General features: G+C 35.5%; 1 protein-coding gene and 1 long non-coding RNA gene across 2 annotated transcripts; both read right to left on the bottom strand.

The window, feature by feature from the left end:
• Positions 1 to 37329: 37329 nt before the first annotated feature.
• On the bottom strand, positions 37330 to 44377 carry LOC129901385 (uncharacterized). Its single transcript, XR_008769829.1, has 3 exons — positions 43960 to 44377; positions 40806 to 40886; positions 37330 to 37487 (listed from the first exon to the last, which is right to left on the bottom strand). It is a non-coding gene; the product is annotated as an uncharacterized LOC129901385 (long non-coding RNA).
• Positions 44378 to 49989: 5612 nt separating this feature from the next.
• LOC129899803 (MLO-like protein 3) lies at positions 49990 to 65321 on the bottom strand. Its single transcript, XM_055974816.1, is given in 16 exon segments — positions 49990 to 50042; positions 50045 to 50249; positions 50598 to 50658; positions 51202 to 51269; positions 51381 to 51416; positions 52675 to 52848; positions 53000 to 53040; positions 53158 to 53207; positions 53477 to 53565; positions 60920 to 60994; positions 61624 to 61712; positions 61897 to 61957; positions 62705 to 62821; positions 63340 to 63500; positions 64139 to 64196; positions 65041 to 65321. Coding segments are annotated over 16 exon segments (1470 nt in total). The 5' UTR covers positions 65173 to 65321.
• Between the last annotated feature and the right edge of the window lie 6768 nt (positions 65322 to 72089).

The following is a 72089-nucleotide window of genomic DNA, read 5'->3' as shown; positions in this document are numbered from 1 at the left end:
GTCTATTACTTGCTAGTTCAGTTTGTAGTTCTATTTCCTAGTTTTACTAAAAAAAATTGTTTTGGTTACTATAGGACTCAAGTTAGTGCAAAACCCAAGGAAGGAGGCAACCCATGTGGAAACTTGATGAAATCTGAGTAATCAAGTACATTATGCCGTGCCGCGACATTAAATCAGGCTTCATGGGAGGAAACCCATGTGGATACTTGATAAAGTTTGAGTAGTCAAGTAACCTACTACTGATGCCAAGGGCATTGTAGGTATAATCATTTTCCTTATTTTAAATTTTGGAATTTTTGAGTGCATTGGGGATAATGCACAAATTTTAGTAGGTAATGGGGCATCTTGAAACACTCTTTGGAATTTTTCTTGTCATGTTTCTTTTCTCTGAAGGTGTATTATCTAGTATAACTGGCATGTTTAGGTTTTTTGTGTGAATACAAGTTTCTAAAGGAGTTTGTAGTAAGCCAGTGAAAGTAAAAAAGTGGCCCCTATTCAAAAATTTGTGAATGATTATGTGATTGCATCTCAAATGTGATAACTGATTTGCTAGGATCTTTGTAATTTTATACATGGTGATTTTCTAGTTATGACTGTGTTGATTAGGCTAAATACCATACGATCAGTGCTATGTGTGTGTGAGCTAAATTTATGTAGTTTGATTAATGCATTTATAAGCTAGAACTTCCTGGTTAGTCTCACTGAAACAATTGGATAGCTGGATTAGGATAGGATCATAGGACTTTGTTGATATTGAGTCACTTAGCCTAAAATTAACTAACCAAATGAAAATTTACCATTTGAAACAAATTTTGGGCTTTAAATAGACCTTTTCTTTGATAAAATACAATTCTCCTTTCCTTACAATCTGTGAATCATTATTTTGGCCCTGATCCCTCCAAAGACAATGTGTACCTCAACTCAGGCCAAAAGGCTAAGTTGAGGGTGGCTACTATAATGAGAATAGGTTTTGTGAACTTTTATCTTGGACCTGGTCCTTCCTAGGTGATTATATACTTCAACTCAAAGAGTGGCTACCATAAGGAAAGAATAAAAGTTAGGGTATGAAAAGAATGGTGGAAGAGAAGAAAAGAAAAACGTAGGTTATGGCCGCAAGTGAAAAAGAAAATAAGTGCAAAAGTGAGTCATAAAGAAAGAAAAAGATTGAACAAATGCGGAAACCACACCCGAGAAGTAAGAATGAGGAAATAAGGGAACAACAAGAATTTGGAGTGTTGAAAATAAGTAGCTAAGCCAAAGTAGCATTTTGAGGGTCAAAGTAGTCACTTTTATCCTAATTGTATCCTACCCAAGACCGAGCCTGTGTTATAAGCCTAAAAAGTCCTATTGTAATCCTAAAAAGGTTATTTAGGAGTTGAAGTGTTGAAAATAAGGGCAAACCTATGGTATTTACTTGTGCATTGTTGAACTTCTTTTGAGATGCGAGTAATCTTGTTTCAGTCTCTGTTTTGCTTATATACAGTGTGTGAGAGACTTCTTTATAGTGAGGGCACTGTGATTGTGTTGTTTGTTTCTACATTTACTGGTCTATGACTATTTGCATTGATTTGGTTAATCTATGGATAGTACAATGTCATGAAGTAATCCTCACGAGTTGGTTACAGCATGACTTGATTGCATGAGTATAGTTAGGCATGAGTTTTATGTTGCAAGGTTGTTATATGTTTCCTATGAGTTATTTCTATTTGTGTGTCGTTTGGTTTATGTTTTGTTATTGCTTGAGGATAAACTACAATTCTAATTTGAGGGTGTTGATGTGTCGCCAAAATACAACATTTGTGAAGCTCAAAATAAGGAGTTATTATAAGTTCTCAAGCGCATTTTGTTAGTTTGATATGTGTTTTTAGTTAGTTTTCAGGAAAATTAAAGTATGCTTGGGTTGAAGGTATTTGGCATGGTTTATGTGGAAATTTAATTGATCTTAAGGTGTTGAGTTGAGGTCAAAATTTAAGCAAAATATGCAAGAAGTTCTACGTTGACTTGAGTTTGGCAAGGTTTTGCAATAACTTTAAAGGAGAACTCAAAGAACGAACTTCACCGGGACTTGAAGGACCTTGGAATGGGTGTTAGGAGATTAAATCAACATGTTGTGACCAGGTATACCCACCAATACACCCACCACGGGCTGTGGTAGGAAGTACTGGCCGTGAAAAGCACCCCCAAGTCGTGAAGATTACTTCCCAAAAAGGCTACCAAAAAATTAGCTAAGGCTCACACCAAGGAAGCCTCACCACAAGCCGTGGTCCTCACCACTAGCCATGGTGGGAACCTTCGTGGTATGGACAGCTATCAAAATTCTAAGGCAAGAAGTGACATGGACAAGGCAACCACCAGGAGCTAAGGAAAGAAGCAACATGGCCAAGGCAACCAGCAAGGGCCTCACCACAAGCCGTGGTCCTCACCACTGGTCGTGGTGATATGGACAGCCACAAAAGGCCAAGGAAATGACCAAGGATGGCCACCACGAGCCATGGTGATGAGCACTGGCTGTGGTGTCTCCTATCCAGTGCCGTTCAAGTCCAAAACCAAGTTGGTTTTCTAGTTTATTTAGGAATAGTTTTGGTTTTCTATAAATACTCGCTTGTGTCATATTTTTAGGGTATGCTTTTAGACATTGTTTACACATTTTTGGTTATTTTTTAGAGTCTGCAAACACGACTTAAACTCTATTTTTGAGCTTTGATTCCTTGTTCAACCATGGCTTGACAGATTTGGGACAAGAACACAAACTTTACTTCTTCAAGTTCTAGTGTTGGTGGTTTGAATCTAAGTTTTGTTTTTCAATTGTGAATTTGATTCAATTTTATTTGTAAGACTTCTAATACATGTTTATTGAGTTATTTATCATAATTATTTAGGGCTAAAACCACAACTATCATTGTGGGAATCATGACGACATAACTAGAATATGAAAAAGTAGGATTGATATTTGTGATTTTTTGTTGCATATATTGTGATTTATTAATTCAAAATTCTTTCTTATTTATTACATGCAATAAGAACATGTCGGTATTCATTTCTTGCTCGAGAGGGAGGTAGTGATTTGGAAAAGACTTCACAACAGAAATTTGGTGAGTCTGGCTTTGAAAGAACGAATAAACTCTATCTAAGTTACTTGAGACCACGAGGAGATAGTACTCTGGGATCCAGGGTGAGGGTTAGTAAAGTATACATTCTGAGACTGGGAGGAGATGAGTGAGATACATCTAAGAAGGATTGGGAGGTTAATTATATATTACCTAACTCGCTAGATTTTACATGTATTACATTGAACGATATCATGAATATGATTAGCCTATTAACTTACAAGCTATGGGGAACACAATTCTAGTCTAGTCTTGATATAGTTTAAAACTTCAATCTTGTTATTTGTCACCACATTATTATTTTGTTACACAACCAACCCCCCACTTTTACATTATGCATCTTTATTTTTGGGAAGTAGCGACTACAATTGAATGAGTAATAGCTAATAAAATTGTTTCAACCTATTCCCTGTGGGTTCGACCCCGACTTTTAGTTGGGTAAAATATACTGCTATCGATCATCTATATCTTTTTCGAGAGCTATAATTGAGCATTATCACGATGCTTCTCATCATCAGATAATATTAGCAAAGGTGTACTATATGCTCTAACCCCTAGTAAAAGATTAGCATCGACCTCCTAACCCTCTAGTGGTTGTCCTATCGGACGATGTATGACTGGGACCAGTGTTGATCCTTAGTATTTACCCCTTGCTCTAGTCTGAGAACCCTACAATATACCTGTTGCATTCCCATCCTGAGTAAAACCCTCAAGTACACTCAATACTCTTAGCAAGGTATCATGAAGGAAAGGTGTGGTAGCATACTTCAGAGGTACCTGGTCTCCTGTAACACTCATCTTTGGCTCAAGAAAAAATACCTCTAACATGGCCTTTGTTAGTTCTGTTCCTTGGGAATGACCTCTTCCCCTCGCACGAGCTCTGCCTCTACCCCTAGATAGGGTCTCACTAATATGCTCGGAGACTGCCACCCCTTCTCTACCAGCAGTTGTAGCTCTCGTCCTAGCCATTAGATAAAAAACACGAGATGACTCAGTACTAGAGAAAGTAACCACACAAGATAAGAATAAATGAACAAAAAGAATTTTCTAATAGTCTTTATAGCCTCTCTAATATAAGCAACGAACGTCTCCACGTCGATCTTTGATACTTTACTAGACTTGGCTTGTACACACATGAAATCAATAAACTTGGGGCCCTAATACCAACTTTTCACGACCTAAAAACTAGGTGTAATAGGACCTATGTTATCTCACCTAGACAGATAAACCTAAACAACCCTCAGAAAGGGTAAATGCAGAAATAAGAAAAGAAATAAAACTAAATATAATTTAAGTATTATGGAATTCATAATATAAATAAACCTTCCCCAAAATATGGTGTCACGTGTACAAACGACTAATTAATACAACCAATTCAAAGAAAAATACAAGTTTGAATATCTAAAATACTGGAATAGTAGAAAGACATAATCAAAAGTATGTGACATTTGCTAGAATAACAAGTAGCTACCTTACAAGACTCTAATAAAGGTCTTGAAAAAAGATGCAGGAGGAATGATCAAGACAATTCGAGCTAGTAACCTACACAAGTGTAGAAAAAAAGGGAGTGAGTACCAAAACAAAAGCGATACTCAGCAAGCATCCCTAGCAAACCCTAAATAAAAAATGCTGAAAACAAGTACCCTGACACACCATCCGAACCTCCACATACTACAACCTACACAAGAATCAGAACAAGCCTATCATAACAGTTTCACAATATAACAAGAGCAACACAATACAAGTGATACACCATAATTCACATAATGAAAGTCTCCACACTTCATTACTACATTCCATAATCAACAACCACAATAAAATAGCAATCACTCATAAAGGTCAAGCAAAGACAATGAAGTGCAATGCAATGTGATGCAAATGTCATATAAAGTGATGCATGCTTGTTTAATTGATAAACACCCACTGCCTAGTAACACGATACTTAGGAAGGACATATCAGTCAATGCACCTATCCCAGTGCGGGGAATGCCTCTCAAATATCATATCATCCCCAGCATGGGGCACGTTCCTCGAATATAGTATCAACCATGATGCATGGCACGTCCCTCAAAATGATTCAATATCTTTGTCCTCTTTCTCATCACTTTCAAAAAGTACCCATCATAACAGTTTCTTAGAACCATGCAAATAAACATATTCATATGTATAATGAGAGGATGATAACTTCCATATCAAAAACTAATCACACATAATTATGGTACATCACACATTATCAATCAACTGATTCATTTTATACTCCCACATGATTATTAATAATTTTTGAATAACATTTGATAACATATAAAATAATACAAGGACCTTCACCATTCCTCATTATTCCCAAATATACAAAAACGTCAAACAAGGTTCTACACACTTTAAAGAAGGTCAAAGAGTTTCACTTGCCTTAAAGGAGCATAAAATCAATTCGGCACTTGAGCCTTCCCTTTATGATGTGCCTCCAAATCTATAAAATGTAATCAAATATAGATTCCTACAAGAGCTCATAAACATTGATACCCATAATGCTAATTTTGAAAATCGATCCAAAAAGTCAATTCTAAAGACTAGGGGAAATTCTGGAAGTTTTCTTTGAAAATACATTACCCAAGGATTTTGGAACTCACACGTAAAGTTGCATTGAAAATTGAGTTGAAATCAAGCTTAAAACCTCAATTTACTTGAAACTCAAGTTCATGAAAATGTACTCAAGGTTTGAATTCAAAATTGATGATTTGATGGAAAAATTATGAAATAATAATTGGGTAACTAAGGGTTGGGGTTAAAATCACTTACCCAAATAATTAGGCTTGAAAATATTCTTTGAAAGTGCCCACATCGAGCTTTTAGGGTTCAAAAATAGAGGAATGGGAATAAAATCCTAATTTTGGAGAGAAGAATCTATCTAGGTCGCTTTACTAATCGCGATCACGACCCACACCATACGATAGCGATGAGGAACATAAGTCAACTCATTTATTGACTGGTGCATTCACGGCACTGACCCCTGCGATTATGATGGCTAGGATACCTTACCTTGTTTGATCACAGTAGGAATCTTCAGAATATCCGCAATAAAAAATACCTATACTATGGTGGAGTTCACTAGACAGCAACACATCAAAACTAAAATTTCACCGAGATGACCCTCAGGATTCATTCGAAACCCAAAAACACAAATCATATATACCATCATAATATGAATCTGAGGTCTCCTTGTCACGGCACCTGTCCAAGCCACAACTAAGAAGCTTTCATCAAAAAGGACCAAAATGTCCTCAGAACCTTCAGAAATAAATTGAATCTCTATCTAGACAAAATCATCTCCTTAATCTAACAAAATTGACAAAATTAAAATTCAATGCATGCTCCAAATTATGAATGTTTACCAAATTCAAACTTAGACCTTAACTTCCACAAAAACACAATTCAAGGTTCCAAATCACCATAAAAATCTTTGAACTGAAAATCACAATTCTCCTAGACCAAATTTTGCATTTCATAGCTGATAAAATTGATAAAATTTTATTTTGAGATACGTAGCTCTAGATGATATAAAAAATCAATTTTAACAACTTAAAGCTTTTAAAAATTCTAAAACTTCTAAAAATCTCAACTTTTCAATCTGATTTCAATTTTTAACCTCATATATTTATCAAACATGACTCAAGGCAACTATATGGAATAGTAAAGTGGTAAGTTTTCAAGAATTTCCAAAAATGACGTCCTTCAGGGTCATTATAGAGAGTCAAATGTGTTTTCTTATGTTATAATTAATATCTGTAGAGTAGAACCAGGACAGAGTACTTAGAGTGCAAATTCAGTGAGACACCTCAGGAGGTTAGCGCAAAGGTTAGGCTTGGTGACCAGGCCATCCAAAAGAAAAGTAGTTTTAAGTACCTTGGGTCTATCATGCAAGGCAGCGGGGATATTAACGATGATGTCACACATGGTATTGGGGCAGGGTGGATGAAATGGAGGCTCACTTCCGGTCTTCTATGTGATAAGAAGGTGCCACTATAACTTAAGGGCATGTTCTACAAAGTGATGGTTAGACCAGCTATGTTATATGGAGAGGAGTGTTGGCCGGTTAAGGTCTCTCACATTGAAAAGATAAAAGTTGCCAAGATAAGAATGTTGAGATGGATGTATGGGCATACCAGGAGTGACAGGATTAGAAACGAGGCTATTCAAGATAAGCTAGTAGTGGCCTCGGTGGAAGACAAGATGCGGAAAATGCGATTAAGATGGTTTGGGCATGTAACGATAAGAGACACAGATGCCCCAGTGCGGAGGTGTGAGAGGTTGGCCATGGATGGTTTCAGGAGAGGTAGGGGTAGGCCGAAGAAATATTGGGGAGAGGTGATTAGATAGGACATAGTGCAATTACAGCTTATCGAGGATATGACCCTAGATAGGAGGGTGTGGAGGACCCACATTAGGGTAGAAGGCTAGTACATAGTCTTGTTATTCCTCCTTATTAGTAGGCGCATTAGCACACTATAATTTCTTGTGCTCTGGTTTTTGTTATTATCTGTTACTTTCTCTACTTTGATTACTCTATTTTATCCTTATCGTTCTCGTTATTTGGTTTCTCATTTATGTTTTTTTAACCTCTTTTATGCTTTTATGTTTTTATTGAGCTGAGTGTCTTTCGGAAACAGCTGTCCTATCTTTGTAGGAGCCTGGTCTGCGTATACTTTATCCTTTCCAGACCCCATATTGTAGGATTTCACTAGGTTGTTGTTATTGTATAATTAATTTTTGTAATCACTACAAGATAGTGAAAACATTTTAGGCCTAGAAAATTTCACACATCTTCATGTTATCAGTGAGAAAATTAATTGTCAAGTTCTCACATTCGTGAATGTATTCCATGATTGACTTATGTTTAATGATCTGGAATTTAATCCACTAACCGATGATGCACTACGGATTTACGGTACTTATAATACTTTAAACTTAAGAATTTGCATGACTTTTAAGCATTTGTTAGTAGATTTGATTGTATTTATCTTTCTTTTGCAGGAAAATAGGTCGTGGCAGTGAAGAGTGAAAAACACAATGAAATGCAACTGCAATTTGGCTTCTACGAGGCCAACATATGAGTTCTATAAAGTTCTAAGAGCCGTAGGTGACAGTTGTAGAAGCAGTGGTGATATCTGAAGGCAAGTTTGGAGTTATAAGGAGGTCTACGAGCCTTAGAATGTTCTACCAGCCGTAGGGCCAACCTTAGAAGATGAATAGAGCATGAAGACCCACTACTTGACCTACGAATGGAAGCTACAAGCCGTAATATTTCTTACAATCCATAAAAATCTATCCATAGATGAAAGATGATAGATTGAAATAAAGTTGTGACCATGAGAAAGTCTACGACTTTTCCAGTTTTCTACGATCCGTAGGAATGAGTCATAGAATCCTAATTGACCTATTTTTCCTATTTTGTATCGTTTCATTTTATTTAGAATTAGTTATCTCTAATTATATTTTTTGGTTTTTTTATTATGTTACGCACATTTTGGAGTTTGGGGAATTAAGCATAAATTACTTTTGGCTTTAATTCTTGAATTCTTGATTTTTTATCATCAACGTTTACTTTCCGATTCAATTAAAGCTTTTGGATTTTCATACTCATTATTATAAGTGCATGATTTATTTTAATAAATTTAATATGAATAGTAATCACCCAATCATGAGTAGCTAATTCCACAACTAGGGTTGTGTAAACCATAAAGAATGAATGACATAGAACTAATAAAATATAATTCTTGAATAGTACACATGCATGTATGATTTTACCTTTACTTTGATTACTTTTTAACGAGAGTATGCATTAGAACTTGCCTTATCTTTACTTGCTGGACCAAAGAGGTAACGGATGGAAAAAGTGATTATACAACGGAGATTTGAGGCTATCAACTCTTATCTAATAGCTTTAACGGACCAAGGGATAGCTAATCTGGGATCACTAGTAGGGTTAGTAATGCATACACCCGTAGACGAACCAAGTTACGCAGTGATAATCACTTATTTTTTGGACCAAGGACGTAGGTTAAATTAACGTACCGATCTTGCATGTAACACATTAGACAAGAATTACCAATATAAGGTTCTACTTAGTTAAGGATTCATGGGGAACACATATACCCAATTGTCATCTTTTAGTGAAACTAATCACATTAAATTGTTATCTTCTACTTGATAATTTTAATCAATTATTTTTATACAATGCCCCACCCCCCTCGAGAAATAATCTGATTTTGAAAATATTAACCTAAGTCTAAACCATATTCCTCATGGGATCGACCCAAACCTTTGTTAGGTTCTATATTTGATCAATGACTTCTTAATATTTCTTTAGGGAGGTCTAATTTGGGCGTATCAAATTTTGGCGTCGTTGCCGGGGAGTAAGGCTATTAGAGTAGATTAATTGTGTTATTTGACAAGTAGTCATTATTTCCTGATTTTAGTTTTTCTTTTCATTTTATTTTGCTGAAACGGGTTGAGTTCTAGTGCATACCAAATACCCGGAATCAAGACATTACCTTGATTGCATTTAATCCTAAAATTCAGAGAGAACTTAGGAGAATGGAAAACAATGTTGGTCACAAAACTGAAGCAGAAGTCGCAAAATGGATCAGAATGCAAGAACAGGATGCATATCAAAATCCTCCTCAACATCTATTGATGAATGTTCATAACCAACCGATAGTAAGAGAACGTCCTCCACCCAGACAGCAACCTGAGTTCGGCATATGAAAACACTATGGGGTCAATCATGATGCCATTGGGATCACGAGTGCCATTGTGTTACCTCTATTGCCTCCTGAAATTTGATTCAGATGCTCCACTATCAAAGATTATTTGTTGGCTTGCCATCTAAATATCCATAAGTTCATCTTAATAATATGGTATATGTCATCAAGAGTAATGTAGGTAACCCGGACTTAAACATGGACGTCATCGAATTGTGAGTGTTCTCATTATCATTTATTGGTGATGAAACTACTTGGTTGAATGAGCTTATATATAACTTTATCACTATTTAGGAGTAGTTGCATGGGGATTTCATGAAAAAATACTTCCCACTATCCAAGAAACTTAAAATGAAGGATAGTATCAATAATTTCCAACAAATACTGGGAGAGTCGATTAGTGTTGTTTGGGAATGATTTGTAAAGTATTTAAGAAGTGTGCCAAATCATAGAATAACCAATGAGTCACTTCTTGAGATATATTACAGAACAATGGCTGACAACAGGAAAGTTGTTTATGACACCATCACTGAAGGGAATTCATGGCTAACACTTTTGAGGAAGCTGCAAAGAAACTTGATTATGTTTCTAGAATGAAAAGAGCATGGAGTAATAGGGAAACTAAAACCACAAGGAGCGCTTTTGTGGTTGGTACTAACCAGAACTTAAAAATAACAAATGAAGAAGTACTCCAAGAAATAGCACAATTGAGAACTAAGTTTAAATTGGCATTCAAAAACTTGGGTTCTGAAAAAGTCAATGCAATAGACCAACAAGATAAAGTGCTAATACATGATAATTTTGGATATGAGGAAGATGTGTACTATGTGAATGAGTAACTGGGGGGTTTCCGTACTAACACCCATGCTTCCAAGGATGATTATTGGTACCAAGGCCAAGCAAATCAAGTTTGGAATGATAGAAACTTCAATCGAAAAGGCCATTACAACTGCGACAACAACTACAATTGTAAGGGGAACTACAACCAAAATGGATACAATGACAAAAATTGTGGCCAAGACAGAGAAGGTGATTGGGGAAGGAAATATAACAACAAAAATGAAAAACATTAGTGCATACATCCCACCAGGAAATTGAGATGGAGAATCCATACTTACAAGGATTGAAGACATGATGACAAAGATGATGAAAAAGTATGACTCTAGTGAGGAGAATCTTAAGTAGATACGCAATGATCTTTTCAGAATGAATCATAAAGTAGAGTCGCATGCTACATTCATCAAGCATTTTGAGCAACAATAGGGTCAGATTTCTTCATCTTTGAATCTATGCCATAAAGGAATGTTCCCAAGAAATACAATTCAAAATCCTAAAAATAATGTGCAATGCATCGATGTAACCACCCAAAATGGTACTCAAATGGTGGATCAACCAATGCTAGTAGGGATGAGAGCTAGAAAATATGATAAGAAAGTAGAAGGTGAGAAGTTTAGCACCGAGCAGCCTAAAAGGGGGATAAAAAGCTTGATATGAAGGTTGACAAAGATAAAGAAGTTACTTCAACTCCAATCACATGCCGCAACCTTCACCACCTTTTTCACATAGATTGAGAAAGAAAACTAAGCATGGAAATTATCACAAGTTCATATCCATGTTGAAGTAAATTTTGTTTAAGTTCCTCTTATTAAATCATTGGAGCAAATGAATTGATATACAAAGTTTATGAAGGATCCTATTACATATAAGAGAACCTTGAGCGTCGAACCTACCGACAACTTGCATCATTGTAGTACAATAGCTACTCGCTCACTTGTGTAGAAAAGAAAGGATCCTGGAGTATTCACTATACCATATACTATTGGAGTGTTCACCTTCTCCTATGCTTTGTATGACTTGATTACTAATATTAATTTGATGCGGCTAGCAATTTTTTGACAGTTGGGCTTAGGAGACCCCAAACAGATGTCAATGTGGCTCCTTATGGTAGATCATAATGTGAAAATGCCTGTAACCATTTTTGATGATGTTCTAGTGAAGGTCGAATCATTCATATTCCCAGTGAACTTTGTCATTCTCAATATTGAGGTAGATTTTGAGGTTTCTATCATTCTGGGAAGACCATTCTTTGCTGCTAGACGTGTTTTGGTTGATATGGACATTGGAAAATTGAAGTTTAGATGGAATAATGAAGAAGTGGTTTTTAATATATGCTGAAAAATGAAACATCATAATGATTTTTGAGTGGTTTTTGTGATTGATCTTTTTGACAAAGTATAACTTGAGATGTCTATCTAGGAGAGATTGGATGTTGAAACATTAATTGTTGTGTTCATGAATTTTGATGGAGATCGCATTGGGAGTACGAGGACATGGTTAGTGAAGTAGACGGTATGGGGAAGTAAAACTTTACACCAAATAAGCTTGACTTAGATCTGAAGAATAGAGCAACCCCGCATGCAAAACCATCCATTAATGAACCTCTAATGTTAGAGCTTAAGGCTCTTCCTTCTCACTTGATCTTAACGAAAGGAAAGTGGAAGGATTGACATCTGTCTTGAGGCACTTCAAAAGCCCAGTTGGATGGTCCATAGCCGATATCATACGCATCCCACTAGGCATATGTTCTCAAAAAATACAATTCATGCCAAACTGTAAACATGGCATTGAGCATCAAAAGAGAATTAATCCACCTATACTAGAGGTAGTCAAGAAGGATATTATCAAGTGGTTAGATGCTAGAGTGGTTTGCTTGATTGACAAAAGTAAATGGGTAAGTCTTGTTCAATGTGTACCAAATAAAGGAGGAATCATTGTGGTTCTGAATAAAAAGAATGAGATTATTCCAATGAGGCAGGTCACTGGTTGGAGAGTATGCATAGATTATCATAAGTTGAATGCATGAAAAGAAAAACATCACTTCCTACTATCGTTTATGGACCAAATGTTAGACCCTCTTGCTGGAAAAGGATGGTATTATTTTCTTAAAGGTTATTTGGGTTACAATCAGATCTTAATCATACCTGAAAACAAAGATAAAACTACTTTCACTTGCTTGTATAATACGTTTTCCTTCAAAAGGATGCCATCCGGATTGTGTAATGCAACATCGATCTTTCAACATTGCATGATGTCCATAATTTCAAACATGGTAGAGGACATAATTGAAATTTTCATAGATGATTTTTTTTATGGTTGGTGACTCGTTTGATGATTGCTTGGCCCATCTTAGTGACATACTCAAAAGGTGTGAAGAATACAGTCTTATACTAAATTGGGAGAAGTTTCACTTTATGAGGAAAAAGGGCATAGTTTTGGGTGATAAGATCTCAAATAAGAGCATTAAATTCGGTAGAGAAAAGATTGAGGTGATTGAAAAGTTGCCTCCTCCTTTCTCTGTCAAGGGCATTAGAAGCCTTTTAAGACATGCTGTGTTTTATCGCTGCTTCATCAAATAATTATACAAAATACCAAATCCATTATGAAAACTACTTCAGAAGGAGATGAAATTTGTTTTTGATGAAGCCTGTTTGAAGGTGTTTGAAGAGTTGACAGAAAAGCTGATTTTGGCAGCTATCATCATTGCACCTGATTGGGAACAATCGTTTGAAGTTATGTGTGATGCGAGTAGGATATAACTTGGTATAGTGTTAGGGTAGAGGTGTGAGAAGATTCTTCATCTCATATACTATGCTCACACAAACTATACAGTGATCGAAAAAGAGTTCCTTTTCGTAGTATTTACTTTCAAAAGATCCTACTTGCTTGGAACTAAAGTTATTATACACACTGATCATGCATCATTGAGATACCTCATGGAAAAGAAGGATGCTAAGACAAGAATGATACGTTGAGTGCTCCTTATGTAAGAGTTTGACTTAGAAGTTAAAGACCAAAAATGGACCCAAACTCAAGTTGTCAATCATTTTTCTAGAGTTGAAGAAGAGGCAATGCCGAAGTTAGAAGATGGGGTTAAGATAGATGACAATTTTCCTAATGAGAAAATTTTGGTTGTATCACACAGTCTGATTCCATGATTTACCGATGTTGCTAATTACTTGACAAGTGATGTGGTACCTTCTAACTTGTCTGTTCACCAATGCTGCAAGTTCATGTGTGATGTGAAAAAGTTTTTTTGGGAAGAACCATACTTATTACTTTTGATCGCATTATTTGTTGTTGTATACCTAAGATCGAGATGATGAGTATTATGGAAGCATGTCATTCGTTGCTTGTTGGAGGTCATCATAGTGGTATCCGGACAGCCTATAAGATTTTTCAATATAGGTACTATTGTCCTACCATTCATCAAGATGCTCATTATTTCACCACGTAATGCGATAGTTGTCAAAGAGAAGGAGGTATTTCGATAAAACATAAACTTCAACTCACTCATATTCTGGTGATTAAATTATTTAATGTATGAGGGATTGACTTTATGGAAACTTTTATGAATTTGAACTGGATGAAGTACATACTTGTTATGGTTAATTATGTGTATAAATGTGTAGAAGCTATCACACTTCCCAATAATGAAGGAAAGTGCGTCACCGCATTCCTCAAGAGAAATATCTTTTCTAGATTTGGACACCAAGGGTAATAATCATCGATCGAGGTTTCCACTTTTGCAATAGATTGTTCAAAACATTGATCAAGAAGTAATGGAGTTCAACATAGTGTGGTGACGCCTTACCATCCACAAACTAGTAGACAAGTCGAAGTCTCTGGCTGCAAGATCAAGTAAATCCTAGAAAAGATGGTGAATGCAAATAGAATGGATTGATCAAAGAAGCTTGATGACACTTTATGGACATATAGCACTGCATTCAAGATTCCTATAGGTATTTATCCTTACCAACTTATATTGGGAATTTTTTTTTATCTACTTATAGAGTTGAGCACAAAGCCATGTGGGTGTTAAAAAAGCTAAATTCAAATTGGGATGCCGCATCAAAAAAAAGATGAATCAACTAAATGATCTTGACGAGTTTCTCCTAAACGCTTATGAAAGTTCAGCCTTGTACAAAAAAATAATGCAGAAGTATCACGACCAAAAGATCGAAAAGAGAGCATTTTCACCTAGATATTTGGTCCTTCTCTTCAACTCAAAGTTGTGCTTATTTCTTGGAAAACTCAAGTCAAAGTGGGTAGGACCATTCTGAGGGGTTCAAGTCTTCCAACATGGTGCGGTCCAATTGGAAAATGAAGATTGAACAACGTTCTAAGTGAATGGACAAAGAATCAAAGCATATATGGGCATCGAGGATGAGATCAAAGCCATGAAATTATGGGTTCTTGGTGAAGTCTGAGTAACCAAGGAGCCTATGTCATTTAACAATGTTCAATCAAGTGCATTTTAGGAGGCAACCCAAGATGCTTTAACTTTTTTTAATTTCATTGTATTTTCTTTCCCACCTTTTGAGCTTACTTTGTTGGATAGTATAGGTTAAATTAGAGTCCATGTCAGAATAGAATCAAGAAAAGTAAAAGGTAGGGCTTATATGGTTACGTGTTCAGGGATCAAAAGTAATATGCTGGAAAATTTAAATATAGATGGCTCTACGCACTATTTGTATGGGTCATAGGTTTGTCTACGGCTCATAGACTTGGTTCGTAGAAGCCAAACTCCAAAGGCCTACTGCAACTTTAAGTATATGAGTGCACCCGATGGATCGTATAAAGTTCTATGGTATGTAGGTTGTTCTTGTAGACTCCAGGTACATTTCCTAATTTTGACTAAGGGTCTATTTGTAAAACCACCCTGGTAATTGGATTTGGTGTAATTGGGTATATCTACATTGTATGATATGTTTGGTTGGTCAGGTAATTACTTGGTCAGCATGTAATTGAGTGTAATTGGCAGGGTGTAATTACACTCTTCAATTCATAAGAGGACACTTTGAATTGCTTGTAATTACGAGCTGGTTACTTTTGAATTTCTTTCATTTATTTCAATTTTAATTTTTTTCATTTTAATTTATTTTTTTGTTTTTATAATTTTAAATTTCTTTTATTTTTATTATTCTAATATTTTTAAAATATATATTTTATTTTATAATATTTATTTTCCATTTCCTTCTCGTTCTCGACCTTTACTTCATTTGATTCCATGTAATTTTTCATATTTATCTTTTTTATTTATTTAGTTTATGTATATTTTTTCATTAGCATGAGATAATTATGTCGTGTCCATTTCATAGAACCAGTTCGGATTTATGTCGGGACGCTCAACTATAGAAGTCATCCATTTTATGAGGAGACTGGTGGAGCAGTATAGGGATAGAAAGATAAACTTACAAATGGTATTCATCGATCTAGAAAAGGCTTATGATAAAGTTCCACGAGGGATACTATGGAGATGTTTGGAGGTTAAAGGTGTACCTATGGCGTACATTAGGGTGATTAAGGACATGTATGAGGGTGCCAAGACCAGGGTAAGGATAGTAGGAGGGGACTCAGAGCACTTCCCAGTTGTGATGGGATTGCATCAAGGATCAGCTCTTAGTCCGTTTTTATTTGCCTTGGTGATGGATGGATTGACACGACAAATTCAAGGTGAGGTGCCATGGTGTATGCTTTTTGCGGATGACATAGTCTTGATTGATGAGACTCTTAGCGGAGTTAATGCTAAGATGGAGGATTGGAGACATACCTTGGAGTCTAAAGGGTTTAAGCTGAGTAGGACCAAGACAGAGTACTTAGAGTGCAAGTTCAGTAAGACACCTTAAGAGGTTGGCACGGAAGTTAGGCTTGGTGACCAGGACATCCAAAAGAAAAGTAGTTTCAAGTACCTTGGGTCTATCATGGAAGACAGCGGGGATATTGATGTTGATGTCACACATCGTACTGGGACAGGGTGGATGAAATGGAGACTCTTTTCTAATGTGCTATGTGATAAGAAGGTTCCACCACAACTTAAGGGCAAGTTCTACAAAGTGGTGGTTAGACCAGCTATGTTATATAGGGCGGAGAGTTGGCCAGTTAAGGTCCCTCACAATCAAAAGATAAAAGTTGCCAAGATGAGAATGTTGAGAAGGATGTGTGGGCATCCAGGAGCAACGGGATTAGAAATGAGGTTATTTGGGATAAGGTAGGAGTGGCCTCGTCGGAAGACAAGATGTAGGAAATGCGACTGAGATGGTTTGGGCATTTGAAGAGGAGAGACACAGATGCCCTAGTGCGGAGGTGTGAGAGGTTGGCCATGGATGGTTTCAGAAGAGGTAGGGGTATGTCGAAAAAATATTGGGGAGAGATGATTAGACAGAACATGGCGCAGTTATAGCTTACCGCGGACATGACCTTAGATAGGAGGGTGTGGAGTACCCATATTAGAGTAGAAGGCTAGTATATAGTCTCGTTATTCTCTCGTATTAGTGGGTGCATTAGCGCACTATAATTTCTTGAGCTCTTATTTCTATTTTTATCTATTACTTTTTGTCATTTAATTACTCTATTTTATCTGTGTCTCTTTCGTTATTTGCTTTCCCATATCGCTTTGACCTTCTTAGACTTATTTGACCTCCTTTTATGCTTCTATTGAGCCGAGGGTCTCTCGAAAATAGTTGTCTTATCTTGGTAAGATTAAGGTTTGCGTACACGTTACCCTCTCCAGACCCCACGTTGTGGGATTTCACTGGGTTGTTGTTGTTGTTGTAGCATGAGTTAATTAGTATTCTAATTTTTAAATTAAAGTTGAATTCATTTACGAATAAAGTTATAAACTTACGTTTTTTTCCTTTTAAATAATATTTATGCACGTTATGTTGAAATTTGACATACGAGTATTATGTTAAATTTTTATTTTGAATTTATATTATATTTCTAGTTTCATTTCTTTTAGTAGTATTGACTTGATTTTTATATTACAAGCCATTTATTTTTAATTAGATTTGATAGATTATCTTTTTGTCAATTATTTTAATAACTTTACCATGATATTATATTATTATATTTAATATTTTTGTCAAACATTCATTTCATGATGTTCGTATAAATCATATATTTTTATATTATGATTAATTTAATTAAAATATATTAATTTTAAAAATATAAATTAATTTTTTTATAATATTAGTTAAGAACATATGTTTACTAATTAATATATTTTCAAAAGACAATATATATCTTAAATATTTAATTTAATATTATTTATAACTACTCTTATTTTTCTAATATAAATTGTTAAATTTAGATAATCAACCTTTTTTTAAATCTAATATAATCTTGTAATTACACTTGTGCAACCAGACAGCATACTTGTAATTACATTGTGACAAACAAATAGGTCAGGGTAATTACTAGGTTGGGTAATTACTAGCATGGTAATTACTACCCTAGTAATTACACCAATTCTAATTACCAAGTGTCTTTCCAAAAAGACCCTAAGTGTTTAGTCGACTTACGAGAACCATCCACGGATCATAGTAATCATTATAGTCTGTAGATGGGCCTTGCAAATGCCTTGTTCTTTTTTGTGCTAACCCGTGATTCAAGAGGAATAAAACCTTAACGGATTGATTTTGATTTCCATAACTTTTCAGATTTCTCACAAAATTTCCTCTCAAATCCACAAACTCTCCATCTCAAATATTCTTCTCATCAACATTATTTCACCATCACCTCCAAATTCAACCCACAAAATTTCCCATTATTCCCCCAATTTTCCAGAAATCAAGCTCATTGGTTAATTCGAGGGTGAGTGAAGTATAAAGGAAAAAGGGTCATTGTTGGTTTTTACAGATGCTCACATAAGCTCAATACTCCCTACACACTCAGGTAGGGTTCTCATCCCAAAATTCAGTGAGTATGGAGTTTTGTGATCTTATAACAAACCTAAACCAGGGTTCCAATTCAAATTGAAAAATTGAAAAATTAGTTAAGATGGAACCCTCAGAATAATGTTGTGTGAGTGTATTCAATGTTAGGCTACTAGGTTGACTGAAAATAGATCACATTTGAGCATATGGTATTAAATTTTAGGCATTGAACTTGAGTTCATATCTCGATGTGTCTTGTATTCACGATACTTTTGCTACTCAAAATGGTGAATTAGTGTGGGTTTTAAGCATGTTATTGTAAATATGATGTGTGTTGTATTTATTTTATAGGAAAATTAAGTCGTGCACAAGATTGGGCTATATTGTTGAGTTTTTGTTGAAACATAATTGAGGTTGATGTCCATGAGTGCCACCACGGGCCATGAAGCCTTATATAGCTCGTGGAAGCTAGCCGTTAAAAAGAGGTTCTAAAAAGGGAACAAAAGAATTTTGTCGAAGTAAAACTCCATGAGACCCTTAATGGGTCATGGAGTCCATCACAAATCGCGAGATGGGTTCGTGAAGAGCCTAATGGGAAATGCCTGAAGGACCAAGTAAAATACCCCTGACTCTACTACGGAGCATGAAAGGCATCAATGATTGTGAAGACTGCACGTGAAGAAGAAGAAGACCATACAATTGTGGAGCCAAGGTAATCACCACAAAGCACTTCCACATGGTGTGAAAAACACTATGGGCTGTGATGAGAGGACATGAATCGGTGTCGACTTAAGTATTCCTATTTTTTTTATGATTTGGTTTGGTATTCTATAAATATTTGCACACACTTTAGTTTTTAGGTTATGCAATTTTACTGATTTCTAGGTATTAAACAACGTGTGAAGCATAGTTTTGAATTACTTTTTGAGAATCAAACATCAATACAAGTTTCATTCGTTTCTTGATTCGTTGTTCGTTCTTTCATCCAAGGTTTATTATTTCATAAACATAAGTATTGTTCTATGAATTCCACATCAATTCTCAATGCTTTAATTATGAATATGAATAGCCAAACCCCATAATTAGGGTTGTGGGAACCATGATGAAATAATGAAGTAGGCGAACGTATAGGTGATTTTTGTTCATTGCTCTAGCATGCACTGATTCAATAGTAGATGGTCTTGGAAGTAGTTTTCTTTATCTTGTTATGTTTTTAAAAAGTGCACACATTAAAAATCACCTGTATTCATTACTTGTTCGGGAGAGGGGTAGTGAAAGGAAAAGAAAACTACAACAGAGATTCAAAGTTACAAACCTTCATCTAAGAACTTGAGCCTAGGAGAGGACAGTTTTATGAGGTCAAAAGCAAGGGTTAGATAACTATGCATTAGGAGACTGGAAGTTAAAGAATGAAATTCATCTCATAGGACCAGAAGGCATTTATATGTACATAACTTGCTAGATTTTGCATCCGATGCATTGAAACAATATCACCAATATGAGATGTCTGTCGAGTTACATGTCATTGAGAACACATTCGTAGCTACCTTCTCATAATTCTCAACACCTTAAGTCTATTTTAATTTTTTATTGCAAACATTGATACTTGATACTAAATTAATAACCAAAACCCTAATTTTTTTATGCATTTTTACTTTAAGAAAATAATAACTACAATTGAATATAAGTGCTAATAGACTTATTTCCTCCGCATTCCCTGTGGCTTCGACCCCAATCTAGATGGGTTCTATATTTGATAGTGACTGCTTTATACTTTTTAATTGGAGTGTAAGTTTAGGCGTATCATATTTCGGCGTCATTGCCAGGAAGTACGTCTTTGAAATACTCTATTAGTAGTTATTTTGCTTTATAGTCTTATTTCCTAATTTACTTTTATTTCTTTTTTTGTTTGTGTAAGGTATAGGTTTGTGCATTCCCAATACAAGATGTAAGGTTGAATAATTGATCCTTTACAATCCTGAGCTACAGAAATCAATTTGAAAGATGAGAGTTGCGGCTCAAGCTAGAGGCAACAATGGTAACAATGATAATATGGGGATGATCAAGAAGATGTGGAAGATGAATTGGAGCCTCAGCATCCTCCGCCAGTGCCAAGATGTAGAGGGAAAAAGTGGACCATTGACTTTTCTTTGGAAGATGATGATCTAGATAGGGATGGAGTCGGAGCCACTAGGCTATAGCTCTTTCGCCACTATCACCAGGTGTGAAGTTCATCATTACTAGCACTACGCTTCAGCTCTTGAACCTAAAAGGACTGTTTAGAGGAGAAGTTGGAGATAATGCACAACAACATCTAATGAACTTTATCTCTACATGCAAGTCTTTTGATATCCTTGGATTTATCCAAATAGCTATCCATCTAAAATTATTTCCATTGTCTCTATCTGGGGAGGTAATCATGTGGATAAATGAGCTACCGTATGATTTGATTACCAATTTGAGAGAGCAGAAAGAAGCATTTCTAGAGCGATCTTTCCCACGTTTAAAGAAGATGTAGATCAAGGATGAGATCAATGCACACAAACAGCTACCCTTTGAAGTACTAGATAACTCGTAGTTGAGAATTAGTTAGAAGTTGAAGCAGTTTCTAAAACATAATCTCACAGATGAGCACTTGATGGAGCTATTCTACAGATTCTGCAACTTTGTGGGTAGACCTATTATTGATCAAGATTGTGGTGGATCTTTCATGTCTAAGACTTTTGCGAATGCATCAGTTATCTTGGACCAGGTTTCAAAGACCAACTAGGTGTGCCGTATGAGAGAGTCCGAGATAGCAATTCTCTGCTACACATTTGAGATGTCGGTTGAGCAGAGAAGGATACAAGAAGAGCAATACCAGGATATGGCTCACACCAAAACCTAAATAGATTGGGGTGATGAGAAAGTAAATGCAATTGGGGTGTAAATAGGTACGATGAGTCAAAGATAGACTATCATAAGGAAGTGAAGTATCTAAACAACCAGGGTGTTTTTGGACTTACAACTATGGAAACCAAGGTCTGAACTTTTAGAAACATGGATACTATGACCAAGCCAGAAAATGCAATTATGGGAGTTGGCAAAACAAAGACAACTTTAAGAACAATTGAAGTGGTGTGTATGTGCTGTCTGTGAACAGAGATCAAGCTGGGAATGGTTCTGGAACTTTGAGAATGGAAGATAAGTTGGCTAAGGTACTGTAGAAATTGGAATCAACTGAGGTTGGTGTCAAAGACTTGAAAGGTGATATATCCAACATGGGTAAATTGGTGGATTCACACTCCACTTATATTAAATAGTTGGAGCATCAAATGGGGAAGTTATTGGTGACATTGAATCAGAAGAAGAATGGCACACTTCCTAGTGACACTATGCAAAACTCGAGGAAAGAAGGGCAATATATGGTAATGACTATGAGGAATGGTAACATGCTTTATGGAACAACACCGGTAGGTATTAAGCAGGAAAAGGATGTTGTATATGACACTAATAAGCATGTAAAAAATGATGCCAATGATATTGTTATTGTGGATGATAATGACGAGGTTGAGGGGATGGTAGTAGAGCCAAAGCTGACTAACAAGGCAAAAAGAAAAGAGCAAGTTGATGCATAGGTAGTATACCCATTACCACTGATTTACAAACCACCTCCTCCATTCCCTCAGAGACTGAAGAAAAAGGCTAAGGATGGCAAGTTCCTGAAATTCCTTACTCTGCAGAAAGAACTATCTGTGAATATTCCATTGGTGGAAGCATTGTAGAAAATGTTGGGTTATTCAAAATTCATAAAGGACCTAGTTATAAAGAAGCAGAAAAGTTTCTTTTGAGCCAAATGACAACCTACACCATTGCAGTGCCATTGCTATAAGGTTTTTGATTGAGAAGGAGGAGGATCCTGGCTACACTATGGGTGCATTCAACTTTGTAAGGGCTTTGTGCAACTTGGGAGCAAGTATAAATCTCATGCCATTAGAGATCTACAGAAAGCTCAGCTTGAGAGCCCCCAAATTGAATATAATGAGGTTGTTGATGGTTGACCAATCAGTGAAGAGGCCCGTGGGAATTCTATGTGATGTGCTGGTAAGAGTTGACAAGTTTATATTCCCTGGTGATTTTTTCATACTGGATTGCGAGATGGACTTTAAAGTTTCCACAATTTTGGAAAGGCCATTTTTTGCCACAGGTAGAGCTTTGGTGAGTATGGAAACTGGCGAGCTCACCTTCAGGCTGAATAACGAAGAAGTTAAGTTCAATGTGTGCAAATCGATAAAGCAACCTAGAAACATGAATGTGATATCCGTGATAGATGTAGTTAATAAAGCGATCATAGAGGTATCTATTGAGGAAAGGTTCACTGTTGAGACTTTGGTTGTTGTGATCATGAACTTTGAGGGTGATGGCTTAGAGGAGTACGTTGGCACGGTAAATTTTTTGCAAGGCACAGGATCACACTCTTATGCTCCTAAAAAGCTAGACCTCGATCTTAAGAATAAACCAACTCCTCCCACCAAACCATCCATTAAGGAGACGCTTGAACTTAAGATGAAAGACTTATTGTGTCTTCTGAGGTATATGTTTTTGGGTGATAATAACACCTTACCAGTCATTGTTGCTACAGATTTGAATGAAGAGCAGGTTAAAGCACTTGTCGAGGTCTTTTCAAGGTATAAGAAAGTAATTGGTTGGACCATTCTTGACATTATAGGTATACCTCTAACATCTGCACTCATAAAATTTGGTTAGAGAAGGATTGAATTCTTAGCATTGAGCACATATGCAAGAATGGTGAAGAAGGAGATTATAAAGTTGTTTGATATAGGTGTGGCTTATCCAATTTTAGACCATTTCCCCATGCCTTTCATGGACCATATGCTAGACAGGATGGTAGGTAAAGGTTGGTATTGCTTCCTATATGGGTACTCTGGCAACAATTAGATTTCTATAGTGCTAGAGGATCAAGAGAAAACTACCTTTGCATGTCCTTATGGCACCTTTGCATTCAAGTGCATGCCATTTGGACTATGTAATGCACCCACCACATTCTAGAGGTGTATGATATCTATCTTCTCAGATATGGTAGAGGATATTTTGGAGGTATTCATGAATGACTTTTCTTTGGTAGGTAATACTTTTGATGATTGTTTATTCAATCTTAGCAGAGCATTGTAGAGATATGAGGAGGCCAACCTGGTTCTTAACTAGTAAAAGTGCCATTTCATGGTCAAAAAAGGTATAGTGCTAGGCCGCAAGATTTCTGAGAAAGGTCTGGAGGAGGACAAAGAAAAGTATGAGGTTATTGAAAAGTTGTCCCCTCCTATATCTATGAAGGGTATTCGAGTTTCTTGGAGCATGCAGACTTCTACAGCCATTTCATCAAGGACTTCTTTAAAATTACACACCCCTTGTTTAAGTTATTAGAGAAGGAGGCGAATTTCTACTTTGATGAGGCATGCATGAAAGTGTTCAAGTGTTTGAAGAAGAAACTAATTTTAGCTCTAATGATTGTTGCTCCATACTGGTCTGTATTATTCGAGATAATGTGTGATGCTAGTAGTGTCGCTTTAGGGTTTGTGCTAAGGAACAATTGCGACAAGATCTTCAACCCCATAAACTATGCAAGCAAGGCACTAAATGCAGACAAGAAGAATAATATTTTTACTAAATAGGAGTTGCTAGCAGTTTTTTATACCTTTGAGAAATTGAAAGCGTACCTTTTGGGTACAAAAATGATAGTACGCACTGACCATGCAACTCTGAGGTACTTAATGGCCAGAAAAGATGCAAAGCCAAGGTTGATAAGATGGGTCCCTTTGCTAAAGTAGTTTAACTTCAAAGTCAAGGATAGAAAAATTGTGAAAATCAGGTAGCCAACCATTTTTCAAGGTTAACATCTGAGAAAAGAGATAGGATGAGCTTGAGATTGATGACTCATTCCCAGATGAACTGGTATTATCCGCTACTCTTGACCTCATTCCTTGGTATGCTAACTTTGTCAACTAATTAGTTAGTGATATAATGACCAAGGACTTGACATTCCAGCAGAGGAAGAAGTTCTTACATGATGTAAACATGTATTTCTCGGATGAGCCTTATAAATTTAGAATGTGTGTTGATAATCTAATGTGTGCCAGAAGCTGAGATACTGAGTATACTTGAGGATTGTCACTCTTCTCCAGTAAATAGACATCATAATGGAGCCCAAATAGCTCCAAAAGTGCTTTAATGTAGTTATTAATGGCCCACCATCTATAGAGACCCATATGATCTGGCGAACGGTTGTGACAAATGTCAAAGGTAAAGTTCAATATCAAAGTGTCACTGGTTGCCTATGAATCTAATCCTGGAGATTGAGATTTTTTATGTTTGGGGTATCAACTTCATGGGGCTATTTGTGAGTTCGTATGGGATAAAGTATATTCTCGTTGTAGTTGACAACATCTCAAAATGGGTTGAAGCAGTTTCCTTGGCGGACAAGAGAGCAAGAGTGTAAGTGGTTTTCTATAAAAATAACATCTTTTCTATATTTGGCAACAAGATCTTCTGGACTCTATTGGCTAACTATGGTGTGAAGCATGAAAAAGTGACTATACCATATCACCCTCAGTCAAGAGGGCATGTTGAAGTGTCCAATAGAGAAATTAAAGAGACAATGGCCAAGTCTGTGAATGCTAATAGAATTAACTGGTCGAGAAATCTTGATGATATACAATTAGCATATCGAACAGAACACCCATTGGTATGTCGCCATATCAGTTAGTATTTGGAAAGGCATGTAATTTTCCTATAGAGTTAAAGAAAAAGGCGTTATGGGCAATTACGAAGTTGAATCTGAGTTAAGGTTAAGCCCCCAATATGATGTTAAAGTAGATCAATGAGATGGATGAGTTCCTCGTAAGGTCATATGAGAGAGAAGCTCTGTACAAAGAATGAATGAAGTTATATCATGATCAGTGTATTGAGAAGTGAGAGTTATACCCTAGTGACTTGTTGTTGCTTTTAAACTCTAGACTCAGATTGTTTCTGGGCAAGTTGAAGTAAATATAATCTAGCCCTTTCATCATAGAACTAGTATTTCCACATGGTGAAATCAAGCTCGAAGCATAATATGGGCACAAATTCAAGGTGAATGGGCAGCGTGTGAAGTTCTACTTGGGAGCAAAAGAAGAAGCAAAGATAGTTGAAGATCTCCAAATTGATGAAGTCTAAGTAATCAAGGAACCTACGTCATGCCACGACGTTAAATCAGAAACTTCTTGGGAGGCAACCCAAGGATCACACTTGTAATAGTTCTGTGATTGGAGGGTTTCCAAGCTGGAGAAAATACAAAAAATAGGATCAAGTCACCCCCCCCATATAGGCTCTTATACGGACTTTATAAAGCACCATGGCCTATAGTGAGGAGGAGTGATGGCAACTTTCAAAATGGGCTTTAGGTTCACGATTGGGTTTACGGCTCGTGAAAGTCTCCACGGACCATTTATCTTTTTGTGAACTCCAGGTATGTTTTTTTTATTTTTCTCTAAGTCAGTGACCAAGATATGGTTCCATGGCCTATAATGATATTCACGGTCACTACTACGGATGGTGGAATTTTGTCGGCTACAATCAAAGTAACCCAACCCAATCCGACCCAAATCCTAAACTCCTAAAACAAAAATGGGTTATACCAAATTTGTCCATGGATTTGGGTCTTTTCTCTCAATTTCTCTTCACATTCAAAACTCTCATACCCTTCCGAACCGCCAAAGCATACTCACGAACACCATCTTCCACAAATTCAAAGTTCTAAGAGAATTATGTGGTTGTTAAAATCAAGTTCCCCACACCCGAATGCCATTTCTCCCTTAGTCTACCGGTTCAACTTATCGAAGTAAGTTCCTTTTTGATTTTTTTGAAGATAAGTTGTAATCATGTAATTAGGGTCTAATTTTATTATGAATAAGAGTGTTGAGATGTTTTGGATGAGGCAAGTGGCGTGTGTATCATAATTACATGTAAAAATTATAGATGAATGGGTTGAGTGGGTCTAATAGTGTAGAGGTTGGGGACGAAGGCACTTATCACGACCCATATTGCACTACACAAACCGTGATAGGTTCCTGTTGTCTCCACCTTAGAAATATTTCTAATTGTGAGTTCACGAAAGGCATCACGGGTTGTAGACTTCTTCATAGACCATAAAGTAGCCAATGGTCCTACACTTAGGAAAATTTTCCTTGACACAGTTTCATGGGACCTTCATCGACCATGTAACCTTTAACAATCCATGAAGACCCACCGTATAAAAAAGTTTTAAAAATTAGAAAAACTGAAAACAATACAAAAAGAGTTTGTAATTCCAAGTTTGCGTGCAATTTCCCTATGATACATTGAGAGACATTATTTCTTAAGGGACATTGTCATGTTTATATAAATTTTGGAAAGTTTGAGTACTCGTTAAATTCATCGCAATTTCTTCTGTAAATTCTAAACTATTTGTCACTTTTATAGGTAAAATGGGACCCAAACACAAGACTCCTCAGTTACGAATACATGACTCCCCATCTGAGGAATCAGCAAACAATTTGGATCATAACTTGGCAAATAAGGCCTTTAATGGTTCTAAAGTGTGGTGTACAGAGACGTCTCCCCTCACTTACCCCGTATAACAATGTCCAAGGCAACTGTTGAGGCCAAGTCTTCTCCCTCCCAATCTGAAGAGGAGGCAGCAGGCTTGGGAAAAGAGGAAAGTAGAGAAGAAGAGAAATCCAGAGACGATGCTAGTGGCTCCGATTGTTAAGAAGAAGAAGCAAGCCAGGACAGTATTGAGAGAGAAGCCACTGAGAGGGAACATGATCCTATGGTTCACCCGTGCCTTATTAAATTCATGAGAAATAGTTGGCAAATTCTTGTTCAATGGGACATCTTAACTAATGGACTTTCTAACGGATCTTTAAGCCTGTGCAAATGGATGATTGTATCAGAAGTTCGAGTCATCATAGACAATATCTCTGAGCTTCCCGATATTAAGGATGTGATTGAGAGTCACCACTTCAAGTGGATGACTAAGCAGCAGGGATGTTATGGACAACTCCATACTCACAAGTTTTATTCCACTTACATCGCCACCATGTCAAATGCAGTCACTCGGGAGATATCTAGAAAAAATAAGAGGGTCATAATATTGAGATCACCCCCTCTAGAGCATGTACAAGTACTAGGGGTATGGGATGACATCTCTAATACCACTATCAACTATTTTCTATATGGACCAGTATTCACTACAAAAGTCCAGACCAGTCTCTATGAACACCAACATCACTTGGTCACAAGCGACGAAAGAATGAGCGACCTAGAGGAGCGCACCCAGATATTGTGGTGGATTGCTCAGATTATTGCTATTAAGGGACCGAATGCACCATGAGTAACCAACCAAAGGAAAAAAATAACTAAGGATTCCATCACATTCACACCTATGTTCGGGTGGGCAGTTGTCTGTGCCTGGCTTCCAGCAACCGATAATGATAATACTCTCAATCTTTCATAGGCATCACTTATGGCTTATAATATGGATCATTATGGATTGTATAGTGATCGTTTGATTGAAGTCGAGATTCATGATAGATATTTCAATAAGAGAGCCAGTATGCCTTTTATATGCTTAATCTGGGAAAAATCAGAAGTTCCTAGTATCCCATTAAGCCACTTCTATGATCGTCGCTTTATAGTTACAAAGTCTACAAATACGGCATTAATCAAAGACATGGAAAAACCCCTATATAAGATCAAACCAGTCTGGCTATCTCTACCCGTACCTCTTACTACGGGCCCACTTCCTATCGCGTTATCTTTGGAGGGAGTCTCTATAGCTCCCTCGACCAATAAGGCCACCGAGAAGCCCAAGGGTGAAAGTAGGCCAACTCTATCCATACCCGCTTCCATGAGTATTAAGATCATTGTACCTTAAGCATTTCTTGAGATGTTGGTGCAGCATCATTGATAAAAGAGAGAATTAGTGGACTAGGTCATTTAGAACCTACCATATATAGTCCATTCTGAGGTTCAGGTAGCATAGGATTAGTTGCGTAATGGTCCAGAAAAGAGGTTGGGACTATACAGCACAGATTTGATAGCTTTGAGGCACATCTGACGAAGAGGATGGATAGTTTGGATTGCCTAGAAGCTGATTTAGTTACAATTGGCAGAAATGCTGGCTAGCTTGGATAAAATAAAAGAGAAATATGTCATTGTTGCTCCTACTATAGCTACTAAAGACTTTATGCAGTTTTTTTATGCCCCTCTTAAGCCTACTCGAGTATATGAGGTATGGGGAACAGTCCCAGTATTTGAGCCAGATAAAAAGGGCAAAGGCAAGAAACATCGTGAGAGGTTCATTCCTCCAGATAATGCAATAAAGGCTGAGGCCAAGCACCTCCAAACAGTAGCACATGCCTCAAAATGGGAAGCAAGAAAGTAAGAGGAACGAGAGTAGTAGCAAGTTGAGGCCGTGAAGGTTGGAGCTTTGGAAAGTGGAGTTGCTCTAACCTAGACTTCTGATATTCCAATCCTCGAGACCACTACTAGTAGGGTACTTTCAGGCATGCCTACTGCTGCTATAGACGATTAACCTTAGGGTGAGCCCACATCATTAAGCACACCGACCAGCATTGTTGCCATGTATAAGCCACCGACTAACGCCAAGGGCATCATAGGTATGATTGCCTCCCTTGTATTTACTTTATAGAATTTTGACATGTATTGGGGATAATGCACAGTTTTTGATGGAGGTAGGGCATCCTGGGTGCGTGGGAGTTCCTGTTGCTGTGTTTTTTTCTCTCAAGTGTATTATCTAGTAGAACTGGCATGTTTAGGTTGTTTTTATTGTAAATATAAGAGTCTATAGAAGTATGTAGTAGCTTGTAAATTTTGATGCTTTGAATTGAATAAAAATGATACCTAGTTGAAAATTTTGAAAAATGTTATGTGAATATAGTTGAACTGTGAAGATTTACTTGTTAGGATTTTTATAGGACATTGTACTTGTTGACTTGTTGATATAATGATAGCTAGAACATTACTGGGTTGATTGGTGTTGAATAATATAGGATATGTGCCATGTGTATGTGAGTTGAATTCTCTAGTTCGAACATTGCATATGTAAGATAGAACTTGTCTGGTTAGTCTCACTGAAATGGTTGAACAGCTTGATTAGGACATGATCAAAGGTCGTTTTTGAAATAGTACACTTGGCCTAAAAACAAACAATCAAATGAAATTTTACCCTTCGAACCAAAAGTTTGAGCCTGAAAAAGACCTTTTCTTCAAAGTAACACAATTCACCTTTTCCATCTGACGATAGACCTTTATCTTGGCCCTGTTCCCTCCTAGGACAATGTGCACCTAAACTCAGGCTAAATGTCTAAGTTGAGGGTGGCTACTATAGATGAAAGCAAAAAAAGTTGGATATGGAAAGAAGATTATAACGAGAGGAAAAGGAAAAGAATTGGGTTGTCGCTATAAGAAAAATGAAAAATAAGAGTAAAATAGAAAAAAAATGCAGTGAGAGAACATTTAGAAAAAAAAGAGCAGAAACCACACCTCGGCATAAATAAAGGAAGAAAGTAGGGGTAACACAAGTTTGGGGTTAGGAAATGAGAAGCTAAGTCAATGTAGCGTCTTAGAGGGACAAAATAGTCATATCCTAAATGTATCCTACCCAAGACTGAGCCTACATTACAAGCAAAAAAAGACCTACTTTGATCTTAAAGAGCTGTTTGAAATTTAAAATGTAGAAAATAATGGCAAGCCTATGGTTTTTATATGTGCATTGATTGAAATTCATTTGGGAGCGTCACTGATGTCATTCCATTCTCTATTTGGCTTATGTACACCATATGAGAGACTTCTTTGTGGTGAGGTCACTATGACTCCACTATTTGATTGCTCATTTGACTAGTACATTATTGTTTGAATTGATTTGATTAATTGTGAGTAGTGTAATGTCATAAATTGATCCTTGTGAGTTAGTTGGAATGTTGGGTGCATTGCATAGCCTAGTTGGTAAAGAAATTAAAACAAAAGGTCATGTACTTTGTGTTTGGGTAGTTATTGTATGATTTCTAATAGTCGTTTGTATGTGTGCATTGCTGTGGTTTGTTTTGTGTCATTGCTTGAGGACAAATAATGGTTTTAAGTTGATGGTTTTGATGTGTCACGTATTCACTACACTTTCGATTCTCAAAATGTTGAATTAGTGTGAGTTTTAATCATATTATTCTAAATATGTTGTATGTTGCGTTTATTTTGCAAGAATATTAAGTCTACGTGAGATTGGGCTATATTATTAAGTTTTTTACTGAAAGATCATAGAGGTTGATGTCCATGAGTGCCAACATGCGCGTGAAGCCTTATATTACTCGTGAAAGTTGGCCATTAAAAAAAGGTGTTGAAAAAGGAACAAAAGAATTTAGGCCAAGTAAAACTCCATGAGACCCTTGACGGGTCATGGAGTCCATCATGAATTATAGGATGTGGTCGTGAAAAGCCTAATGAGATGTCATGACCCAAGCTAGGCCCTAGGCATGACACGGTGATTAGAATTCCGAAAGACACCAACCAAGACTTTATCATATCATACATGAGTATACATAAGGTACGTAAGACATAACAAGCAACATCATAATGCGGAATAATAGCCTTAACATATATTTCTCAATAAAAGAGAAATCAATCTCAATTCCACTAGAAAAGACAACATAGAATCCATGAACATCTAACATGCCTCTAATATTCGAGATGGGGAGTAATACAAGCTCTTAGCTCACCAACAAAAGAAATAAAAGTCATAAGCAATAATGAAAATATAGATGTCTCTTCCTCAAATCATAAGGTTTCATCAACAATAAGGGAATAGTGCTCAAACTCTAGCCACGAGTGAGAAGTGTATGATGATTGTTGGATTCTATATTATAATATAATATAAGTAAGAAGTATGCATTAGTACATGGAATGCACTAAGTATGTGACAATTATACATGAACAATAATAACTAGACATAGTCAGTATGGATGTATGATGCACGACCAATATCTTGAAAACATGAGTAAAAGAAACTTGAAAGCATTTGAAAATTATAGTCATATGGTTGATGCATCATAAAAAATCATCATAAGATCTTATAGAATACAACATATGCATATGTGGGATATTAACCTTAACCGACATGTAAGACCATGTGAGCTATACATGAAATCCGATGTAACTCCCACACTGAGAAGAGAGAGGCTACTTTCCAAGAAAGACTCTGTATCATAAACATAAACATGAGTTATATGTGGATCCACTAGTTAAGCCATAAAGAAAAACCTATGGTGGTATGTATTTTTAGAACTATGGGTTGCTACTAGGATTCCCTCGTGGATCCCCACTATAAAGTTTGCTCGGTGCCAAACTAATCCCAATGGAATACATAAACAATATTCATTAGGAAAGGTAAATCAACCAAACCAACATCATGAAAATATAACATAAGAATAGCCCCTTAAAACCCGTGATTATAACTTGAACTTGTAGATACTTATCTTTATAAGCATCCATATCATCATAACTTGCATATTGTGAGAAAACCCTTTACAATTTATGGTTTTATACTTGAAAACATACTTGAATCATAATACATAACTTTCATAAATCATACATGAGAATTAATAAACTTAATGATCATAAGTCCATAATTCATACTTGAATTTGATAGTATAATACATGAGTCATTGAAAAATAAATTGGAAACATGTAAATGAATTAAAAGCATGCATGAATGAACCATTTTAATTGAAATAAATCATAATTGAGTTGACCCATATGAAATTTGATCAAAATTGGAATTTAGAAGGAATTTATGAAAAGAGAATTGATGAATCTTTGGGACTCCATGGGTGGAAGAAAGATCCATGGATGAATTCCCACACACCTAGACTTAGAAATCTTGAATTAACCCTTTCAATGGAATCTTGGAGATTTTTCCCAAGTCCTTGCCTTGGAGGGAATTTAGGAGAAACTTGAGAGGTTTGATCTTATGATTTGGAAGAATTAGGGTTTAGGAGTGTTAGGAATTAGTTATAGGCTAGGAATTAATTCCGAAAAGAGGTCCAAGTACATTACTAAAATATTGGGAAAAGACCAAAGTTCCATAAAAAACTAGGTGAAGTGCACTGGACGACCACTCTACAAAGTCCGTGGATTGCCCCACAGATCGTGGAGTGGTCCATAGAAACTGGAGGAGTCAAGTCCTGGGTGAGAGGGACTTACACTAGAAGGTCTTCGGCTCATGGTACATATGACGGGTCATAGAGGACCCTCGTGAAGATACCCTAAGCGACCCCTAGAACCATCTCCATCACGCTAAGGTCTACGGATCATGAAGATGAGAACGGATATAAAGGCCCTCGTGGGAAACCACTCAGTGGACAATTATCCCTAGAGGTTTTCACTTGGGTTATACAGTGCGTATAACTTCCTACGGGCCGTATACCCTTCCGTAGACTAGGTCCAAAAGAAATCTCCCCAACTTTCCTAAGTTCCTTTCCACGACACCCTCCCATGACCTAGTAACTCTCTCACGGGCCGTACACCTATCCAGCAACTTTCACTTCCCAGGCCCCATTTTTTAAACCTCTTCACGACCACCATTCATGGGTCGTAACATTTGTATGGACTATACACTGGCTGCTGGAAGTCCTTGCACAAGAAATTATCCTAAAATTTTCTTTTCAACTCTGTTTTCTGACTTTCAAACTTCTAACCTTAACCAAAACTCACACTTGATAAACTTAGAAAATAATTGACGATCCTTGAGAATTTTTAAGAAAATCCTCAATTGATTGGCATGATTCTCTTCACTCCGAGAATAGACCAAAATATCATCAATGAACACAATAAATAACATATTCAACTATTGCTTAAATACCCTGTTCATCAAATCCATAAAAGTTGCAGGAGCGTTCGTTAGTCCAAAAGATATAACCAAAAATACAAAGTGACCATACCGAGTTCTAAAAGTTGTCTTCAAAATAACACATTTCCTTACTCAAAGTTGATGATAACTCGATCGATGATCAATCTTGGAAATGTTATTTGCACCTTGAAGTTGATCGAGCAACTCATTAATCCTTAGAATGAGATACTTATTCTTAATAGTAACCTTTATTAATTATCGGTAATCAATATACATATGAAGAGAACCATCCTTCTTCCTAACAAAGAGAACTGGAGCACCCCAAGGAGAGATACTCGGTCTAATAAAACCCTTATCCAAGAATTCTTTCAACCGATCCTTTAACTATTTAAATTTCGCCGAGGACATTTGGTAAGGAGGAATATAGATAAGTTGGGTATCGAGAAGAAGATCAATACTGAAGTATATCTCCCTTTCAGGAGGGATACCTCAGAGATCATTGGAAAAACCTTTCGACAATTCTTTAATGACCAAAATTGACTCGAGAGTAGGAGCTTCGGCATTTATATCTATGACCCAGACTAGATAATAAATACAACCCTTGGAAATCATTTTCCAAACTTTAAGGCGCAATATAAAGTGACCTTTAAACACAGAATTACTACATTTCCATTCTAGGACAGGCTCATTAGAACACTGAAACTTAACCACACGGGTTCTACAACATATAGAAGCATAGCATGCATGAAGCTAATTTATAACGAGAATAAATCAAAATCGACCACATCAACCTATAAGAGATCAACTAAGGTGATTTTATAAAACACTAAATCTAGACAATTTCTATAGACTATTTTAGCCACAACTGAATCACCAATAGAAGTATAGACTAGAAAAGGCTCTAACAAGATCTCGGGACGAACAACAAATTTTATAGCAAGATAAGGAGTAACGAATGATACAATAGCACCCTGATCTAATAACGAATAAAAATAAAACTCAAAGACTTTCAACATACCAATCACAACATAAGTCAAATCCTAAAACTCTTGATGAGTCTTAGGGCATAAAATCTATTTTGGTGTTGACCGCCACCCGAAGTAGTACCATGATTACCCGATCGATTAGTAGTAGCCTGAGCCTGTGGTTGAACACCTCCACCTCTATTAGCACTCAAATGAAAATGCTTCACTTGGTGACCCATCCTACCATAACCAAAGCAAGCACCCAAACCCTCTAGACATTCTCCTAAATGCTTTTTCCCACACTTCTTGCATAGGGGAATAGGTTGACCACTAGGAGCTCCTTCTTGAGGCTTAGGGTTAGACAACCTATCTTTGTTGAACTTTAGGGATGTAGTGTTTGCATAATATTTATTGGATTACTTTTGGAAACATTGGGGATGACCACAATTTCCTGACTTACCATGAGAAAACTGTCCACCATTGGTTCGATCCCTCCTGGACTCCCTTCTAGACCTCTCCTTCAACTTTTCCTCCTCTATTTGCTCGGCATGTGTCATGATACTAGAGATATATATCTATTTTATTAGATGGTGTTTCTACATTATTTAACCACCAAGTCTAACACAGCCAAAACAAACATGCTCATTCGAGCTCTTATATTGGCAACCATAAAAGGAGCATATTTTGACAATTTACTAAACTTGAGAGCATACTCCCTCACACTCATATTACCTTTTTTCAAGTTAATAAACTCTTAAACCTTGGTTTTCCCCAATTCCAAAGAAAAGAAATAGTCAAGGAAAACATTTTTGAACTCTTCCCAATTAATGGGACAATCATATCTACCTCTCTCACTCTTTCATTAATCATACCAAACTTATGCAACCCCTTTGAGTTGATACACCATCAGGTCTGCCTTCTCTACCGAACTAATGCCCACTATATCCACAATCTTATCAATACCCTCAATAAATTATTATGGATCCTAATCCACCATAGAGCCATGAAACTTGGAAGGGTTTATGCAGGTGAAATCATGAACTTGGCTAGCCTCCGAACCCATATTTGGGTTCACAGGAGCAACAACTTTTCGATTATCTTGAGTGGCTATGGCTTGGGAAAGTACTTGAAATGCAGACCAAAACTCTGCATGAGAGACTTGCTTATTCAAAGGGTCATTTGGAGCTTGAGGAGCTTGTTGCTCCTCATTAAAATTTCTCCTCATAGGGAATCTTTGTAGAAGACAGATTATGTAATTACAAAGAGAAAGCATTCGAAGAAAAAGCCTTAAAGTTCAACTTTATCGCACGACAAAAGAATGATAAAAGAAGTGAAGTCTCTTACACACCTTATAGCCTTCTGTTTATAGATGTGGTGCGCTTCACACTAATAAAAAATACTCTACTTGACACGGCATGTTAGACTCCCTAGGACACCTTAAACCTTGAGACCCGATACCAAGTTGGCCACAACTCAAACTAGGCCCTAGGCGACTCCAACCAAACATCTTAGCATATCATACATGAGTATATATAAGGTAATTAATAAATAGCAAGAAACATCATAATGAGAAATAATAGCCTCAACATATATATCTCAATAAAAGAGAAATTAATTTTAACTCAACTGGAAAAGATAACATAGATTGAATGAACATCTAACATGACTCTACTAGTCTAGACGGGGTGTATTGCATGCTCTTAGATCACCAACAGAAGAAATAAAAGTCATAAGAAACAATAAAAATATAGATTTCTCGACTTGAATCATAAAGACTCACAAACAATAAGGGAATAGTGCTCAAACTCTATCCACGAGTGGGATATGTATGATGATCGTTGGATTATATATTCTGATATAATATAGGTAAGAAGTATGTATTAGTACATGGGATGCACTAAGAATGTGAGAAGTATGCCTGAACAATAATAATCGGACATAGACAGTACAAACGTGTGATACATGACCAATATCTTGAAAACATAAGTAAAAAATAAGTTGAAAGCATTTGAAAATCATAGTCATGTGGTCAATGCATCAAAAAATATCCATAAGAGCTTATAGAATATAACACATACATATGTAGGATATTAACCTTAACCGACATGGAAGACCATATGAGCTATAACATAGAATTTGATATAACTCCCACACCGAAAAGAGAGAGGCTATTTGCCAAGGTATACTTCGTATCATAAACATAAACAAGAGCTATATGTGGATCCAATAGCTAAGACATAAATAAAAACCTACGGTGTCACATAGTTTTAGAACTATAGGTTGCTACTAGGGTTCCTCCATGGATTTCACTATAAATTTTGCTTGATGCTAAGTTAATCCCAATGGAATACATAAAATATAGTCATTTTGAAAGTTAAATCAACCAATTTAACATCATGAAAATATAACATAAGAATAGCTCCAATAACAATACTACATGAAGAACCCATCAACGAATTTAGAGCAAGAAAGACACAAAAGGCAAGGAAGACAAGAAAGGCATTTAAGGCATAGAAGATCAAGCACTAGTATTGATATCACAGTTATTGTGATTGTTGTGATTTAATTTTTAGCTATTACTTTTAAGATGTATTGACATAATATTTTTAAGATGATATCACTGTTATCTTTCAAATTTTATGATGTAGTTCAATGTTCAATGTTCAATGTTAATGAAATATAATGACATTATGAATACAAGTTTGAGAAAAAAAATCTTCAAATTATGTCTTATAGTTACTGAGAAATGCAATACAAATTCATCAACAAAAACAAATAAAATGTTCAGAATAGCAACTTAACAATAGTTGAAACTGAAAGTAAAACCAAACCACTTGGGATAAAGTCATTAAGCTAGAGAAATCTACTGTGTGCCTTGAGTTCATGGTGTGGAATGAATCTTGGTGACACTAGTGTCAATTGTGGCTTGAATGCTTGTAGAAGAGTTTGATCTTCTATAATGCTCTTTTTGTAGCTGCCTTTGAGTAACTGTAGCTCTTCTCTTCCACCTTAGTCCATTGGATTTGTAACCAAGATTAACATTGATAGAAATTGAACTTGTAAATGTAGGACTATGTAACACTCTATCAGTAGTTCTAGTTTGAGAAAACAACAAAATATTCTAGTTAAAGATATATTAATATCACTTAAATGTCTTTAAATGATATAATACTCACCCTCTCTGTTACACTGCCACTTGATCCAAATAGCACACCAAAACCAGTTGTTTTTGCCTTTTTTAGTCTTGGTCTCTTATATCCAATAGTTGCACCACCTTTCAAAGTTGTACTACTCTTCCTTTTTTGGGAACCCAAACCAGAAGTTGATTGTTCAGTACCTAATGGAGTTATTAGTTGAGTAGCATTCCCAAATTCTGCAGAATCAGCTGTAGGCTTCACACCACCTACTAAGGCAACTGCAGACCTCACACCAGCTAAGAAAGCAATGGTAGGTGTCACACTTGGACTTGCATTTATACTTGGTTGACTCCCAATTGCAACATCTGTAAAATCATATGTAGTGGATACTCTAGACCTTTTATAAGTTTCAGCAGTTGAACTTTCAGTAGTGGAATGATTTTTTACAAACAAAACTTAAATTCAAAAGCACAACTAAACAAAGTAAAATTCAGTAATAGAAAGACATTAAAGCACAACTTACAAGAGTTGGACATTCTTTTTTTATGTCCAAAAGTCTTGCGCATAGAGCATTTTATTTTTCTTCTCTTTCTTGTAGCCTTGGAAAACTTCTTCTTAATAGGCTCATCACTATCTTTTCTCCTATTTTTACTTGGTCTTCTTCATATGGAAGTAATTTCAGGTAGCTCAATGGTTTGTCTTGTGCTTTTTGGCCACATCTTGATGTTTGTCATAGGCTGAATAAACTTATTATATGCTTACAAGTATGTTTCCTTGTTAGACCAGTCATCAACAACTTTCTCAATAGCCCAATACTTATAATGAATTGCAATAAGTGCATGAGCACAAGGAATTCCCTTTAGTTTCCATGATCTACAACTACACACCTTCTTGTTTATATCAACAACAAGTTTATAGGGTGGATCATGAATCTCAAACCCAAGATCGCCATTAAACCTCACCTCACAATTTGTTGCATGTTTAGCATTTTCTCTAAGAACTTCCACAGTCATTGGTGATACATCACTAATCCATTTCTGTGAAAACTTTCTCATTTGATTCATAATTTCCATGACTTTGACTCTTATTTTCTCATAGTGATGATTGATTTAAACCTATCATCTAAAATCCAACTGTTGAAAGTCTCACACATGTTGTTGTCAACCATATCACATTTGCTATGTTCTTTAAAAAAATAATCTACACCATGCTTTTTTGTTATACTTTAAGGATTCTTCCATAATACATTGTCCTAACACACTCATTTCATCAAGTTTTAGTTGTAAAAATACCTCAAGTGATGCCCTGGCAACCTACCATAATTTTCTTCTCCTTTTTTCACCCCTTCACTCCTTCTTCCAGTTGGTCCATATATGTCTAGCACACCATCTAAGCTCAGCATTTGGCAATAATTCAGTAAGTGCTAAATGAAGACCCTATCAAACAAAGATAATTAGAGAGACAACAACATTAAATATCAATTACTACAGAAAATTGAAGCCTAAATGAATTGAACAAAAAATTGAGTAATACCTTCTGCATATCAGACATCACTGTTAGCCCTTCACCTTCAGTTTCTATAAGCTCCAAATCATGTTTGATGCACTTGAGAAACCAAGACCATGTGTCCTTAGTTTCTTTATCAACCATTGTCCATGCTACAGGGTACATCTGATTATTTCCATCTTTGGAAATGTAAGATAATAGTTTACCTTTACATACACTTTTGAGAAATGCACCATCTAAACCAATTATCTTTCTACACCCTTCTATCCATCCATTTTTAGGGAACCAAGACAATTATAGATGCTCATAAACACCTCTTTTTCTGAAATTGTATTCTTAGATCTCCTAATAGATATAGTAGTTCCAAGATTAGTGGTTTCCAATTGCTCAGCATATTCATACAGCCTAGCAAACTCCTCTTTGAAATCACCCATATGTTCATTCATAACTCTCAATTTTGCCTTTCTACAACTTGTTTTACTAACATACAAACCATACTCCTTTTGTATCAAAGCCTGAATCTGATATAGTTAGATGGTAGGCTCTCCTTGTATTTTATGCTAATCCAAATTTCTTGTCCTTTTAAAACACTTGCAGACAAGAAAATATGCTTTCACATTGAAGTTTTCAGTGTTACCATCAAGACTTCCAAGAATCTGCCAAGGACATCCCTTTTTCTTATGTTTTGTCTTATCCTTTCTTCTCATTAGGTTTAAACTTAATATTTACACTCTTCTAAATAGAGTAAGTTTGCAATTCCTCCCTATACTCAATATGATTCAAAAAGACCATATACAACTAAAATAAAATATTTTTGGTCGTTGGGTCAAAGTCGGTCTTGGTACTTGAATTCCTAGGTGATGGATCTACTACTTCATCATTATCAATAGGATCCCCTTCAGCATCACTAATGTCACTACCAGGATCTGAGCTATCAAAATAAGGGTTATCACCACCCAATTTACCTTCAAACCTTCCCCTCCTACTCTTATAAATGTCTTCAAAACCTGCACATATACCTATATGGCTAGATGGTATCTCATCTACATTTAACCTATCAGCCTTCTCTTTAACCTATTTTTGAATGTTAGATTTCCTATCTTGAAGCAACTCCTCATCCAGGTCACTCAAATCATTAATGCTTTCCTCAACATCATAAAGTGAATATGAATCTGAATGTGAATGTATGTTATCTACATTTACTCTAGGGGGTTGATCTTGGTTTAAATCCATAAAATCATTTACATCAAGTGGTTCAGATGAAAACACATTAGCTCTATCTTTTGGTGGGGAGGAGTACATATCAGTCATATCTTTTGGTGGGGTGGAGTACACATTAGCACCATCTTTTGGTGGGGAGGAGTACAAATCAGCAGTATATTTTGTTGGGGAAGAGGACACATCAGCACTAAATAATAAAGATGTCTCCTCAATAATTAAAGGTATACTAATTTGATGTACCAAAAATACATCAACAAAGTCTCCACCATTAATGTATTAAGAAATAAAAAAACATCACAATCAGTATTTAACATGTGATAACCACCCTTGTTGTTGACTCTACATCCAAAAGTTTCAACTTTTTCAACACCCAATTTTAGTGCTAATTTATGAAACAACATGATATGTATCTCATCTACATCTATGTTAATATTTTCAAGATCACTGATTTCATTTGCATACCTTAGCTCAGGATCAGATGCAAAACAGTCTCCATAGTGAAATTGAAGTGTCACTATTATTGAAGTCATTTACTTACCAAGCCTGTAAAGTGATAAAAGAGCAATATTTTTAGTAGCCATTTGCTTACCATGCCTGTAAAGTGATAAAAAAAATATTTTTAGTGAACCTCAAAAAGCCCTAACTTTTTAATATAAAAAGATGTCAAAATTCTTATACATATCAGGCTATCAGACTCAATACCCAAGACAAATGAAGGAAAAAAGTGATAAATTTCAGTCAAAATTGTGATTTTACGAATAAACCCTAGAATCTAATTAAATTCACAAAATATGTCATTGAAATCGGAAAAAGTCATAACACTACTACAAGAACATATTGCACTAACATTAGGCACGAAACAAAGAAAAATCCCTTAAAATGTGAATAAATCAGTGTAAATCGATCCTAAAAACAAACAGAAATACAAGCTAATACACATACTAACAAACAGAATCACAAGTAACCATGACAGTAAGTTAGAAATCTTACACATATAACTTGAAAATTGAAAAAAAAATGAACAAAAGAAGGGATAAATTCCGTTAGAGAAGTCGCCGAAGAAAGGGAAAAAAGAAGGCGAAAAGTAGAGGTGTCAATATGACCCTTCAATATATGCCCTTTTGTTTGTTTGTATACACATCATTTCCAATGTGTATTAAATTATTTATTTGTTTTAACGGCGTGTAAGAGTTTGTGATACATGCACAACACTAAGGTAAAAATGGTGTTTAAAATATTGTATTTCATGGGATTCAAGGGTTCAAATGACAAAGAGGTAAGTAGAAGGGTCCTGAATAAAAACTCATACAAGTACTAGGGTCCATCAGACTATTTTCCTTCAAAAAATAGTGACTACAACTGAATATAAGTGCTGGTAGACTTATATCCTCCGCATTTTCTATGGGTTTGACCCCAACCTAGTTAGGTTCTATATTTGGCAGTGATCGCTTTAGACTTCTTAATTGGGTATAAGTTTAGGTGTAGCAGGAGGTTTACTATGGGCCATAGAATATCATACGACCCGTAGTTACCCTTCGTAGACCACATCTTAAGGATCAGTTAGTAAACTTTAAAAATACCAAAAGCATGAGTGCTTTCTACGAGTCGTAGATTCCTCTATGGACCATAGATAGCACTCGTACAAATCAAATTCCAAACTAGTAGCCCAAGTTAAATGACCTAAGTTGCATGAGCACTTTCTATGGGTCATAGATTTTTATACGGCTCATAGGATGGTCTCGTACAACACAAGTCCCCAAACCAGTAACCAAAGTATGAGCTACGAACTGACCTACGATCCATAGAAACTTCTACGGATCATAGGTTCAATCCGAAACTCGACTTTCAATAACTCAAAATTTTTGGCCAACTTCCTACGATAGGTTTCTATGGACCGTATAATCTTCTACGGTCCATAAAAACCCTCTCATAGGACCAAAATCAAATATATTAATTTTCAATTTTTGTTACTTTTCTTTAATTCCTTTGATTTATTTCTAAGTTATGATTACTAACATTTTTCCTACATGTACTATGTCATAAATATCTAACCTAAAGAACGGAGGAATGTCAGCTACCCCATCAAAAAAGGCTAGCTTAAAAACTTGAAAATCTTGGCTACAAGATGAGCCGACTAATGATGAGGCTAGTGGGTCCCAAGAAGAGTATCAAGTAAGACTCGACCTACCTACCGACTTCGGATGATGTGGAACTAAAGTAAACAACTCACGACGGTTCTAGAGACTGTATATGTAGTTGCTTCACCTTTACACACATCTCCCAAGGTGGTAAAGAGTCGGCATCCTAATCCGTCTCTGGGTCCGAATCTAATGGAGGAAAGCCAAAACACCCATCACAATCCATTTGAATATCCGGGCAACTAAATTAATGATCTATTGAGGCCATGTTCGATATCTACTGGCTTGGACAAGAGATAAATGATAAACGTAATTCCAACCAAGCCATTACTGAGGAACCTCACATCTTAATGTCCGGTTTGATGCGGTCTATAAATTTGAGAGCTATTTCGGTGGCAAAGATATGAGTGGATGGAAACCCTTTCAGGCATATACAGTCTGATGATGGTCTAAGAATTCTACGCCTCCTTTGTGTTCACGATAAAGAAACAGACACTAGCCAAAGTAAAAGAGTTGGATCAACCTCCTCTCTTGACCAAACTAGTCCAAAAATTCCTAGTTAATCTTTCCAAGGAGAAAGACCGGCATGTCCTCTATTGCCTGAATTTTCAGCAGACCTCCCCGACTAACGAGTTCAATCATAGGATAAAGACAGTGCAGGATTGGAATGCGATGAAGGATCTGGCACAACGAGGGAAGTTAATGAGAGGATCATTGGTCATATTATCGAGCAAGATATCCAATCCTACCTCGATCAAAAAAGCTACACTGAACTTCACGGCAAAGTTTTGGTACGCCATCATCAAACACCGTATTTGCCCAACAATGGCCGACAATCACTTGACTCCAGATCAAGTAGCAATGGTAGCTTGTTTGATGGCCAGCTATGAGGTTGATTTGATGAACATTACCATTATCGAGATATATGATAGGGACATCCGAAAGACCACTACTATCTCGTTCCTATGTTTGATCTTTACACTATGTAGGGAGTCTACGGTGATGATGATAGCTAGGGTAGGTACTTTGATTGAGGTGACTCAGATGCAAGACATTGGGTTGATAAAAGATGATACAAATCTGGTTGCCTAGCATCAAGCCCCACGGCCTAAGGTTCAACTGCTCAAGATGTTTAAGAGGCATGCCACAAAGCCGAGTGCCGAAAAAGCTATACTCGAAGAAGAATATACTACTAGGAAGTCTAGTAGACCTGACACCATGACTGCCCCATCTACTAGCAGCTCTCACACTAACTCTCCATAACCATCATAATCAGTCGACCTAGTCACTATTTAGGTTGAGTATCCATAGATTTTAGTATAGAGGTAGAATCATACCAAGACCCAGTTAGTCTCATTAGCCCAGCAACTTAAGCAATGGTTTTAGAAAGTGATAGAGGAGTTTGAGGAGAGAGATGTTGCGAAGCTCAAGGCTGCATTAAATGAGCGAGATCGATCCTTACATGGCTAAATAAGTACCTTTGAGCAGAGGGTGACTGAACACTTTAGGACCGCAATGATCTCGGATTAGACTAACATACAAACTGAGATAGAGATGCTCTAGTCTGAGGTCACTATTTTGGCTACCACACCGGCACCATCACTTCTATCTTTGCCTATCCTCCCGACTTTCACTATTAATATCTTTATGGAGAAAGAGATACCATGGGCATTTGAAAAGATCCCATGTGAAGAGATTGGTACTGATATCGAGGCCAAGGCATGAGATGTGAGAAATAAGAGGCGACTTAAAGAGGCTTGACAAGCTTCTAGTCATGATGAGGTGGTGCGGTGAGAGAGAGAGTATGATTAGAGCTTTGAGCTCGAGGGATTCTACTGATGGTGTCCCACCTGTTGATTTGGACATGCATGCCGACACACCATATTCTATATCTATGGACCCGACAACCTCTTTATAGTACTTTAGCGTATAGGCTTCATATGTTTGTCTTGATACTCTTTATTTACTTTTGATATAGTGAATTGAGGTACAATACATGACTTTTTGAGAGAGGTGGGGTGATTATTATCATTGTGAGCATCTAAGCCAAGTCTGAGTAGCCTAGACACTCGATTGAGTCCTTGGGGTTTTCTTGCTTGTGTTCTTTCCTCGAGGACCTTTTATTTATGTTGAACTGGCTTGTTTAGGATGTAAAAATAAAAGAAGAATAGAAATAGGTAATGATGGATATAATATTTTAAATAGTAGGATATGCATGAATTAATTTGAAACATAAACCGGAGATTGATAATTGATAATGAAACTTTATGTCATGTGTGTGGTGAGGTTATTGTTCATTCTTACTATTTGTGTCAATCTAGAACTTATCCCGTTAGTCATATTGTGATAATTAAATTGTTGATTAGGAAAGGATCATAGGACATTATTCAAAATAGTTCACTTAGCCTTAGGAAAATGTGCACTCTAACTCAAGATAAAAGCCTAAGTTGAGGGTGGCTAGGATAGAGAAAAGCAATAAAATAATGGGTATGAAAAAAATGCATAATGAGAAAAATCAAGGGAATATATGGGGTGTGGTCACGATAAAAGAATAGAGTATCACACTTCAGGCTAGGCACAGATATGACACAGCGATTAGAATCTCGAAGGGCTCCAACAAAGCCTCTTAGCATACATAGTATAAGAATTCACAACATAAGATGAGAAATAAAAATTAAATGCGGAAATAGTCTCAATATAAAGAATCTCAAATATAAGAGAATTCGATAATGAAAGTCAAAATGAACTAACCATAACATAGATTCTAGACATGCCTCAACTAGACTTTAGACTGGGCATAGGACAAGCCCCTAGCTCACCAAAATATAATAAAAGAACATAAGCTTGAAAATAAGGAAATATAACATGACGGGTTCGCCCTCCAAACACAAGGACCCACCAAAATAACTAGCCACGAGTGGGAGAATATGTATCAGGCCCTTCATTTTTAGACAATGTAGGCAAAAATATACATTAGTACATAGAATGTACTAAGTATATGACAAATATGCATGAACATAAATAAACGGACATAATCAAGATGAACATGTGATGCATGACTAAATATCTTGAAGAACATGAAATAAAGCATGAAAGTTTTAATAAGGTCAATACATCATAAAAACATCATTTGAGAACTTATAAAACAATACATAGTTGCTTTGTGGAATATTAACCTTAACCGATATTTAAGACCATGTGAGCTATAACATAGAATCCGATGTAACTCCCACGTCAAAAAGAGATAGGTTACTTACCAAGGTAGACTCTGTATCATCATCATAACATTTGTTATATGTGGATCCACTAGGTAGGCCAATCAAGGCAACCTATGGGGGAAATGTAGTTTGGGACTAGGGGTTGCTACTAAAGACTCTCTTATCAAGTCTCTACCACAAAGTCCTCTCTGTGCTAAGTTAATCTCAACGGAATAAGTAAATCATTAAAATTAGGAAAGGAAAACGTGTATCAATCCACATTCATAAAATATATCATAAGAATAGCTTCTTATATCATCATTTTATAACATTGTTCATATAGACACTTACCTTTCTAAGCATCTAAATCATGATTTCATCCATATCATGAGAAAAAACCTTTTACAATTCATTAATTCATACTTGAAAACATACTTGAAACATAATTCATAGCTTCTCATAAATCCTTCATAAGTTCATGATCATAAATCCATAGTTTATACTTGAAAATCATAGAATAATGCATGGGTCCATGTGAAATCAATTTAAAACCATGTATCATAGTAAATTTATGCATAACAAGATGAAATAACATTAATTGAAATCAATTGAGAAGGACCCACGAAGAATTGACATGAAACCCTCTTGAATTAGGTAAAATTAAATTGAAGGAATTGAGTTCTTTCGGGAGTCAATGGATGAAAGTAATCCATTGGTGAATTCTCACATACCTTAGGTATTAAAGACCTAATGTAATGGAGTTTGAAGAACCTTGAACTTGAAACTTGAACTAGAAGAAACCTTGAAGAGAGTTCTTTTAGAGAGAAGATTTTGGTTGGGATTGTATTTGAGAGAATGAGGGATTAAGGAAGGGTTTTGGATAGCTAGTGGTATAGGAATTAACCCCAAAAATGTCCAAGTCTAATTATAATATAGTGGGGAAAAGTCCAGATTGCCCCTTTAAGTCTCATTGTCGAACGAGTTCCACGGGCACCTTCTAAGGTATGTGGAACACCATACAGGCCATAAAAAGGACTTGTGAAGAACACTTCTCCAACTGTTCTTGAAGCCTTCCCTACACGATTGGGTTTACGGCTCTTCCACCACGGTCTGTTTAAGTTTCCGTCAAGTTGGTCCCTTCCCAAATCCTTAGAAGTCCTTTATACGGGAAGGTCTAGCGGTTCATAGACTTCATCATTGGCGGTAGAGCCATTCGTGATTCTTAGCCCAAAATTTTCCTTTTTCACAGTCCTTCACATAACCACCTTCTACGGACCGTATAACCTTATACGGTCCGTACAAAGCTCTGTCAAGTTTTGCACCAGAAACTTTTTCTGAGATTCTTCTTTTGTTTGACTTTTCAACTTTTGGGGTCTTACATAGAATAAATGAGCAAAAACAATGAAATTTCCAAACATAAGAAATTATTTAGAAAAGAAGAGCGAAAAGCCACACCCGAGTATAAATGAAAAAAGAGAATAGGGGTGAAACAAGTTACGGGTTGTCAAATGTGGAATTAAGCTAATGTAGCGTCTAGGAGGGGAAAAATTCACTATAATCCAAATATACCACACCCTTCCCCGAGCCTATGTTACAAGCTAAAAACAGTTCTATTGTGAATCTAATTCAACTATTTAAGAGTCTAAGTATTGAAAATAAGTGAAACCCTATGGTATTGTGCATGAATTTTGAATTTCTTTTGTGAGAGTGAGCATATACCGAGTTCCTGTTCTTGAAAAATATTTTTGATATCTATGTGAACACGGGACTTGTTTTTAGTGAGGGCACAAGTAACATTGTAGAAAAGTCATGATCTTAGTGATTGTTGTCTATGTATGGAAATGTGTCTATTGGTATAGTGATTTCATAAATTGATCCACGTGAGTTAGCTTGATTTAGAGATAGTGATTGCACTGATGTTTGAATAAAAAGTGGAGGATGTTGTGAGTTGAAAAACCATGTAATGGCCGTAATTTCTTGATCTTTTTTTGCATAGTGTCGTTTTCTAATAGTAGTGTCACTTGAGGACAAACAATCGCTTTAAGTTGAGGGTGTTGATGTATCATGGATTTATAGTACTTATAATGCTTTAAACTTAAGAATGTTTTGTGTCTTTTAAGCATTTGTTAGTAGATTTGATTGTGTTTGTCTTTGTTTTATTGGAAAAGAGATTGTGGCGGTGAAGAGTGAAAAACACAGTAAACTGCAGCTGCAATTTGTCTTCTACAAAGCCAACCTACGAGCCGTAAAAAATTCTACGAGTCATAGATGGTAGTCATAGAAGCAGTGGTGAAATCTGAAGGCAAGTCTGGAGTTACTAGTCTAGAGTTATGACGAGGTCTACAATCCATAGAATGTTCTACGAGCCGTAGGTTTAACCGTAGAAGATGTATAGAGTATGAAGACCCCGGGCTTGGGCTATGAGCCATAATATTTATTACGAGAAGTAGAAAGCTATCTGTATAAGAAAGATGGGAGATTGAACTTGTGACCACGAGAGGGTCTACGACTCATTCAGTGTTCTACGATCCGTGGGAACAAGTCATAGAATCCTAACCGGCCTATTTTTCTTATTTTTTTAGTTTTGTTTTATTTTGAATTAGTTGTCTATAAATATACTTTTATGTTTTTATTATGTTACGCACATTTTGGAGTTTGGGAAATTAAGCATAAACTACTTTTGGCTTGAATTTTTGAACTTTTATCATCAACGTTTATTTTTCGATTCAATTGAAGCTTTTAGATTTCCATACTCTTTAGTGTAAGTGCATGATTTATTTTAACTAAATTAATATGAATTGTGGTCATCCAATTATGAGTAGCTAATTCTGCAATTAGGATTGTGGAAATCATGAAGAATTAACGACATAGAACTAATAAAACGTAATTTTTGAATAGTATGTATGCATGTATTATTTTTCCCTTCACTTTGATTACTTTTTAATGAGTGCACGCATTAGAACTCGCCTTGTCTTTACTTGCTGGATCAAGGAGGTAACGGATGGAAAAAGAAATTATACAATGGAGATTTGAGGCTATCAACCCTCATCTAATAGTCTAGCGGAAATTATACAAAGAAATTATACGATGTGGCAAATGTCCTCTAACAGTTTTGTTATCTTTTTCAAACTTTTTTTGTCACATCATCTATAATCATAACAGTGCTAGAATCAGTAGTAGTGTTTGAGGCATCAGTAGGAGGTTTGTTAAACAAAACATAATCAACTTTAAATTTTTCAAAGAAAATTTAAAGTTGTTTTTGTGTCTAATGTTTGAAATTATTGACTTCCAAAGGCTCAACCTTTGACATGTTCGAAAGAGTTTTGTTCAAGGAATTGGCCATTTGTTCAATATTGTATGTAAAAAATCATTTTCAAATTGTTGGAAAAAAATACTATAATATTGATAGCGGATAAAAAATTAAAAATAGTAAGTGAATTATCACAAATATTGTATTGTGGCAAGCCACTTCCTTGAAAGCAATTTCAGCTAGACTCTAGTGAAAATTGTTAAGATCGGTCACTCTCTAAGGTTCCACAACTCCCTCAAATACATGTACTCATGGTTGAATGTTTGGAGTTGCACAAATACAATTACCTAAAAATTCATCATAGAAAGTATAAGTATTTAAGACAGTGAGAGAACTAGTAAAAGAAAGAGTAAATGAAAGAGAGACTTTTTGTCTCTCTCTTATGGAGCTCACAAATAATGCTCCTTAAATAGGCGCATCATTTACATTTTCATTCATTAAAAGAAATGTAAGAAATTAAAGTAAAAATTAATCTAATGAAACATTAGTCTTGTTTAATAACAAAATTATCATAATGCGAAGTAACTTTCAAGTCTTCTGAAAAGTTCATATCTTATTCATTACGAAGTTAAAAATTAAGACACTGCCACTTGAATGAATGTGAATCATTTATGATGAAGTAGTCATCCCACTCCTCATATACGTACGATTTAGGAATGTTTACATAGATTAATTACGGAGAGTTATAAGATGTTATTTATTCTTCACCTTAAATAAAAGGGAAATAATGTCCACACCTGATTATAAATATCCATATTTATTATTAGCGATAAATATAATATGAAAAAATTATATTATTGACACCAAATAATTATCGTTAACTTTCCCTTTGACAGATATTTAATCAACTTCCAATTTCAATTTTAAATAGATAGGTAACATATATAAAAACTAAAAACATATACATTCATTTTTTGACTAAAAATTAATCCCAATTACAAAAATTTCAATTTCTTTTTTCTGTATTCTACTTATGAAAAACTCTCTTTCTTCTAACTCTTTCAATCAACAGCTATTTCTGATTCATTTTGATGGACTGTTGATACTTTTACACTTCTTCAGAGATCTCTTGAATTTCATGAGCACAATCACTTAATTTTATTTCTGGAGAGGTAGTGATTTTCGTCTTAGGAACAGAATAATGTGACGACTCTAATTCCTGCAGCCTGTTCTTTTTCTTCCTCTTCACTTCTGTGTGCCATTGCTTTATGGCTTGTGTTATGTGTTCTTCCAACAATGCACTTTTGAAATGTGAACCCATCTAGACCAAAAAGTAAATAAATCATAAAATAGAACATACTTTTATATTATGATCACGTCATGCAACTGATGAAATATCCTTAAGGTCAGTATTATATATACATGCTTTAGACTTTTAAAAATCTTGATTCAACGACGTTGAATAAAAGAAATCATTTGTGATGCAACTTAATCAACGTTGCACGAATAAAAGTTATCATAAAGTTTCGTTATTGTTCCATCGATAAACCTATCAATTAATTAAATTAATTCCTAAATTTGAAGAAAAAAAATCCTTAATTAACTAAAATAGGTTTGTAAAGTGAATCAAATCATTATGGAAGTATATATGTTTTATGGAGTAACAAACCTGTGTAACAAGGGCATAGAGAGGCAAAGTAATGTAACTACAAAGTACTTGAACCATCAGCCTGCATGTCCCACATATATGCAAGGAAATTAATTAGGATCCTTACATTTTGATCGATCGACCAAATATAATTATGTACGCTAGCCCTAATATACAAGAATGTATATTATATGTGAAAAATATTTATAATAACTTGTATATGAAATCTAATCTATAATATTATATTATGTGATAATCTATTATGAGATATTACTCTTTTAAAGTAGATTTGATAATATGTATTAAATAAATTAGCCAAGTAGGTTGATTTTGCTAGTTTTTAGAAATTGGGGGGGTGAAAACTCTATTAGAAAAAGTACATTCACTTTCTAAATATTCTTTGCAAATAAAATGGCCAAACATAATTCTAACTTTAAAATTTTCAAATAAAATGTATAATATTTAATTTTCATGATCAAACGCCAATTTAATCACCCGAAGAGACTGAACTGTAATTATTGCAAGAAATAATAATTTTATTTTGACAAAATGTCACTTTAAATACAAAAATGTAAAAAGAGAAAATAGTTGTGATAATGAAATTGAGGATGGAAATATGACTTACGCTAAAACTACCCTGACAACGATGATCTCCACATGCTCATGATAACAAGAGCTTATTCCAAATTGCCACTAAAATATTTAATTTTTTCACAAAATATAATTGGAAAAAAAGAGTTGTTAATTTAATTAATTATAAGAACAAGTTATTCTACTTTTTGGCTAATTAAGGTAGAGATTTACCGTCACCCAAATAAAGAAGGCCAGCTCAAATGCATTCTACGATAATCAAGTCATGGAACACAAAGAAAATAGATAGATAAGTTAATTGTTAGGGAGAGGGGGGAAAAGCAAAAATTTGATGATTTAATTTTCTTATAAGCATAATGTAAAAATGAAAATGAAAAATTTAAAAGATATCTGAACTATTAAATACTTTAAAAGATAGCTAATATATGTTACAACATAAGTGGTGAGATTAATAATTGAGAAAGTCGAGAAGTTATCGGTAGATGTGGAAAAATTAGGCCATGAAAATATGATTCATGCAATTTGTTTAAGTTTGGGCAGATTCATTACCTGATCAACTCATTTTAGCCTAATTCATTTCAATCAATCTAAATTTGACCTGATGTATAGCTCAAAATTATTCATGAAAAATATTATTAAAATATTTTTTTAATTTGATACAAACAAAGAAACTAAACTGTACTCCCTCCATTTTAATTTAAATATTTTACTCACTTTTTTTAATTTGTTTAAAAAGAGTGTACGGGCCTCTTTCTATATTTAGTAAGCTTTTCAATCCCAACATCCTCTATAAGTCTAAGGTGGCAAAATTTAAAGGACTTCACATCTTTAGTTTAAAAACCACAAGATTCAAAATCTTTTTTGATTTATTAAACTTTATGTCTAGTCAAACTAAAACACTTAAATTGATAAGGAATGGACGAATTGAGTTATGACCTGCTTTTAGCCCATTTCACTAATTAAATAACTTTTGATCCGCCTATTTATTAACTTAGTTCATTTTGATCATATTCAATTCAACCCGTCCATTTAATACCTCTAATTACCAGCTATATCAAAATGCCACTACTACAAAATTGGATTCAGCGACGGACAAAATTTGTAGCTAAACAACAAAATTCGTTGCTAATCCTACTTAGCGATAAATTTTTGTTAGCCACGAGCAAAATACCGACTGACCAACAATAAAGTTTATAGCTAAATGCAGTGTTTTTTTTGTAGTGTACACGAATTCATTAAATATAGGTGATTAAGAGCTCATTTGGGTTGGCTTATAAGTTGCTTATAAACTGTTTTCAACTTTTTTGAGTGTTTGGCTGATCAATTTAAGCCATTTTGTGCTTAAAATAAGCCTAAAAAAATAATTGAGTCTGTTTGGCATAATTTATCTAAAGCAGCTTATAAGCCGAAAATAACTTTTTTTTTGACTTATAAATTGCTTAAAATAAATTAAGTCAAACCGGCATTAAAGCTGCGTAAAGATGAGATGAAAGGAGAAATTGCTTACTATGAAAAGGGTATAATGGAGAAGGGTCAAAACAAATTGAGGTTGATTAAACCAAAATAGTCTATCATTAGGTTGCACCAATGGGGATCCTATGATGACACTCTCTTGATTTTCCAATTGAAGTGCCATTTGGGCCACAATTGTCTCCAGCTTAGTCCCAATCACCAACACTGTCTATAAAATCGACCATTAGTAAATTTTATAATTCGTCACTAAATAAGATTAGCAACGAATAGTAAATTTTATAGTCCTTCACTAAATAGAATTAACGGATGAATAAATTATGTATGTCACCAATTAAGATGAGAATTTTGTATTTCCTTACGATGAGTGGGAGAAATGATACCCAAAGATAGATGTTCCATCCTGTATGAAATAATTAAAAAAGAATTATTATTATTAGATATATAAGCTGAAAAAAATAAACCAAATATTAATTAGTGATGGGCTAAAATATGGAGTAATTAAATAGTGATGACATACCATGGACGTCAACCAACAAGAAGATGACCACTATTAACCACATGAAAGGACTGTTCCAGTAAAAGAATAAGAGGAGATTGTCAGTGTATAGGTAATTAATAATTATGCATGGCGTATACAAGATTTTACGCATATTATTTTGACTTATTGTCATAAATTTGTCTCGCAAGTGATTTTTAATAGAAATTATGATAATTTCAAAATTCTACTTTGAGTCACCATAATTGATTATTTGTCAGTTGTCCGTGTATAAAAAGAAGAAATTAGTTCACAACTTTAAGAGCCGAAGTCGAAGCTTGTTATGTGATTTATCAATTACCTTATGCCAACAACGACTTTGAAATCATCCTCTAAAGATCGTTCAATGTACTTTTGAAAATTAAAGGCGTTGCTTGAAGATAAATGTGCCTGCATATTTAGATTAATTGAGTAAATAAAAGGGAAATACATAATTAGTGAGATAGTATGGTTAATGCTTTGACAATTGACCACAATCAAATCGTTTTTGAGGACTTTTTGTTACATATGGACGATTGAATTGAATGAATCACGAATATTATATACTATGTAATTCAATCAAAGCAGAATCTAGCAAAGCAAACAGGTATTGACTTATCTCTCCCATCCCCCCAAGTCCCCATTAATGGCTTAGATGCTGATGCAAATGACACAATGTATGACGACTGCAACAAAAAAAAAAGGAAGGATTCAGGTATTGACTTATCTCTCCCACACCCCCAAGTCCCCATTAATGATTTAGATGCTAACACAAATGACACACTGGATGATGACTGCAATACGACAAAAAGGAAGGATTCAGGTATTGACTTATCTCTCCCACACCCCCAAGTCCCGATTATTGGTTTAAATGCAGACACAAATGATACACTTGAGGACGACTGCAATATTACAAAAATGAAGGAGCCAGGTATTGACTTATCTCTCCCACAGCCTCATGGCTCCCCCAATAATTTTATTGTTGTGAATGATGTAGCTGTTGTAGTTTATGGAGGTGAGGATGGGGGAATACAGGAGGAACCCACTAACTTGCAGGAAGGGGTTACCAGAGGGAGGGAAAGTACTTTGGTTGACCATAGGAAAGACATTAGAGCTCCTGCTACCATAGAGGTAACTACTACAACTGTAACCAGAAAGGAGAGGTACAATGAATACTCACAACAAGAAGAGGACTGCTACACAATGGATAAGGAACCTCCGGATCCGAAAAGGCAAAATGAGAGTCCTCAGGCGTTTAACAACAAGTCTACATTAGCACTTAGTAAGAAGAAAAGGGATGCGTTGAAGAAGAAAATTATTAAAGAAATGCAATCAGGACAACAGAGCTTACATGATGTATTGGTGGTGGAACATGCAGGCATCCATGTGACAGCTTTGCAAATTCAGAAACCGAATACTGGAAAATGTGCCCTTAACAAGGAAATTACACCACAAGAACTAACAGATGAATACAGAGTCACACATTCTGAGGATGAGGAAGATCCTGACCAATATGATGAGGTTCAAAAAGAAGAGGAGGAAAGGAGGGCTCTTTCTACCAGGGGTCAGCAAGAAAATAGGAAAAAGAAGCAACAAGATAACACAACAAGTTCTGATAATGCTATTTGCAAAAGTGGCATCAAAACAAGGTCCAAATCAAATAAGTCTCAATGATTAATACCCTATGTTGGAATGCAAGGAGTATTGATACTCAGGGTTCACTAGATAGACTTCAAAAACTCAAAGACTATCACAAAATCTCTATGATGGCAATTCTTGAACCATTCTCAAACCAATCACACCTCAATTCACATAAAATTCAGCTTAATATGGACAGTGCTATTCATAATTCCAACAACAAAATTTGGCTCTTCTGGAATAAAGATGTAGCATGCTCCATTATAGATCAGGATGAGCAGCAGATTACCTGTGAGATCAAACATGTTACATGGCATATTACCTATCTCACAACCTTTGTTTATGCTAAATGTAAAGATCATTTGAGAAGAGATCTTTGGGATAAACTACTGCTATATTCCAGTGTAGGCAAACCATGGTGTACAATAGGGGATTTTAATGTAATCACTGGCATTGAAGAGAAGCTGGGGGGCATACCCTACAACATGAACAAAAATTTTGAATTCATAAGTACTATTGAAGCTTGTGGACTCATAGACTTGGGTTTTCATGGTGCAAAGTATACATGGTGTAACAACAGAGATAATGATGCCAGGATTTGGAAGAGACTAGATAGAGCTATGGTAAATGATAAGTGGTTAGACATGATGCCCATGACTACTATTACTCATTTAGCTTCCACTGGATCAGACCATTGCCCTTTATTCATGGAGTGTGCAGAGAGACAGAACAATGCCCCTAAGTATTTTAAGTTTCTACACTGCTGGGTTGATAATGATAGCTTCCTTGATGTAGTGAAAACGTGCTGGGGAAAACCTGCCGCAGGAAATCCTATGAGAAGATTTCAGGACAAAATGAAAAGAGTGCGAAGCACTCTGAGTAAGTGGTCAAGACAAGAATATGGTGATATTTTCTCTTCCATCACTGATTTTGAGACAAAAGTTAGAGAGGCTGAGGATGCAATAATCAGTGATAACTCCGAAGATAATAGAACCAAGTTGAACTTGATCAATGCCAAATACATCAGGTATCTAAAGATAGAGCAATCCATCCTCAAACAAAAAACTCAACTCCAATGGTTTAAGGAAGGGGATGCCAACTCCAATTACTTTCATGCTATCATTAGAGGGAGAAGGAGAAGACTGTATATTCACAAAATTGAGGATGATCAGGGTAATAGTATTCAGGGAAATGAGGAAATTGCCAAGGCTGCATGTCATTACTTTGAAAAGATATTTACTACAGACAACAAGAAAATCAATGAAGATTTCCTTAAGTACATACCTAGAAAGGTCAGTGACAATCAAAACCACATGTTGCAAAGGGTACCTACTAAAGAGGAGGTACAGAAAGTGATTTTCTCTATGAATGGTACTTCTGCTGCAGGTCCTGATGGGATGAGTGGCAAGTTTTTCCAGGTATGCTGGGACATTATCAGTGAGGACCTTTTGGAGCTGATTCTGTTTTTCTTTAATGGCCATGACATCCCAAAATACGTCTCCCATGCATGTCTGGTTCTACTCCCAAAAGTTGAACATCCTAATAGACTATCTGAATTCAGACCTATATCTCTCAGCAATTTTAGTAGCAAAATAATCTCCAAACTCCTTAGTAGCAGACTGGCTCCCATCCTTCCACATCTTATTTCTGATAATCAGTCTGGATTTGTCCAAGGAAGGAGCATATCTGAGAACATTATGCTGGCTCAAGAAATTATGCATAACATAAACAAACCCAAAATTGGAGATAATGTGGTTATTAAACTTGACATGGCCAAGGCTTATGATAGAGTCTCATGGTCCTTTATCTGTCTTGTCATGAGAAAGATGGGATTTGGGGAAACCTTCATAGACATGGTATGGAGAATAATGTCTAACAATTGGTACTCTGTCATCATAAATGGCAGCAGGCATGGTTTTTTCCACTCAACAAGAGGTCTCAAACAGGGAGACCCACTCTCTCCTGCTCTCTTTGTTCTTGGTGCAGAAGTACTGACCAGAATGTTAAACAACCTTCATCAGCACTATCTATACACTGGTTTTCAAATGGAGAAAAGGGGTCCTCAAATTAACCACTTGAGTTTTGTAGATGACATTATTATTTTCACCTCAACTTCCAAGTATTCCCTTCAACTCATCATGAAGACTCTTCAGATGTATGAAGGCATTTCTGGGCAGCTTATTAATAAGGAAAAAAGCCAAATCTTAATCCCTACCAATACCCCTGATGATATAATGGATAGAGTAGTGACCATCACTGATTATAAATGCACTCATGGGCCTATGACATACTTGGGATGTCCATTGTATATAGGAAGACAAAGGGTCATATATTTCACTGGTATAGTTTCAAAAGTGATTGCTAAAATTCAAGGGTGGCAGACAAAGATGCTAAGCTATGGGGGGAGAGCCACTTTGATCAAATCAGTGCTTCAATCACTTCCTATACATCTGTTATCTGCCATAACCCCTACCAGAACCACTTTGAAACAAATAAAATGCCTTATTGCTGACTTCTTCTGGGGTTGGGATAAGGAGAAAAGGAAGTATCATTGGGCCTCTTGGGAAACCCTTAGCTTACCATATGAGGAGGGAGGTATTGGTGTAAAAAACTTGGAAGATATATGTCTGGCAATGCAATACAAACATTGGTGGTTGTTCAGAACTAAGAGATCTTTATGGGGGGATTTCCTGAGAGCTAAATACTGCAAAAGAGCTCACCCTGTCACAAAAAAGTGGCACACAGGTCAATCTCTCATGTGGAAGAACATGATGAAGAACAAAGGTGACATAGAACCTCACATTAAGTGGACCTTATGTTCAGGGAACTGCAGTTTCTGGTGGGATGATTGGCTGGGTATTGGCCCTCTAGCCAATCACTATGAATATATTCCAAGATTCAACAACTCCACTGTCTCCATGTTCTTGACAAATGGAAAATGGAATGAAGAGAAAATCAGGCAACAGGCCCCTCAACACATGATACACACAATTCTCAATACTAAAATCATGTACCAACAAAACACATTAGATCAAGCTCAATGGAAGCTGCAATCACATGGAAATTTCACTTGTAAATCAGCTTGGGAAAATGTGAGAAAGAAAAAAAACAAGACATTGATAGATAGGATGACATGGCATACTAACATCCCTTTCAAGGCTTCATTCTTGCTTTGGAGAGCATTGAGACACAAACTGCCAACCAATGATAAACTGATTTCTTTTGGGAGAGAAACTGCAGAGTGCTCATGCTGCTACAGGCCTGGTTTGGACAACATAGATCACATATTTGTCTCTGGAAGCTTTGCTAAACACATCTGGACATATTTCTCTAACTGGGGGGGAATCAGGCAGGACCACAACTCCATTAGAGACATCTTGATGAGATGGTGGACCTACAAACCAAACAATGCTGTACATAAACTCATGTTGCAAGCCCTCCCTATATTTATTTGCTGGAATGTCTGGAAGAACAGGTGTGCAAGTAAATATGGAGGAAAGAAATCTAGTACTACTAGGGTGAAGTTCAATATAATCAAAGAAATATACATGCTTATTACCACAGTTTTTCCATATATCCAATGGCCACCAGCTTGGAAAGATCTAATTATTTGGATAGAAAACTGTAAGCATGACTAGGGGTGGGCATAAAATACCGGAAACCGAATTACCGGACCGAACCGACTATTTCGGTATTTTGGTATTCGGTATTCGGTACTTCGGTTCGGTATTCGGTACCAAAATTTAATATTTCGGTATTTCGGTTTCGGTTTCGATATTTATAATTTTCCCGTTCGGTATTCGGTAAATACCGAATACCGAAATTATTTCTGTTGGGCCTCCTAAAAAATGACTTTTAAACATAAAGGGCTATAGGCCCATTCCTATAATTTAACTTGAAGTCCAGCCCAGTCCTTAACAGCCCAATTAAGTATGTTTTACATTCACTACATCTAGCCCAATTGAACAAGGGTTCTTATGCTCTCTACAGCAATAGTAATGGCAGAAACTGCTGCATCAGCTTCACTGCTTCACTCCGCTTTCACCTTCACCGCTTCACGCCGCCATCCGCTTCACTTGAAGGTAAGTTCTCTTTGCTTCTTCTCTTCCTCTTCCTCTTCCATTCTTCCTTCACATTCTGTCTCTATTTTTCCCCCAAATAATACGCGTACCCTAAATAACATTTCAAATAGATTATGAAGTTTTCAAATAGATCAAGAACCTTCAACATCAAGGAGGCCTTATGATCTACTTTGGTTTTCTTGGTTCCCGTCCTCTTGAAAAACACGGCTGCTCTTATTTTTAGCAATCTTCGACAAATTTGAGTTTGATGATGTGGTTTTTCTTTGTGTAGTTACAAATTTAACAAATTTTGATGATATAAATGAAGCTTAGACGAAGAACCAGAGGATTTAATATGTTGGTATATATTCTTGAAATTTGATAAATTGATTGATATTTCAAGACAAGTGTGAGAGTTGAGTGCTTGTTTTCTGCCTGGATTATAAAATTGGAGATTGCAGAGAATCTCACACTATCGACACAACAATAAAATTATATAGGTTGCTACTTGCTATTGCTGAAGATAATAAATACTGTTGTCAGAGTGGGACTATATTATATGGCAAGCCCCTCTTCTCCAGAATAGAATAATTATTGTTGCTAATGTGAATATTACAGTAGCTAAAAGTTGATACATTACAATTTTTCTCATGCTTTTAAATGAAATCTTCACATCTTTTGACTTCAATATGGGATTACCGAATACCGTACCGAACCGAATTTTGATTTACCGATTACCGAATCACCGAACCGAAGTTTGAAAGTTCGGTATTTGGTATATACTTTGAATTACCGATTACCGAATTATCGAACCCAAACTTTGAAAATACCGAACCGAATACCGAATGCCCAGCCCTAAGCATGACATAAAAGTAACCCAGGTTAAATGGCTCAAACCCCCCCCTAACATAGTTAAACTTAACACTGATGGGAGTGCCATAGGCAACCCAGGAAAGATAGGAGCAGGAGGCATAGTAAGGGATCATAAGGGTAATTTGATATATGCTTTTGCCTCTCCTTTGGGAGTTGGAACAAATAATCAAGCGGAAGTGCAGGCAACCAGTGTTGGCATTAATTGGTGCATTCAACATGGTTATAATAGAGTAATATTGGAAGTAGATTCGGAACTTGTGATCAAGTGGCTGAATCTGGACATCAAACCACCCTGGAACATTCAAAACTACGTTAATGAACTCCAACAACTGGTCCAACTGCTAGAATACTTCCAATGCAAACATGTTTTTCGGGAAGCAAATTTTCCAGCTGATACATTATCTAAGTACAGCCATACACTTGATAATACACAACACTTCTACAACCTTCAACAACTTCCACAAGAAACCAAGGGCTACATAAAGCTAGACAAGATAGGAATGGCAAGCTTCAGGAGAAGAAGATTAAAAAGGATAAAACAACCTTCTTGAACATGTTTATCTCTAATTTTCCCAACTTGGCTACGATTGGTGTTGCTGCAACTTTCCTTGGACCTACTTGGTACGACATGTCTAAAAAGAGCAAAGATGAAAAGAATTTCCCCAACCCATGCGAGATAGAAGGTTCGTATACTTGTTCTTGAATAGGACTAGTGTAGGCTACTTTCTTGTATTCTCATGGAAGGGGAGAGTCTCCCTCATTTATGCTTTCTTAGTTGATTTGTACCGAGAGGAGTCCTCTCACAGGTTTAATGCTTTCTAGTTATAGTTAGTCTCTTTTTGTATCGGGGATGAGTTAGCCGACCTTAATAGGTTAGCCGACTTATGAACCACCATAGGATCGGAGGTAAGGTTTATGTCCCCCTCCTTGTATTTTATTTTGATTATTTATGTTAAGGCTTGGGGGTGCTGCTCAACCCCTGACTGTGCACGAGAGGTGGGAGCCTCGTGTAGGGTCTGTTCCCATAAAAAAAAAAAAAAAATACTATGTAATAATCACTGCATATTGATAAAATGTCAAGTTAACCTTTAAATTTTAATCATGTTAAACGTCTCAATCGATTAATTATTTTAAACAATTTCAATTTATCAAAACGACTAATATTTAAAATCGAAGAAAAAGGGAATACGCACCGTAATGAAGCCATGGCGTAATGTAAGATAATCAATTTTGGCTACTGAATGAAAGAATTGCCGCAGGAAACATTTCTGTCCCAAATGCAAAATAGTAGTATTAATAGTAAAATAGCAAAAGAGACAAAAATAAATGGCCCTTTATATCTGGAGATAGATTTGGGGTATTTAAATATTTTTTCTGAGACATTTTGGTCATTTAAGTTTGTCAAAAGTGAGCATTTTCTTTTATCACTATTAGATATTTAACAAATACTATTTATTAGATTTAATGGAATTTTGAAAGGAGGGGAAAGGATTTTTCGTGAATTCAAATTTGCAGTTTCTACTATTTTTATTTTGTTTGTAAATTTTGAGGTGCAACTTCTGCTATTTTATTGCATATCTATATTTGGTGTCTAGTTTAACTTTTTGTATATTGAAGTTTCTAATATTTGATGAGACTTTCCTAATATTCCTGATTACTTTTTTTTTCTTTCAATATTTCTAACACCTAACCAATAGAGTTTATTAAATTATTTGATCGAAATAAAAAATGCTCACTTTCGACAAATTTAAAAGACTAATTAAATCTTCTCAGGAATATATTTAAGGGATAATTTTTGTCACTTTCAAATCTAAATATGAAATATTAATACTCAAAATTCTTCTCTTTTTGCCTTATAAAATGTCAAAGAAAAATGAAAAAATTATTTTATACTTACAATCCAAAGTTGAATAGAAGTGTTTGTAAACTTGTTCATGTGGCGTCGACCAAACGTGGTTTCTCTTGTAAATCTGAACCTATTAGGATCTAATATGTGGTTGGTTACATTTGATCATAAATGTAGCAAAATTAGAATTCAAACAATATAAATTAGATGTTAATTATATTTAATTTAATATAATTAAATGTAATTATATTTAAATATAATCTAAGTGAAATATATAAATTACTCAAAAATTTAAATTATTGTAAGCAAGTAGAAGGTGCATACCATTGGCTGCCATATATTCTATTGTCTGCGTCTCCTTCTCCCATCTTTTCCAGCGTTTCATCTATTAATTAATCAGAAGAATATATATAGTAAATATAAAAATTAAAAGTAAATATTTACTACTATTAGTAGAAAATGAAATTTAATAAAGTAAAGAAATTATAATCTTAAATTAAAGATACAGTTTTTTCTTAAATAGAATTTAAAAGAAAGTAAAATAAATAAAATAATAAAGTGACAAAAATGATCCCTTAAAGTTACAATTTAGTAGCTCGTGTTATTTTTATTCTTGATTTCTTATTCTTTATTTTGATATTTATATTGGGATTTTGATTAATTTTAATTTTGTCAGTTAATTAAAAATAATTTTTTTATCTCCCCTACAAAGGTAAATTCACATTCCAAAATAAAAATTTAAAAATTACAAAAAGTGATAATTAAAACATTTAATTCTTTAATATTGATTTCTCAATTATTTTAAAATAATATTTAAATATTTTTAAATTAGGTAAAAGTAGTAAAATGAACATACATTCTGTATTCCAATTTATGCGGAAAAAATCAAATTATAAGGGTTTAAATACTTAATTTTGATACGTATATTTGAATATAGATCCTTCAAATTTTTTACATAATTTGAAAGTTACACGAAAACGTCGGAAAGTACTATAACTAAACATAGCCTATAATTCGGATTTTAAATAAAATGAGAAAATTATAATAATAAAAAAATTATTTAACTCTCCAAATAATAATAATACTTTCACATAAACTAAGACGAAAGGAATATTATTTAGGAATAGCGTACCTTGGCTCTTCCTAAAGCCATTGTGACAACACTATACACAATCTGCATGATTGCTAGCACAAATATGAAGTTGTTTAGCTGATTAATTCCACTTTGTGACATGAAAGAAGTCATCCCCTGGAAATAAATTAACAAATAATTTTTCTTAAAATTATAAATAAGAAAGAGCACATTTTTATCATAAATTATAATATATTCTTTTTGTTTTAATTTATGTATCATTGTTCTGATTGATTCAAAAATCAAATTATTTAATGTCGACTCTGAACTCAAATAGGAAAATTTTAAGTTTTATAAAATAAAAAATATATATTTAAAAACTACATAAAAAGTACTATAAGTCATAATAATTTATAAGTTGTTTTCCCAATTTGAAATATATAACTTCAAATTGGATATGGACTTTTCATGGCCAAACATTGATTTTTCAATTAAAGTGAAAAATCAAACAAATTAAAATAAAATGAATAATATTTGTGGCCAAATGGATCCTAAGTTTTTTGAAATAAAATGTATATATTTGAAAACTAGGTAAAAAGTATTGTAAATCATAACAATAAATACTTTTAAAAAATATATGAAAAAAAACATAATTTTTTTTATTTGACTCTCAAAATTCGAAAAGTATCACGTACTCTGGTACCACAATGGTCTTCTGAATTTTCACTTGTAGAATCCAGTAAAGAACGATGACAAGGAAGCATGGAGTTTGTTATTCTATTTGGTATGCATATTTTGGATATTGGCCTTTGTATTACTGCTAATAATAGAGATAAAAATCCTAGTTGCATCAACACTGCATACAACAAATCAAATTAAATGGTCAAAGAGTTTAAAAAAAACTATATACTGACAGTAAAATATCTTATACTATTAGGAAAACTAGAAAGTAACTATATATTTATCTTGTTTGGCTCATTTTTTTAAATTGTAAAATTATGAGAAGTTTTTTTTATTGAAAAGTAACAGTTTGCATTGGACTAACCAATTCGAAAAAATACAGAAATTTGTGTCAAAATTCTAAAGTTCTTTCTGGAAAAAACTTTTTTTCCAGCGTTTCTAAAAATAACTTTTGCTGATATTAAAGTAGAAATTTGTGTTTGACAGAGATTTTGAAAGTGATTTTTCTAAAAAAAAAAAACTTAGTCAAACACCTCAATACTCTAAATTTAAAATAAAGATTTTTTAAAGAAAATATGCATTTTTGGCTTTTTAAAAATCTGACCACATGGGGGTTACTGATTTCTTTAAAAAAAAAAAAAAGTGGAACAAGTAACTTGAAAAATAAGACAGATGACTTACTTCAACATGTTAAAATATTCTAATAGTGCAAAAAAGAAAAAATTACACTCTCATAAATAATTAATTTATTAAATTTTTGAAAGTAAGCAAATTAAAGAAATGTCATGTAAAATTAGGATATGAAAGAAAGACCTGATTTAAGTTTCTCCACAGCTTCGAACAAAGCGGTTTTCCTATGCTTTTTGAGCCACTTCACGAATGTTACAAATGCAAGGGAATTCATAATTAAGTCTCATATACTTTATACAAATTCTAAATAATATCGGACTTTTTAAAAATATTGTTAATTGTACATGTGTCAAATCCTTCATAAATTATGCATATTTAAAGGATTTGACATAGGTGTAAGTCTAGGGCTGTACAGGGCAAACGGATAAATCGCACCAAATCGACAAACCAAACCAAATCGGAAAAAAAACCCGACTAGTGGTTTGGTTTGACTTGGTTTGGTGTTTGGAAAAAAAACCCGACCATTATAGGGTTGGTTTGGTTTTAACTAAAAAAAGTCAAACCGAACCCAAACCGACCCGATTATAGATATACTACTTTTAAATTATGTTATACATAAAAATATTTATTAAAATGTAATTTATAAATATTTTTTTAAAATTTTTCATAACTTTTATTTTCTTTCTTACATTTAGATTTGGACTTGAGAAGCTCATCTAAATAATATACAAAAAAAGCTCATCTTATAAAGTTATATTATAAAGTTAAAACTTCAAATAGTGTTCTGTCTCGTTGATATTTTGTACTATAACTCTTTTTAAGAAGCAATGCTCTGTGCTTTTTATTAGATATTATGAAAAAATACGAGAAACTTGAAAAAAAAACCGAAAAACCCGAGAAAAATTGATATCGAAAAACCCGACTTTTATTGGTTTGATTTGGTTTATAGATTTTATAACCAGACACAAATGGTTTGATTTGATTTGTAAAAAATTCGAACCAACCCGGTCCATGTACACCCCTAGGTGTAACAATATTTTTTAAAAGTACAGCAACATGGAATAAACTAAAATCTAGTTGCTTACATGACAAAGAAGATGGATCAAGTGTTCGATGAAAATGCCAAGGAATATAAAGATGAAGCACACAATAGCCAAAGCCCAAGTTGGAGTGTTTAAAAGAGTGCGAGCTCCTCCCCCTTCTCCTCCTCCGACCATAGTATTCAATTCGAAGAAGCAAATCCTATCTTCGGTTTATTGCAGGGAAGTTTAAAGAGGTTGAATGAATCAGAGACGGGGCAAAGACTAATTGAACAACGAAAAAAAGATATTGAGATGTTCACGATTAATGGCCCTGACTGATTGGTAGAAGAAGCTAAAATGTTTGCTCTCTCTATATATATATATATGTAGAATTCTAGAATTTCGTTTGTTTTCTTAATTTGAAAAAACAAGAACCATATTATGATATGTTGGAGATTTCTTATTTATTCTTGTAGAAAAAATAATACTAGTGGAGGTCTTATTAAGGCTTTTTGACTGGGCTATGCATGAGATAAGATATGACTGTCCCAGATAAATGCATTTGAAGTAGTTGTTTTGTAGACTTTAACTTGAATTCCACAATTTGGAGGGAGTTGATATGATTGACAAAAATAATAATACTTTATTCCTTGGCTTACGTTGAAGACTATGAAGAAATTATGCTAGTCATAGTAGTAATGGCTGACTTGCCCAAGTATTGACCATGTAAATGCTACTCATATTTTACTCCCTCCTTTCCTTTTTAGTTATAGTTTCAACAATCAATTTGAATAATATATAAAGTTAAATCAAATTATAGAAATTCAATATTTTAGAATATTGATATTCAAAAAATATACGAAAATTTTTATAAATTGTAAATTTTTTCATATCAATATGATGAAAAAATACATCTTAAAATGTTAGTCAAAGTCCATATCGTTTGTTAAATGAATTCTACACCCAATTACTTTGAAAATGAATGGCTTGAAGTACTTCTCGGTTTTTAACTTGTTGAACATAAAATTTTGCCCGCGAAGAAAATAGAGTAAAACGTTCTAAGATCAGTCACTTCTAAAACCATTTTTTTTTTGGATTGTTTGATTTTGTGAGCAAAATTATGCAAGGATTATATTGTAAAATTCCCCCAATCTTGCTTACACATGCAAACATAATTTACACTCGTCTAGACTAAATTAATGATCATAATAAAGAGAAGGGTTGAAAGTGGATCAAAATTCATATGCAAATTTGTTTACATATTAAGATCATCTAGATGAGTAAGAAATGGCTGCAGACAATAATATTTAAGATAGAACTAAGTACTAACAATGGACCACTTGTGACGTAGCTAGCTAACTTGTTTATCACGATTTCCTTAAAGGGTCATTTGACTAGGTGGTTAGATTTATGTGTACCCGCATGTATTAGTTATATAGATATTAATAATTATCTCATTATTTATATTACATAAAATAATATATAAAAAAAGGGCAGTCCGGCGTACTAAAACTCTCGCTATACGCGAGTTCCGGAAAAGGGTCTGACCACATGTAATGACCTTGAGGGTGATATTCGAAAATTTGTAAAACACGCGTGAACAGTAACTTTTTGGGCAGAAAATGCCCCTTTCTTCCCATTTCAATATTTTTCATCATTTGTTTGAGTTCTTGAACTCCTTGAGGTGATTTGAGAAGAGATTTCTAAGGCAAAGTGTTGGGTAAGTGATTTTTGACCTAAAATCTTTCCTTTTCATTAAGTTTTTGATGGTTTTAACCCCTAAAGTTTAGTTTCAAACCCCAAAAATCTTTGTTTCTTCCCTAATTCAAATTTAAGGAAAATGGTGATTTCTAACTCGTTTTGAGCTCTATTTTTATGGGTTTTTCAACCATGAGTTTCTTATTACAAGTAGAATGTGATTGTCCAATAAATTTCCAGATTTGACCTTTTTTGGAAATAATTAATTTTTAGACCATTTTACCCCCGGTTCCGAAACCTATCAATATGGGTGTCATTGGACTCCTTGTGATGTGTATGTGTTATTGTTGATAGTGGGTTGTTAGTCCGGGCATTGAATTCGAGAGTTGCTTGTTCGGTGGAGGTGTTCGAGTGTGGTTTCAACAATTGAGGTAGGTTTGGCTATCCTTCTTTGAGATTGAGATGGGGTAATTAGTCATTCATATGTTATAGACTTTGGGATGAGGTCATAGTATGATTTGAGAATGTTATATATATATATATATATATATTGTGATGCCCGTGGGGGGATTATTTATTAATGTATTGTCATGTGGGGGTTTATTTGTATTACATAGCCCGTGTGGAGGCCTTATTTGTTATCTTATTTGCTTTGAGAGCATGTGATTCGTGATTTGCCTAAGAGAGAGGATTGAGTATATATATTATTTGACTTGTGATGCTTGCCTGAGAGGTTGAGTTGGGGTTTTTGAGAATGCTTGACTATTGAAATATTGTTGAGAAAGGGATGAATATTCCTATTACTATTTATTGAGGATGAATATCATGTGTAGGTTAAGTTTTGAGAACTTTGAACCTTCTACCACATGTGAGTTGAATATTACTTTCATGTCATATGTGTTTTGATGCATTCATCCTCATTTATCATAGATGTTGAGAAATATGGAAATTCTTTTTGAGAAAGAAAATAAAACACCTTTAAACCTTTGTATCTTGAGTCCCTGTACGAGGCAGTATTGCGGTAGGATAGTGGATGCATTGTGATCCCTTGACCACAAGGAGGTGGCAAGGATAATGAGATATTGTGATTGAGGTATATGGTTTGCGAGACCCCCATGGATTCTTCTTGGTAGCACAGCTCGGCAGGTGTATACGACAGGCTGTGCGACAGTCTTGATTCCACTGTACCACCACATCATTGCATCATCATATTGCATTGCATTGCATTGATATCCGTGCTGCTTGAATTATCTGATTAATTATGATTATGAGCTGTTATTATGGGTCTACTTTACTTGCGCCACTATATATATAAACTGGCGGCACCGATGCCGAAGTGGGACTGTTTTGTATGTAGGTGGAAGCGTTCCTTAGTTTATTTCATAGGTTTGATTAATTTCTTATACTCAATCAGCTAAAACCTACTGAGTACATGTGAATTGTACTCACCCCTACTTCTGTATACCTTTTTGATGCAGATACTAGTCGGGGTACCTCACGTAGCAGTTGATATTCTAGCGGATTGTGTATTCTCAGATTAGTGGTGAGGTCCTAGAATTTGAATCATCACTAGTCTATCCTTATTTTTCAGTCTTTTGTATCATTCAGAGACTTATGTTGTATCTTCAGATTTGAACCTTGTTTTAGATGCTTTTTATACTTATGACACCAGGTTTTGGGATAATTTTCTCTTTATTATTTTTCTTTTTATTCAAATTGTGGCATCACTTTCCCCTTTGGGAGTCTTGTATGAGTTTTATTTTTAGGGTTACACATCAGATTGGATTTTGAGATATGTGTCATCATGACCTCGATTTTTGGGTCATGACAAATTGGTATCAGAGCACTAGATTCACCGGTCTCATAAGTTAAAGAGTAGAGTGTCTAGTAGAGTCTTGCGTATCGGTACGTAGACGTCCGTACTTATCTTCGAAAGGCTACAAGATACTTAATAGGAGGATTTCCTTCTTTTTACTCCATTCGTGTGATTTATTCATATCAAGTGTTGTATACCTCTAATCTATTCTTTCTGCGCAGATGGTGAGGACTAGAGCCATAATTACTGAGGGTGAGGCTTCACCTGCTGCCTGAGCCCAGTACGCAGGCGAGGTAGAGGATGTGGTAGAGTCAGGGGACGAGTGTAACACCCCCCAAAATTTTTCCCTAAGATTTGGACCTTTCTAGTATTTGTGTAGGGTCGAATTCTATTATTGTGGAGTATACGCATGAGTTACGATGAGTCCCTAAGAGATTAAGTAGTGTTAGAGGTGATGTGGGGGTCACAAAGGACCCCTAGGACCAAGATAAGTCCAAAAGATTCATCGTGGCTAAGTTTTAGGACGAGTTCGTATAAAGGGTCGACTTCTAATGACCCTATCTTTCGAAAGAAGAAAATTTGGGTGGCCCACGACTTATTAAATTAAAGGTCGTCGAGTGTTCTTTCCAATGCCATCAAAAATGTAATTTTTGGAGTTCGGAGTCAAACGATAGGACGATCCTAAGACAAACTAGCATGGTAGGAATTTCAGGCCTGGGTTGCAATTACTGGAAAACTAGGCTTGGCGCCACAGTGGCGCGACGCGCCACTATCACGCCAGGAATACACCTCTGTAGTTTGGTCCCTGGCGCGGTGCACCACTATGAGATGTGCAGGGTTTTCAAGCCTATTTTCCAGAACCCAGGAAATATGGCCTTGGCGCTGTAAGGGCGCGACGCGCCACTATCGCGCCAAGAACATGCCTCAGTAGTTTGGTCTTTGGCGCGGCGCACCACTAATAGATGTGCAGGTTTTAGGCCTAATTGACCTGGCACTGCAATGGCGCAATGCGCCACTATATCTCCAGGAGCATTTTCAGCCTATGTTTTAGAATTTTGGGAAAAGGGCGATTTGGGAATTGTCCCAAATTATATACGTATCATCCTTGAACGATTTTAGACTATATTTTTAGCCTCTCTCTCTCTAAAAAGCCCTAGAAAATTCTCTCTTCTTCTTCCTCTTCTTCTTCTCCATTTCCAACAAGGGTTTGTTCCAAAAGCTTCAAGACTTCAAGTTTCCATTGAATACCCAACAACAAAGTTTCTTCAAGAATCTATTCTAAGGTATGTAAGGCTACTCAAAACATGGGTTGAGTCCGCCCATGTGCCCTACACTTTCTTTGAGGTTAAATGTTCATAAGAATGGAGTTTCTTGATAGGCCTATGTCTAAATGAGTCTTATCATCCATCAATGTGATTCTTGTTTTGTTGGTGTTGTTGAGACAAGAACTTTCTAGAAAGGACCTTTATGTGAGTATGAGTTGATGAAGATGAGTTGTTAAACATGCTTTATTGATTTTCTTAGCTATGTGGATTATGACAAAATGCTAATTTTATTAACTATGTTGTTCATTTTAAAAATTGTTGGTCTAAAGCCTTGGAGTTGTGATGAGTTCCAAAGATTTGTTAAATGAATAGAGGAACGATTGGATAGATTTGTATGTTGTTATAAATGCACATTTAGTATACTTTTGAAAAATATGATTGGGATCGATCGTATTGTATGATAGAGAGAGGTTTGATTGTGATAGAGTTGATGAGTTGACAAGGTCATAATGAGACTTGTCGATATGATTTAATTGAGTTGATTGGATAGAGTTTTATGAGAATTGAGTCTTGGGAGGAGTATCGAGCACCAAATTAGGTAAGAGTACAGTCCATACTCGAACCCAATAACTACATCGCCAAACGTATGAAGAGATTAAACCGTTAAAGTCGGATGTTTCCCCAAAATTATTGTCCTGACATTATAGGACTTGGTTGGATTAGATCCATGATTGGTTGATCCGTTCATACCCTGGAAAAGTATGAACGGACGCGGCAACAACGTCAGTTTGTTATGCTTTCACTAGCTCATAAGTGATGGTTGTCGGATAATAGAAACTCCCACATAAGTCTTGATAGTACTCCGAGTCGGATTGAGTTGATTTGTATATGATATGGTCCCGTCTAAACTATATGCTTGCTTAGACTTAGGACGCTTGTCGAGTTGTATTTCTTTCTGAGTTGAAATTCCCGAGTTGATTTGGTCCTTCTGATGTTGTTTCATTCGGCCATTTTACATACTCTTACATTCCATGTACTGACACCATTTGGCCTGCATCATTTCATGATGCAGAGACAGGTACTAGAGATCATCAACCGGTGCACCATTGAAGATCCACACACTCCCAGCTAGTTGGTGAGTCCTCCTAGTTTCCGGAGGATGTTGAGTTTCTTGTATAGTTTCGTATTGTTTCCTTTATTATGATTGTTGGTATCCATAGGCTTGTCATTGGCACCCCCCCTAGATTATTGATAGAGGCTTCATGGACCAGAGTGTAGAAATGTTGGATTGTTCTTTTGAGTAATTCTTTTATAACTGTTTGTTGTGTTGATAGTTATTTGGCCTTTGGCCCTAAATTATGAATAGTACTTCATTGAATGAGTCTTCCGTTGAGAGAATGTGTTTGAATGAATGTGTGACTGGACTAGGTGGTTCGCTTGGAAGTCAGAAATGGCTTTTGAGTGCCGGCCACACCTAGAATATCCTCTCGGAGCGTGACAAACATGGTATTAGAGCACAGTGTTCAAGAGTCCTAGGTAGTCTATGAAGCCGTATCTGGTAGAGTCTTGCTTATGGGTGTGTTGTGCACCACACTTATAATCAGAAGTCTATAAGACATTAAGAATTGTTTCCCTTCCTTCATACTCTCGCGATAGAGTTAAACTCTATAAACTTCCTTTCTAATTTGTGCATTTATACGTTATAGATAATGCCTCCTAAACGTACTGTCAGCCAAAGGAACACTGATAACGCAGAGATTCCCCAGTCAGAGGTACGGCCATCGAGGGCTAGAGGCCGACCTGTGAGATATGCGGAGGCACCTCCAGTGCTTGCTACTCCGCCTACACCTACTTCAGAGGCAGAATTTTGAGGGGCAATTGCTATGCTCACTCAATTAGTGGCTGCCCGAAATGGTAACCAGAGTTCGCCAACTCTTAGCTCCAGTTCCCAAGAGTCGTCTACTGCCACCAGGATTAGAGACTTTTTGAGAATGAACCCGCCGGCGTTCACAGGTTCTAAGGTTGATGAAGACCCTCAAAATTTTATTGATGAGATGTGGAAAATCTTGAAAGTTATGCATGCTACGGAGATTGAAGGGGTTGAGTTGGTGTCTTACCAGCTCAAGGATGTGGCAAACATCTAGTACAACCAATAGGAACAAGGTAGAAGTGAGGATGTTAAACCTGCTATGTGGGATGAATTTGAGAGAGCCTTTTTTGACCACTTCTTTCCTCGGGAATTGAGGGAAGCAAAAGTGGAGGAGTTTATGAATCTGAAACAAGAAGGCATGACTGTTAAGGAGTATAGTCTAAAGTTTATTCAGTTGTCCAGA

The sequence above is a fragment of the Solanum dulcamara genome, chromosome 8 (genome assembly GCF_947179165.1).
Source record: "Solanum dulcamara chromosome 8, daSolDulc1.2, whole genome shotgun sequence".
NCBI lineage: Eukaryota > Viridiplantae > Streptophyta > Magnoliopsida > Solanales > Solanaceae > Solanum > Solanum dulcamara.
The sequence above is the reverse complement of the archived record's forward strand: the minus strand, read 5'-3'. Positions and strand labels throughout refer to the sequence as shown.